This window comes from Strongylocentrotus purpuratus, unplaced genomic scaffold, assembly GCF_000002235.5.
Source record: "Strongylocentrotus purpuratus isolate Spur 01 unplaced genomic scaffold, Spur_5.0 spur5_scaffold_17, whole genome shotgun sequence".
NCBI classification, from domain to species: domain Eukaryota; kingdom Metazoa; phylum Echinodermata; class Echinoidea; order Camarodonta; family Strongylocentrotidae; genus Strongylocentrotus; species Strongylocentrotus purpuratus.
The window spans coordinates 25,374,253-25,446,341 of NW_022145602.1; positions in this window are offsets into that span (position 1 = coordinate 25,374,253).

The following is a 72,089-nucleotide window of genomic DNA, read 5'->3' on the forward strand; positions in this document are numbered from 1 at the left end:
TTTCCATTATGATATGTTCACATTCAAAACATTTACAAAGTGAGCAATGGATTTTTTGAGGGGGGGGGGGTGGTCATGCACCACATTACTCATAGATGGAACAAAATATGTTGAACAAATGAAACAGAATATTTCTGAGGGAAGTTATCTGTAATATTGTCAAGAGAGAGCAATACAAAAACCAGGGATGAATAAAACAGAAAACACCCGAACCTGTGATATGGATAATGATGGTAATGTGTTTTGTTTCTCTGACTGGTAAGAACGCATGCGTATGTTAATCGTCCAGCTCTCTCAGAAGAAATTGGTATATAGGAATATGCCTCGTCAAAATTCAATAGAGCATTTATTTGATTTTTAAACTGAGATATGTTATCTTGCCTACAAGTTTAATAGTAAACGAGATATTAATTAACATATATAAAGGAAGAAGAAAAAGAAGATGACAAAAAGAAAGTCGCTACATACGCGTATTAAGTCATTTGGAAGTTGGAATAAGCTTCTTGGTAGTCATTATAATTATCGGAATTACCCGTATATTGTGAACATCTGTCATCAGATTGGTTACGGGTAACTCAAGTAGTGGGATGTCCTTGAATTTAGCATCTCGTACATAATGACCAGGGTGTACAACTGCACTTACGACGTTGCGCACCACCGAAGCTGCACGGGGTTTTCTACAGTGTCAGACAAATATCAAGCATTCGTTAAATGTCACAAACCAGGTGAGGCGTTGATAATTGCTTCTTTAATGTTGAGGGGAAAAAACAGTTGACATATTAATCATATTCTATAATCAAATTTTTGCGTGGGCATAGCCAAGGGAAGTGGACAACTGGACATGCGATTGTGTGTACGACAATCGAATGTGAATCAGGGTGCATGGCCAAGCATCGTGCTCATCAGGATTGTACAATCATAAGTACGATAAACATTAGCCACTTCATCATTAGGATCGCTAGATTTATTTATTTATTTTGATCTCAGATCAAATATAATTGAAGATAAGACAAACATTTCAGACCAAGGATTACAAACGAATCATATTCAAGTAAATTTAGCAAAAATGGGCTCTATCTATTTTGAAACCATTCCTTCAAGCATGTAGATCGTTAGTACATAAATCTAGTAATAGTATGATCACAGTGTTACAAATGGTAAGATTTTAATAAGGCAAACGTTAAAAGTGATTTATTTTTTCTTAATTTTTTGTTTTAGGTGAACAAAATTGTGATAAGTAGGTATTACAACAGCGTTGCTACTGGGGATGGGCCGGGGACGGTGGCACAGTGCTCATTTATATTTCATTAGCCCTAATAGTACAAATGTTGATTCTGAGAGGGGCTTTTTTTATTTCAGCAAGTGCCTCTCCTTAATTTCTAAGGAGTGCTATTTACCCTTCCGATAACTGCATTTTCTCAAATCTAATTTAAAGATTTGTAGGTCTGTGCGGGAGGGTATATCTTATTAAGAAAATCCAGCATATAATGAATTTAATAAGACGTACTCCTTTAATCATAAATAAGATTAATATCTGATTTACATTTAATGTATTGATAATAGTACTGATGATTCTTATAATGGTATAATATTGACTGTCTTTGAGTGGTAAAGCAGATTATATTGCATTTAGCTCGCGAATATTGCACGAGTGAAAGCGATCGATTTAACAATCTAACAGTGTCTCGACTAGTCTTAAGCTAGATTTGACAAGTAAAAATAAAAGATGAACCAAGTTTTGAATATAAATTTGTGTTTAAATACATTACTAGCAACGCATTTTACATGATATACTGGGGCCGTATTCGATTCAGTACGTGTATTAACTAAGTTGGTATTTTTTTATTGAATTTTACTTTGTTAAGTTATGTTTTTTAACTCGCATTCAGATCGTACCTTTAAATGCTACTAAAGCAAGTGGACTTTAAGGCTAAACTCTAATTGATAAGCATTGTGAGTATGGTTAATTAAGAATTATGCACAATAAACGCGTCGCATTAAATGCCTGCTCTTATAATTGTGCGCATCTTAGGAAATAACCCATAACGTGAAATATAGCAATATTGCACGTGTATTCTCCATCAGTGAAGCGACGTATTGTATGAAGAAAAAGCAATATACTAACAAGAGTGAACTCTATCAAAGAAAGAGAATCAAATACATGATTTCATTTTATGGGAAAAGTGGCTCGTATGTATACTAATTACATTTATTTAGTGCTAAGTACGGACATTTCTGAGCGATGTTCTTTTATAACCCCGGCATTATATAGCCGGCCTACCCAATTCGAACAAATTCCTCTTACCAGGTACCACGAAAGGGTTTTTATGTAGTATTTAGATTGCGTCTATTTCTGCTGCAACTACAACTTTCCAATTCGTTACCTGACGTCCATAAATAATATTCAAGCCATTCTATATACAATATATATGTAGAGGAGATACGTCTGGTTCCTTTTTTTGTATCAATGTTTCAGTTCAGTTAACAATATGAAAGACTTCTTAACATAAAACCGGCAGGGATGACACATGATTTCCAGATATGGGGACTATTAAAGTCGGCCGAGTCTTCCCCCCCCCCCCATTAGTAAATGGCTATGACTACTGACATTTAATTGCAGTCCATATTCCGTAGGTTTTTAATCAATTAGAACATGATATTCATTCTTAATTTAAGATCAATTGAAAAAAAAAGCCCCATAACCTACAACTGGCTTAAGCTACGGTCACAAAGGTTCTAACGAATGATGCGTTCGTAGGAATTCAGAGTTCGTAGAGATAGGTAGACGGGACATAGTTTCTGACGTCCTTTTTTTTTTCTCGTAAGAATGCCTTGAGTTCTTCTTACGTCAGACTTACGGCCATTTTACGAGTTTTTGTTCTCAGAAGATGGTCGTACGTGTAACTGACGGCATTCTCAAGTCATTCGTAATACGATTTTACGATTTTAAACATATTTTGTCTGGTTGCAAAATAGCGCTACATAAATTGCATAACATGTGTACGTCTACCTTACGAGCAACTTACGAACGCCTTACGAACGCCAGAAGTCGTTCGTAGGAAGACAATATGAAAAGGAGTTCTTAAGAACGCCGTAAAAGCCCTCTATGAACAACTTCCGGCGTTCTTACGATCATCGTAAGAAATTTGAGGTTTCTAGAATTGTATCTCGACCCTACGGAATGTACGAAGGTCTTGCGTGGATATTACGATGTAGTACGGTCACCATACGAAGAGAGATTTTCGTACGAAGTTGAAAACCATCTTGAACAAGACCGTCGACCAATCTGCGATCTTACGAACGGTATACGAACTCTGGTTTCGTACGGACTTCTTAAGGAGATCTTACGAAATGGTATGAAAATCCGTCGTACGGCGTTCGTAGCAGCCCGTAACGGTATTTGTGACCGAGGCTTTAACAAAACAGAAACAAAAATACAAATAAAATTTACCGTCTTTTTCACAATATAATTGTTTGTAAAAAGATCGTAACATTGTTGTATGTAAAACCGGATTTGTTGTCGTGTTTAAAGTGTCATCAGCCCAACAAATAATGTTGTGCAGCTGGTAGAATATTTGTTAGTATAGAACAATTAAAAGGATCTTTTAAAGTAAAAGCATGAAGAGAAACTGCAATTGGTTAAAGCAAATCGTTAATGCCAAACCTATATTCAAAAGTACCGTAACCTGAAAAATAGCCTATGATTTTCAAGCACACACGTTATTTCGTCATCTTCTCCTTGAAGTGGAACCCCACTATATTGTTTACTGATATTACTTGTATTTTAGCATTTGTTATGTAAATTTTCTTGTTTCTGGATCGTTATGAACTTATTTTTTGTTTGATAAACTTTTTTTTACTAAAAAAATAATAATCATAGGCGAAAGAGAACATGGGAGCATTGAAACAAATCTTTCCCTAGGAAAGTTATCTTTTATATTATCATGAGAAGCAAATTAGAAATCAAGAATGAAATTGCACGAAAAAAGACTAAATTCGGATATGGGTATCTATGACCCCGTTCTCACTCACCTCGTTGGAGCGCTCTGGAGCGCTCTAACTAAGACCCGCTCCTCAGGAGCGGTTCCTAGGTGAGTGAGAACGCTCAAAGTGGTCCAGGAAGCGGACTTCTGGACCGCTCCAGAAGTCCACCTTCCGAGATGGTCTTGAGGAGCGGGTCTTATTAAGAGCGCTCCAGAGCGCTCTAACATGCAATGTGAACGGAAAGCGTACTTTGAACGGAAGTGACGTTCCGCGCGATGAGCGATCGGGCAGGCACTACACATATACATTATACGGGACGCGTCGCGAACGGGACATCAGGTGACATAGGGTTTGGATTCCGCGCGCGAAAAAATTGACCCGCCTACCTGAGCTGCCATAGCAACAAGACCACTTTGACTCGTGGAGCGGTTTGAGCCATAAAAACTGCTCGGAGTGTGAACGCTCGCAAACCGTTCCTCAAGACCCGTTCCTCTGGAGCGGTCTGGACCGGTCTAACTAAGACCACTTTCAAAGTGAGTGAGAACGGGGTCTAAGATTAATCATTATTGTCCATAATCGCGGATTTATGAGATGGAAATTATCAACTACCGACAAGTGTATAACTTTTTAGATAAAGTTATGAACATTAATATATTTATTAATCACCAGGGTCTGTATTAAAAAACTTCTAAGACATATTAAGTCGAAGAAAATGTCTAATTATTTGTCTATGTTTAGACAGTTGCCCTATCCGTGTTCGAAACTCGTAAAGCAGTTTGTCTTAGCTTGGAAGACAGATAAGACAAACTTCTTCGGCCCGATGACGTTATCTTGAAAGGTCAAATTGGTCGAGTCGAGCGACTTAATTGCCACTCAATTTGCCTATTCATTTTACGTGTATTAAGAATGATGCTCATAGTATTGTTTCGGGTTTGACGATCTGATTCTTAAACATCAGTGCTTATGCCTATTTTACATGTTGTCTGCGATAAGTCTATAAAGCCCGTATCCAGCACGTATCCCCTTTTCCGTGCCGTCTCCGCGCGGAGGCAGGGGGCGGCCCTGATATTTTCGCGCGGATTCACGGGCTCCGCGGCCTCTACGATTTTTTTATCGTGGGAAGTTATAACAATTTGAAAAATCGTAAGCTCGTAGCCCGTTAACATGTCGTAGGTGGAATTGCACAATCCGCGCACGGGCATCGCTCGGAGACCTCGCAGGCTTTGTTATGCCGCAGCTAGGGTCCATGAAGTAAGTGTCGCTAGCGGGCCGGCCAGCGACCCTACATCGTCTACTGTTTAAGCTAGCCTAAAAGCAATACAAATTTACAGTTACATTTTACCTTTATCAGACTTAAAATATGACATAGTTTGTCTTACCTAACAATATGCCCATGACATATTATTCCCTGTTTCCAGCTCGCGTTGTATGCATGCTCGAATCCGTACGTTTTTGTTCTTATTGCATTTAATCGAGACTCGAAGCGATATTGCTTGCAGCAGCATTGCACGTGTCACAGCCCTATTTAAACATCCTCAGTAGTATGCTTAAATACAGGGTAGATTACTTACTTATCTTAGATATCTCCATTGTATTATAATACGAAATGCTATTTAAGCCCGTTTATCATAGAACAGCCCTCATTATGAGATTGCGCGCAATTTTAAAATCAACAACGCTGATTTAATTTGAGACGGCATCCATGTTTGTGGAGATTGCGCCGTTTTTGTGATATGATTCATATTTCTCCTACAACTATTCATTTTTTAACCTAACGTCCATTAATCTTAAATAAACAATTCCCTAAAGAAAAATGACATAAAATTAAGATATTTCAACGATACATCGAAAGGACTTGATGCAAATAATACAAATGAATCCAACATCAATTGGAGGTCACAAAATGATGCTTTGCAGCTGGTCGAAACGTCTTTTCGGGACAATTGAAACGATTCTCTATATTCCAGATTCCAGGTGTTTGAAATAATTAAACCAACATAAACACTTATGTACACAAAACAAGAACACATATTATATTTTCCCTCAAGGATATGATCCCCTTTTAAAAAGTTGCGCTGAGGGCATGGTAAAATTAAGTAATGTTACTTTGGGTTATCCTCTAAAATGATGCACATTGATAATAAACTAAATAGTACAAGGAAAAATGTAAATATAATAATTCATTGAAATATCATATTTTATATTACCGAAAGAAACCAACGGAAAATAAGGATTAGAATATTAAAACAAAAATACACGAACCTCTGTAATGAATAGTGTGGTATTTCGGTGTGTTTTCCATGACTGGTACAAAAGCATGCGAATGCACATCGGTTAAACCGGGGACCGGATTTAAGTCCTCTCCGACTGAGTCGGCGTTAGAATGCCTTACCAAAGGGGCACTAAAGTTTCTACTTGATTTTGAACCGTAATTACGGGAGCACCGCTCTGTCACTGTGCTATCGTGCCTGGAAGTTTAGTAAAGAAAAAGTAGTTTCAAAAATTATAAAAGTTATGAAAGGACAACAATATGCCTTTCCCCATTCCCGAACTAAAATTGCCACATACATGTTAAGTCATTAATGAATTAAAATAAGCTGGATATTTATTATGGTTATGGGTATTACCAGTATATTGGAAACATCTGTCGTCAATTTGGTTTCGGGGAGCTAAAGTAGTGGGATGTCTTTGAACATAGCAGCTCATACAATATGACGTGGGTGTACAACTGCGCTTACGACGTTGCGAACCACATAAGCTGCACGTTTTCTACACTGTCATGGCAATACCAAGCATTCGTCGAATGTCACAAACCAGGTGAGGCGTTTTTAAAGCTGACAAACAAACCCGTTGACACTTTTATTTTAATAGGAGGATCGCGTAGAAAAGGGCAATACTATAAAAGGGGTGTTTTTAAATTTTCTTCTCATCTCTTTGGACTCCTGAGAAATTATTCCGAATTTTTAGGGGGGGGGGGGTACATTGAGCATTTTTCCTGATTTAGGGGGGTCTCCAAGGCAGGAAACGCGAAAAGCCCGCGAAAGGGGGGTTCGGAAATGTTGGCAATCCTCAGATAGGGGATGCTTTCAAAAAAAGGGAACAATCATATGCATACCCTAAATAACACTGAGTGGGGGGGGGGGGGGAGGGCTCCCACCCTCTTTCTTTCTCTCGCTTTTCTCTTTCTTTCCCCCTCTCTCTCTTCTTTACCCTTCCCCCTCTCTCTCCCTTTGTTTTTTTCTCTCTCTATTATCTCTCTCTTCTCTTTCTCTCTTTTCCTCTCCCCATCCTTCTATTTCTCTTTCCTCCTCTATCTTTCTAACTTCATCTCTCTTCCTCTCTCTTCCATCTCTCTCTCGCTCTCTCTCACTTTCCCTCTGTATCTCCCCTTCCCTCTCCCCTCTTTCTTTATTTCTACCCTCCTTTTTCAGTCCGTCTCTTTTTCTCTCGCCACTCTCTCTCTTCCTCATCATTTCTCTCCTTCTCAATTCCCTCGTCATCTCTCGCTTTGGTCTTGCTACTTGTAGCCAGCCGTTGAATATTGTAACCATATGTCCATGTGCGTGAAACAACATGTTTCCTTAAGTGTATATATTTCGGTTCAAATTTGTTTACACTATTCAATTTCATTGTAAACCAACTATTACGAGTTCCTGAACTTTACGTGTTGATGTTTGTAAACCTAATGATAATATAAAATAAATATATGGTGTAAATAATATTTAAAATATTAACGCACGTTCGAGCCGGACGACAAATATTTTTTAAAGAAACAATCGAAAACCATCTTCTCTCAAATATTCCTGGTCGGAGTTGTTGAACAATATTTATAGCAGCTTAAAAATATTTGCTTTGAATATATTTTAGCAGAAGAAAAGGCTCGTCATTTTTTTTCTCGATAGGAGGTACATCCTAACAATGTTATATGAAAGGTTGGCCTTTGGTGGTAAAACTCGTTGTCTTTGTCGATCGTGTCTAACCAGCTGTTAAACTTATTTTCGTATTATTGTAAACACGAATTCGTATTGCCTCTTTCTGTACCATTGGTAGTTATTCATGGAAATTTAACTGTACCTATAGCTATTATTTTTTATTACATGTATGCTTGTTTCTTAAAATATCAAAATATCTTATTTTACTTTCTCTCTCTTTTTCTCCCTCTTCATTCATTTGTTGTTGTTGACCAACTGCTAATCCATTATGCACTATTATGTCTGACGAACATGTTTCATGGCCCTCAGTTCAAGCTTTGCCTATGAATACTCCATATTTCTACTTCTGATTTGATGTGATCGTGCCGATAAGTTCATTAATTTTGATGATTTATATGTAATATAAATAAATGAACATCAATCAACAGATCAATCACGTTTGACTTTTGCAAGTGCCCCCTGCATTCTGCCTTCAATGTTGCCCTGTTAAGTTGCGTTTTCACCCCCTCCCCTGTCGACTGCATCAGGGAAAATAGAAAATTGAACATGAATTTATGAGGTCACTGTCTTTCTTGTCCTTACGTGTGACCGCCTCGGGAGCCCAGCGAATGCCAGATTACTCTCGCCTAATTTCTGATGCTAGCCTTTGGCACGTTTGACATGATTCCGATATGACGTTGGAACACACTGCTATTCCACGAAAAAAGAAGAAGATTTAGAAGCAAAAGAAGAAGGTGAAAATGATGATTAAGGAGAGGAAGGATAAGGGGATAAGATGGGTATTCCAATGCAAGGAATATACCATGGGGGGGGGGGTGGAGCTGTCATCACGTTTAAAGAAAGTTCAGTGTAGATTGTTTTCGTGCCCAACTGCATAGGAAGACTCCTCGTATACATATACAAAAACACGTTTCTCATTGTAACCTTTATATAAACGTAGCCTGTCTTTTTAAAGTTTTTAGTATGCAATTCTGTATTTGTTTTTCTATTTCTCCTCATGTATTTCTATTTTATATTTTAAATGTTTCCTTGTATTGTGTATTTGACCCAACCCCATCGAATTATAGCAGGGACCAAATTTTCAGACCGCGATGTAAGCGGGGGACAAAGTGAGGGCCCGTTTTAAGGGCTACTTTTCCGGCCACCTTTTGAGGCTTGCCCCGGGTCCGGCCTCAGACCGTCCCTTTAGGTAACAGGGTTGGTTCATTTGCTGATAAAGATAACATTTTATGTCGAATATTAACAATGATTCAATCATTTTACTGGATAAAAAGCTGCCTATTATGAATACATGCACTCCACCAAGGCTGCTCGTTTGATACACTGTCACGCACACACCAAACATACGTCGGATGCCACAAACCAGGTTAGACGGTTAAGATTAAATACAATGCAATGGCATATATAGCAACCATAGAACAAATTTCATACCTTTGTCATTGGCATAAGTTTTTATTGGATAGGATCCATATTTCCTTATTCATATTACGAATTCTAGAATATTTGTATTAATGTGTTAGTAATATAAGAGGGTGTTTCTGTTTTCAAATGCTTTGTTCTATATGTCATCCTCAAGTAGGCTTGGTATTTCCTTATTCAAATTACAAAATGTCCACATGTAACTTCATTTCTCTCTGATTACGATGAATTTGTTTATAATCATACACCCTCCCCACCCCCTCCCATTTCCTCTACGGATAACAATTTGATTGAAATAGTACTAAACCGAGTTTACAAATAAACTAGGACTGATGGTAACCCAACTTTAAATAAATATAACAAATTAACTCAATACATACTTTTTTGTTGTTGCAAAAATAAGATTTCTCTCATTTGTTTTTAACAATTAATTATTATTACATTCCTTTCTTGAAGTCCATAAAGTGGTAAAGGCATCGTTTAACGATCATAGTTAAATCTGAGATACACGGCCCTACGTATATCAATGGCCGTGATATGGTGAAATATTGAAGCCCTAACCAAAATTGCGCGTCAAAAAAATCAAGAAGTGCCTCAAAAAAGTAAACATCTGTGAGTGACCGGTTTTACCATATTCGTTTACCACAACAGACTGTAGTTTTATGAGAACCGTTAGAAAAACGCAAAATTTGGTTTCGGTTTCCAATCATAAATATCTTGATATAAGACAGGCGATCGGCTTGTAAAAGTCATGGGGTTTCTGACTGACCTAAAGGTTTATGATTATTATTGCAGGATGAGCTAAATCCTGGATTTTGTTTCATAATCTGAGACAAAGTTACCGGATCCCTTTAAAGGTACCTATAATTCACGAACATATACATTAAACGTTTTAAATAAGGAAGTAAAATGTTGACATGATAACAAATTGAAGTATTTCATCGTCTAAAGAAGGGAAAGTGTCATAATGGTTTCAACGTTATTAGATCATTATAGGCAGAATAATAAACAAATAAATAGTATTAAAGTTTTGATCAATGAAATCCTGTTCTATGATTGGTCAACATAGTATCTTAGCATAACATTGCTATGATGCAACTGTGACGTCATCCATAATATAGTGCACTATACCATGGCACTATACTATGGATGACATCATAAATATAAATATATATATATATATATGCGATCGATCAAGATCAATGTGCTATCGGTCTGTGCTGCTCTAAATGCACTCTACACTACTTCAGTGACAGTAAAGATTATTATCATTATTATTTTTAATAAAGTTTGGTTTGAAAGCAAAATAAAACAAACATATCAAGCACTATTTCAAGCCACTAGTGAAATTATGGATTCCTCGGCGACCAAAAAAGCAATATTTTCTTCGGGACTACGCCCCTCAAAAAATGGTGCTTTTCCTGCCACCTCGATCCATAATTGCAACTAGAGCATCTCAGTGCATTGTGTGTTTGTTTACTATAAAAGTCAAATCATAGGCCCACATGAATTACTTGCAAATACCAAATATTACCATTTTTGGTTTAAGTATTACTTTATATTCTTTATAGAAAACTAGGAAACCTTGCATATCATGAAAATGGAAATATTATTCATATTCCATTGTCTTTTTATTTGTAATGGTTTAAATCCATGAAACTACCCTATAATCCTGTTATACAACGAATTGCATTTCAGTTATTTGTTTTCTTTCTAAATATAAATGAGCGGGCTGTTCACTTGGTTGTCTTTGTTATATCTTGCCTATATCTACGGTTGTTTTATTTGTGCGGTCTCGCGGGCTGACAGTCTCGTTTCGGAGGAAAAAACTTGGTTATCTATTTGCTGTATCTGTCTTGTTGATCTTCTTTGGGGAGATTATTTTTTTTCTATTTTCATGTCCTGATCGTAATGTAGGTAATGTGTGATGGATGTCGTTAGTTAATGGTCTTATGTGCTTTTGTTCTCATTTGCGTATTTTTGGAGAAAATCTTAATGTTTGTATGCGTGCGTGTGTATGCGTATTTTTGACAGATCGTAGGGCTGCCAGCATACTAGGCTGATGACAGTGCACGCACAGACTCTCTGCCACACACATTGTACACTGACATACTTGGAAATCACACTATTTACAAATCAAAAATTATAAATTTTAAAAGCTGGTACAGGCTTAGTTCTTTCACAATAAGCAAATTAATATTTTCAGCCATGTATATGTGAATTTCCAAATCCTAGGTCATAGGAAAAAATCATGGTTAGAATTTGTTTTGAATATATACTGTTTTTCAGTGCGGTGTCTTGTACGTGTTGTTTCACCACTAACAACATTACTACTGGCGCCGTGACATAGTTGGTTAAACACCACTAACAAAAAAGCGAAGATTTTTCTCATATGTTTCATCCGATTGAGATAGGTGACCTTATAATACAGGTTTGCTATGACCTTTCCCCTGTACGTGCAGTGTTATTAACATTGTATATGGTTTGGGATATAGACCAACATCTGCATAACAAAAAAAAAAAAAAACAACAAAAAAAACAGAGAAAGCTTCAAGAGGCGTTAAATAGTCCACCGACTGGAACAGTTAAACTATCTATCATTTGGAAACGTAAACATGGATACTGCCTAAATGTCCTCTTCTTGAAGATTATTGATAGACAGGTCGATTGGCTGAGAACAAAAATAAAAATATTACTGGAAAATTGCATTTTCATTTTGCGATTATTAAGCTGCTAATTAGCTAAATTTGTATATATAAAATAACAAATCATTTATATTTGGGCCAGATACAAAATACTCTCTCAGATTAACATTCCTGTAAAGTCTCATCTACAATGAACATTAACAAAGTCCTGATATTTGGTATGCACATATCAATTAGCAGCTCAAAGTAATTTTGTGGACATTTCTGCATGTGCAGATGTGTAAAGTTGAATAAATTGGCATTTTTGACAACTCTGTGTGTTAAACTATAACAAGTTTGGTCATCGATACTGACTTTACCTTGAAGTATCAGAACATTCTCTCAGAAATTCCAAATATTTTGTCTTTTCATTACCTTTTTTCTTTCAAAAAAAGGCATGTAAACTTGGAGAATAGTAATAATATTTACCTTATTTGTTCATTATATAAACAGGTTTCCGGTAAATAATCGATATTTTACTTTGAAACATTTTACACATTTTTGAAAATGATGGTAGAAAAATAAAGCATTATATCTTTCATACAAAATCAAAATTATACATGTGTGATACATTATTATTTTGGGGATGCTCTACCTAATACTAGGAGCAGTATTATGTAATCTTTTAGAAATGGTACAATGTATGGACTATCGGTGGTTATATAAGTTTTTGGGCAAAAGTGTTGCTATGAAACAGGTATTCGGCTCTACAACGGACCTAATCAATATGAAAGGCTTCGTACAGGTCAAGCTGCTAAATGGCATTTGGAGTAAACTGTATGCTTATCGTTATTGGTATGGATATTATCACTAATCACACATTTGTCGTCAAATTGTGCCAATATTGATGGGATTACTATGACCTTGGCACTACGGTTAGTATGACTAGATTATCTTGTACTTCGTCGGGTATTTGTACACACACTCTGCTCATTTAATACACAGTCAACCAAATACCAACTCTTCGTCGGATGCCATAAACCAGGTGAGGCGTTTGCTTTATTGTCATTTCTCATGAACGTATCAAGTTAGGCATGGGTGGTTGCCAATATACCAAAGAGTGCGAAGTGATCAAACAACAACCATGCAATAAACCCGGTATTCAATTATGCTTATGATGTTGATAATAGAACAACACATAACAACATGATCTACGAAGATCTAGGACAATCAGAGTCAATTTTCATAGTTTCGTATATTCTTTTTGTCGGTATCTTTTTCTAACGTATCAAACGAACTAAACTGTTGAAACAGCAGTAGAATCGACAAATATGTATATATTGTTAAATTTCCAAAGGTTCTTGGTGCAATTTTTAGTGATCCTATGTGAGGTTAAATGATATTGAGAATTCGTTGTGAACATGCATTATTCAGCCTTTAAAATTCAGCCGTTGTCGCATAAAACTGTTATTGAACGTTGTTTGGATAGTAATCGGTGGCAGGTCGATTATCATTTGTTGATCAGTTGCCGGCATTTTTTCAAGCAAATATACGCCAGATAATACCCGGCACACACCGGGCATTAGTTGGCGATACGTCGGCGGTCAGTTTGAAACTATCACCTACCATTGAAAAACACTAAGATAACCCTCCCACCACCAGTTTGGTCAGCAATATATTTTTGATGCCGCAGAGTAAACCTCCATTTTATGAGGTTCATGGCCGACCACTAACAACCATTTTTAAGACTACCTAACCTTTCTGCGACAGTAAATTACAGACTAGTGGATGTTGGTCGTCTTGTCTCTCTCTCTCTCTCTCTCTCTCTCTCTCTCTATCTCTATATTTATTTTCCCTGTCTTCTGTATTTGCCAACTGTCGGATGGAATTTTGTTTGCAGTTGAAATATATTTTATGAGCAATTTGAATTATGATATATTGTTCAATGTTTACCGTAAACATTGGGAAATTGTGTGTTCGCATAACCTGTGGTATCAATTTGAAAAGAGGCTAATGCCAATGGCATGACAAATATTTAAAAAATGATTTGGTACTGTGCGTATCATTGGAGGAAGGAATGTGAATACTGGTTAGTAACGATGGTTGTATAACTAGGATTCGTAATGGCTGGTCCCTGAATACATATTTTGTTTTAATTGCGTTTTGCAAATCGTTTCTTGTTTTGCCGCCCATGATGTTGCATTTGTGAACGTGAAGATACTTAACCCTAATAAGACCGGGGGGGGGGGGGCATTATGCCCCCCCCCCCTCCACGATTTTTCTGATTGCTCGCGAACGCATATGGATGGCGCCCTGCCACTCGCTGAAAAATAGATTTCTTAAAATAGATTAGACATTGGTTATTGAGTCTTCTTTAAAGTTTAGGTGGTTTATTTTGAATTCAAAATAGTTGAATTGTAGTTAGAAATGAATAAACAACAACATAAAGAATTAAAAAAATAAGTTAAACAAAACAATGAAATGCATGATAAATTATCAAAACAACAGATAACATAAGGAATAAGCTGGCTCTTCCAAAAAAAAATTGTAGTTCTTTCATTCCAAATGGTCTAATTATGTAGTGAAAAAGAATGCTTAAATATGAATAATATATAATTTATGGGTAAAAATATGATTTTATGAGCTTATTTGCATAAATTACCATAAATATGCAAATAAGTGAATTTTTCAAAAAATTGAAATTACGCTTTTATTCTATACACTTCACTTGACATGCGTGCCAATTTTCGTGGAGATCGGCCGCTTAACTCCCGAGATCTTAAGGGGGCCATAATGCCCCTCCCCATATGGAAACGTTTGCTTGTATTTGTCTCATAAAAGAATTTGATCACGAACTGACTCCGACACGGTGTTGAGTGCTCAGGGGTCATAGGCCACTGGCTTCATCGGGCAGGTAGTTCCATTATGTGAATGGGTAAATTAACTATTACAAAATGAGGGGACACATTACATTGTACAATAGGGACACACATTGTTTTTATGGTGCAGAACACACTCTTTTATTGACTTACTTATTGCATGGAGCTATAAAACCAAAATGCATTTTGTATTCTAACAATTGGAGTACAAAGAATAATAACAGATGAATGAAATGCATAAACACCACAAACACCTGGGGAGGAAGCATTCATAAATTTGAATACAATGAAACTATAAAACCAAAATGAAATTTGCGTTCTGGAAATTGGAGTACAAAGCATGATAGTAGGTGAATGAAATGCTTCAACAGCAACACAAACACCTGGGAAGCTAGGAAGCATCCATAAATTTGAATAATTTAGTTGATAAACGACTCCGCATGTGGACGTTTGTTGGAGCAGAAAGCAGTGGATTCTTAACAACACGAACCCATTTAACAGAATGTTGGAACGTTAATTAAATTTGGCGCGGTTGGAAAATGCATCTTTCTACCCTGCGACTTTAATGGTACGATCCAGTAAATTAAAACAGTAAAATAGGTCTTATTTTAAAATTACTCATTAAACAAAACCCAAAACTTCAGGGATATCAGAAAAAATATGTTATATCTTACTAATAATTAAAAAAAAGATGTATAAACATTGTGAAAGTGTCGCATTTTACGATAAAAGACACCGATTTAGGGAAGATGACGTCATTAGTGCGCTTGCATCAGGGAATTCAAGGTCAAAATGTCAATTCAGACGCTGATAAGTTATTGGTCGAGCCTTTTTGTTTCCTTTATTCCCACAAAATTATACAATCAATCAAAATAAGTTTGATACCAGAAGAAAGCTAACGATAAGTATTTTCATTAACCGCTTGCCCCAAAGTCTTTTGACCACAGTGAAACGAGTGAGAGCTTGCGAGAGCGGCCAAAGTGTGATTGAAACTCGCTATTTGCTCTTCTCCAACGCAAAAAGAGACGACATTGTGCTGGATAAATGTATTTTTTCAGACAAAAGTACAGAAAATTTGCATATGGTCTTTTTATATTATACTTTATGAAATGTTACCCGAGCGACTTCCGGGCGCCCCAATGCTGGAAAGAAACGCACATTTTAGAAAACTTCACTTTTTCATGGAAAAATGCTTATTTGTTCTATGCACGCAAGTCAGATTGAGCAGATGATACAACGTTTCCATATGCCCTGCCGTACTAAGACCTCAAATAGCCCGGCCTTTTTATGGTTAACATAAAGCGCTAAAATTAGTCCATTTGTTCTAGTATGTTAACATATTTTGATGCATTGCAAAATACTGAATTTAAAAGGGGGACGGGCTTATTTATTTATTTTTTCAGCACTTTGATTGGAATATCATGGCATATCATCTATTCAATTTTCCTCCTTATTGTTGTGATATGTCCTGCATTCAATTGCTCTAGTCATAGCACACCAGCCGAACTTTTGCAACCCCGTAACTAACAACTCATGGACTCTCCCAAAGGTCAACCTACTCATACTTCCCTCTTTAGCACGGCTAGTTTTGATGTAAACGTACTTTAAGGCTAACGAATTTGCGTGTTTAGGGTCACATTTACTTATATACAAAGATAACCAGCAATAAATTCGAGGAAAATCCGATGAAAATGGAGAGTGAATGAAAACCGATTGAGATTACTTCTAAATAAGCAGTTCCTACAGCAAGACAGTTTAATATTTATAGATAGATAAGGGCTATAATCAGGTAAAGTACACCTTCTTGAGATCAATAGCCTATCTGAAAATTTAGGCGGTCCCAATAATTTACAGAGAACCCCCAAAACAATTTGTATCCACCCCATCCTGGGGAGTAGATGGCACTAAATGTCATTCATCATGGTGCATTTGACCACTTCATATTCTCTAAATACTTTGTATTTTAAATTAATCAGTATACTTCCTCTTCAAACCAGTTTGTGATGGATGTATTTTGTGAGTTACATATTTATTTTCCGTTCGTTTCCCCCTTACCTTTCTGCAGCTACTCTTCATTTCTTTTTCAAAAAGCTCTAAAAATGATCTTCCAATTTGTAGACCGATATGCAAAGACAATCGGTTTCCAATTCATAATCAGTTTGACAACTGTCATGTGATAGTTTTTTTTTTTTTTGTTACACATTTTTGAATATTTATTTTGAATTGTCCAATCTTCAAGCCGAAATAAACGTTAAATATATTTACTTTATTTGGTAAATAATGTCATTGCCCTTGCTCAAGAAGCCATATACCTACCCTTGGCACCCACCGTACTTGTACGAACTTACATATTCTTCATTGATCTGCCTTTTAGAAATATGGTCAGAACCGTTTGAATTGAATTATATAGTAAAATCAGATTGTTTAACGTTCTTTCCATAACTTGACCAGTCATTAGTTTTGCCTAACGCGTAATTTGGATAATGACCGGTCATTATCCAATTCTAATGATCGGTCATCAGTAAAATCATGTAATAAAACATAATTTTTTTAAACAAATCAAAAATAATCTTATAAAACAAATAATAATAATTTTATTCTGGCATTAGTAAAATTACCCTCGCTCGGTACCTTCAAAACAGTCAAAACACCCTCGGCTACCGCCTAGGGCGTGTTAGACTGTTCAAAAGGTACTTTGTGTGGTTAATTCGTACTAATGCCCTCACTGCTGTGTATTATTGGTATTTGACTATAGTTCCCGACATCTTCACAGTAGATGGTTTCATAAACTGGATTAACACCTGGCAATTTCCATTCATCGCAAAATATATGTGTCTTCAATGATATGTATAAAAGATATGTTAAAGAGAACTGTACCTTCATACTTTAAAATATCTTCTACTATTGCCCACGGCTTTGCTCGATTTCATTAGCTTTAATTCTTTATAAATAAATGTCATAGTGACATGATAAATCTATGTAGTTGTCTATATAGTGTTCTGGTTTAACATCGACTATGGAACGCTTTTCCGAATCATCAAACTAAGCTGAAAGCTCCTTCCTTATTTCAGCAAATTAGACATTTAACTCATCTGTTTCGAAAACTGAATATTTCGCTGCAAAGGTAAAGGTTGAAATATATATATTGACATATTTTACTACTTTCCCTATTTCTTCAAGAATCATCTTTTTCATTTGATTAAGATTATTTTCTTCTTCAAATGTTTGCCATGTTGTTCACAGTATAGCGTTCCATCTTTTGTGGAACAGCCAGATTCTCATAGTCACCTCTTTTCTGGCCCTTTGTCCAGAGTGACCCCATGTGTCGTCCCGGACGAAGCATCTCTCTAGTAACTCAGGGCGCCGCGTGATTTTATTACTACAACGGATATTTGTGATTTGAGAGACAGATTTGCTTGATTTCAAGTCAACTTTAATCCAAAATGATAAAAAATGAATTGTGGTTGTGTCAAGAATAGTACGAAATAAGACACAATTAAAAGGAAAGTGCTGTAGTACTATGGCTATCATATGTAGGTCGGTCCGTGGATAAGGATGTCACATTTACTAGCAACATCGTGTAACCACGTTTCAGTAAATACGCAATACTCAATTGAGTGAATACTCAATTGTGGAATGTTAAAACATTTAAGTAAACAAAGTTAATCCGTAATACCTTTACTGTTTTGTTCATATTTGGGTTGAGTTTACTTCGTTTGTTTTATTTCTTGTATTCGGTCGTTCTGTCCTTTTGGTTTAAACTTTTGAAAGTGATGTAGGCCTACATGAAAAAGAAGCGTCTGGTTTTGGACCGGGTTTCAGTTTTCATCATCACTTAGTATCTGATTCATGTTCTGAAAATAATTATGGCTGTGGCTCTAGTACAGATTGCGTCTCTTGGTCTTGTAGTAGGTATAGCACACCAAAAATAATTACAACAAACACATGTTATTTGATGGTTGCAAATGATCAAGCTTTATGAAAGCTTCAAAAAACAAAAAACAGAATTGAAATCGGTCAATGCGGGGGGGGGGGGGGGGGGGGGGGTAAGAGGACACATTTTTTTTTTTTTTTGGTCCCAAAAAAATCGCAACGACTCAGCCGACCGCTGAATAAGCGGGGGGTAAGAGGACACTTTTTTTTTTTTTTTTTGGTCTCGAAATTTGGAAATTTGACATTTTGCTCCGTTGGGGGGGGGGGTAAGGTCACCTTTTTTTAGGTCGGCCATGGGAATAATTTTTTTTTTTTTTTTTTTTTTTTTTTTTAATAATAAAAAAAAACAAAAACAAAAAAACAAAAAAAATCCAAAAGGGGGGGGGGGGGGTTTTAGGTTTTTTTTAGGGGGGTTTACACACAAAAAATTTCCAAAGGGGGGGTTTAACCCCCCAAACCCCCCCCCCCCTGCGTACGCGCCTGTCACAGTATATCTACCTTTTTCAAAGATGTCAGATTTGAGGATTTATGACGATTTTCCGAGATACCATTCAACAGGCCATAACATTCCACAGGAACTGAATTTTAGATGGGCAGAAACTTTAGTGATCCCAGTACAGTTGTGGCTACCATGATTGTAAATAACAAATTAATTCAATAAATGAAACACATGAGGATATTGCATTTTTGTAGGGGAGTTTTATACATTGAGGTGCATTTTTTTCACCACGCAGAATAGCAGCGCGAGTCAATGGGCGATAAGCGGGCCATGTCACACATGGCTGAAAAGACAATATTCTAATTCAATAATTAACATATTTCCCACATGCCTATAACAATTAAAATACACAGAATTGTAGTTAAAGGTATGCTTAAAAAATATGTGAAATAAAAATTAAAAAATATTGTTTAGTTTTGTTTTAATACATTTACAAAAATTGCTATTTCTACCAACTGACTGCTGTTGTGTGTGTGTGTTCGCGGGGCAGACTATTTGCACAGGCAGTGTGATCACCCTACTTGTAGCAGTACGAATTGGAAGTTGCCTGAACCATCTGTCCTGTTTGCAGCTCCTGCGGCGTAGAACTTCTGAACAGGTGATGTCTGCAAGTGATGGCTGGATCACCAGTCGTCCACACGCTGCGGTTGTCGGCACATAAGTCGTTCTGCTTTGGGCGAACGCTCTCCTGCGATCGCCTCTATTTAAGTGTCGATGGAAATTGGCATAATAGTGTGTTTTGAGGCGTTGTGTCGTGCGCCTGTAATCGAGCTAACAGTTGGAGTTACACACTGATTCAGCCGAGGACGCAGTTTCTAAGCTGGGTCACGTCTTTCGGATGGTAAAAAGACGTAAACAATCATATATGATTGATACACGTCTGTAAAAGCCTTATACACACACGTCAGCCAAGAGTCACTTACCGGACCTCTTGAGATGGCCTTCATCGTGCCCGATATGGCGCCGCTTGCTGATGTTCTGCCAGGCAACTTCCTCAAACAGGCGGTTGACGTCATCCACTCTCCTCCTCTCGTCGTTATTCTCCCATCTGCGGTGGATGATGCTCGAGATGGTGACACAAATTTTGCGGGAAACTTTGTCAACACTCTCTGCTACGTTGGTGCCGTATGCGTAGATTATGATATAACCTCCAGGCTTCAGCATTTCACGTGGCGGAGGAGTGGCGGTGTCCTTCACCTTGGTACCAGGGTTAGACATGCCTATAGCTCTGTTTTCTCCGAGAAAGAAGTCCCCCTCCGCAAGGGAGAATGTTTTGCTGTTCGTACAGGCACTTTGTACTACTCAACCTTTCCACTTTCGATTTAAACAAAATATTTATTACTAGGTTAATGATATCTGAGATAATAATATGTTTATTTACATAGCGCTCTCAAACAAATGGTTTTCCTCTTAATATGATGTAACTTTTTGCACTGCGACCTCAAAAATCTCAACATTGTTGATCGCTCGCTTCGCTTGCTCGTAAATATATATATTCAGACCACCAGACCCAACTGCAAAGCACAGATATGCTGTTTACGCAGTGTCTTCGACCATGTAAAGAGAAAACAAAAACATTTAAATCATCCCTGATCATGTTATCACAATGTAAAGGTGCCCCTTTTTCTCCGAAAGTGCACTTTTTGTTGGTGCCCCCCCCCCCCACTCAAAATGACGCTCCGCCACCCCTGGCCTGCTTAAACCCCTGAGCATAAGGGGCTCCGCCCCCTGGACCCCACACCAATTTACGCTCGCTTCGCTCTACCTGATCGTAAATACTTTTGTACCCCTCCCAAATTGAAAAACGTCCCGCGGTTCTGGTCAGAGGTTTCACTATTTTAACCATAGGCTGAAGTATACTTGTATTTGTGAACTATTTGTGAACGGTTTACTTTAAATCCGTATATTTCAGCAGTTAGAGTTTGAAAGTCGGCCAGATCTGTCTTTAGTCGCCATGGTGGCATTTCAGGCTGTGCAATAGTTTTTTTTTTAAATGAATCTGCCCGAATACGGTAGCCCATTCAGGGGATTTTTATATTTTGTAACTGCTATAAGCATTGAAACGGATTCCAACGAATTATTAACACATGAAATATTGATTATTGTCTACTTAACCCGCAAAAGAATGGTAGTATATGTCCACTCCAAGCGAGGCAAAATTCCAAAACTCTATCCGTGTTATTAACGATCTTCCATCCTATTGTTGTCGTCCCTTTTGAAGGTCCCAAATACCGTGCGCTGTTTGATCATACTTTTTCACTGAAGATTGTGCCGCAACCGCTCGGAATTTTGATTTCTCGTTTTTTTTCCTCAAGTCTTACGCACATTTTGATACCATTTTCGTCGAAATCGGATATACCTGTAAGGTGTTACATAACAATTAGTATGCGCATGTCATCAAAAAGTGCTATAATTGCATAAATTCATGTACAAGCAGGAATGTAAAGATATGAATTGATATCAAATTAAACATAAAGTAACTTGATGTATTTCAGAACAAAAGAATACATTAGAAATTAAAGATAAAGACCAGTTATGGTCATGCGATTGCATTGTGAAATAAACGTGGAATCGATCAGAAGAGGTTGATCATCTAGCATATAAGTATTGATGTGTACTGCAAGGTTCTGGAATCATCAAAATGATACGAAATTTGGCCCAGTCTTCTTAAAGTTACAAGCACTGTACACAGAAAGATGTATATGGGACTACGCACACGTGCGCGACACATGCGTTTATCTCTCACACACCAATAGATAAACTAACTTACCAAATATATCAATTAGTTGGCGGTTTCCCGGCAAAATTTGTATCATCATGTATTAGTCAAAACATATTCTTTCACATGATTGGTAATAAGAGCTTCCATTTCATTTTTTGAAATTTGGGCGTTTCCAATACTGGTCTTTACCTTTAAGCAATAGATATAATAAGAAATAAAAAACGATAAAATACATAAGAAAATAAATAGTTGAAATTATCATTATTGATATACTTCAAATAACTGTTTTGTGTTAGAAAAGAAGTTTCAAATGAATAATGAGTTTCAACATTCAAAAAGTGGAGTCTGACAATTTTAGTAATGATTCTAGTTCCCTTATATATTTCGAGATTTGATATTCATGAATGCGTATTCATAATTTATTCAAACTAACCTATGCATTTTCAAATATCATAAAAAAAATGAAACCTCATGAATTTAGGATGAAGGAAACATTTATTCAAAACATTTTCAAGATTCTTCACAAGTATAAGGACAAATACGTAGAGTTTTCTGTAAAATGCATAAACTTAGCATTTTGCATAATTAATTAGGCTATAACGACAAAAATGTGCATATTAAGACAAAACTAATTATACCCTCTTGTTCTTTACTAAAATATCTACAAACATGCAAATTTTCGCGTTCAACGGACATTCGACGGCCGATATCATGGGGGGGGGGCTCCCAGGCCCCCCCCCCCCCCCAGTCAGAGAGTGCTCGAAGTAGCCCAGTACAGTAAGGGTTAAATCTCATGATAAAGGGACTTTGGACGCATGCTTTATTTAAATGGAGTCACTCAAACGTTTTTTTTTTGTTAAAACTAATACATTATAATTTTCTCTTAAAATGGGGACAGCAGGCAAGATATTCATTTCATTTACAGTGTAAAAACCTTGTAACATGTGAGTTCTGTCTTGTTACAAATGGGTCTCTCATTCGCTATAAATACAAATGACAATGAAACTAGATAAAGGAAAAGATAATCAAAAATAAAAATGCGCTCTCAATATTTTATAAGTCAGTTTAAGTTTTATTATTAAATTTCGCTAAACAAGTGGAATTTTTTATTGACTGGGGCAGCACGATCAGTATAACGTTATTTTTACGATTGTACTTACGGGGTTACTTATCACTAAATGTGCACGTTTTCTTCAACGTCACAAAAATACCAAACATACGTTGGATGCCACAAACCAGGTGAGGCTTTTGAACAGACCGGTAATCACAATCTTTTTTTTGTTGTGCTTTTGGGTGTGGGGGGGGGGGGGTAACAAGTTAGAAAGTACCTATATAAATTAATTAACCAATCAACATAAAGGGTTCAACGATATTAGACAAATGAAGAATTATTTTCAGTTTATTTTATTTCGTTCATTGCATTGTCAACATTTCTTTTTGTTTGTGAAGTGGTAAAGTTCCCTTGTTGCGAAAGGTCATGGAATCTTAGTTGTTTCTGATAGACTAGGCAGTCATCTTCACATAGTATGACAGTTGTGTCATGAGCCAGGTACTATGGAAGGTCATAAATGAACAGCCAGAGTAACATTGGCCGATTACGCTACGCTGCGGAACTTGAGATGTCACTTTGGATTTGGAAGAGACGGTTTCTTCGAGGAGTACCTGCTGTGTACGATCACGAAAAGTCTAATATCCGTGCAAGTGTAGAGTTTTGTGTACGGTGGTAGTCGAGCTTATGAAGAAACTTTCTATGTGGCATCATGTCAAAGGCCTTGGACAAAAAAAGAAGAATGACATCGAGTTGTTTCATGTTGTCAATGCCCTTGGCAAGGTCTTGAATGGCACGAGTAAGTTTGGAGACACACGATCTCTTTGTATGGAATCTATGTTGGGCATCAGATAGTATATCGTGCTATTCGAGGCGGTGCATGATGCTACTGTGGGCTATGTGCTCCTGGACTTTACCTGATTATTGTGTTAGTGGTATGGGTCTGTTGTTTTGTGTTATTCACCGTTCACACTTCTTGAAGCCAGGAGCAACATTTGCATCTTCCTGTCATCTGGGATCTCTCATTGAAAATGGGATGCTTGAAGAAGGACTGTCAGCAGAGGTGTGAGCTCATGAGATAAGCTCCTCAATGACATTGAAAGACGTTCATCCGGCCTAGTAGCTTTGTGAAATGTAAGCTCCAACAGGATCTTTAGCCCCCCCCCCCCCCCCCAGCTCGTCGGACCATTTTCGATTATTGTCTAAATCTGGGCTAACAATATGTTCAACATATTTGTGATACGCATTGCTACAGGCTTTCCTAGTCCGTTACTTTACAGTCAAGTACTTGTTATAGTCATCAGAGCTGTAATGGCCTTACCTCTTTCGAAGCTTCGTTTCTTCCTCCGGGTCAGTTCCTTCAGCGAACGAGTGAGCCAAGGTTGGTTGAACCTTGTTGAGGTCATCTTAGATGGAACATGCTTTTCCCTCTGCTGTAAGTGAGTGTTCTTCATGTTATCCTACATGTCTTTAACTGTGCATGATTAAACAGAAAGACTTTCCTCTTTACTGGTCTGTTCCTACCTGCTACAACAGAAGATTCTACTGGCACACAATGTCATGGTCACTTACAACTGGAAGCTCAGTCCATTTGCTTAGAAGAGTTGGTCTGTTCGAGAATAAGAGATAAAGATAGTTGTTAAGTCTATTAGTTAATGATACCATCTGTGTGGGTCACAGTTTGCTGCATCTCAATAAAACGTTGATTAATTAGCATATGATACTGGTAACCTGACGAGGACTCTGTTGCTCAATCTGCAATCAATGTCAGGTAGATTCATGTCACGTGCCCCTAACGATGACAATGTGACCTCACAAGGCTTCACGATATTTGCTCGCTTACTCCTCTTGCTAGAAACTGTATGATTCAAATAATTTTTGTTCTCACAAAATATGCAATGAAACGACAAATATAATAGAAAAACACGAGAAAAGAGGAACTAACTAGCAGCAAAGCTTGTTGAAGTGTTAGTTCCTTCGATGCTGTTTAACAATATAACATGAGTATGCTAAGAAAATCAATAAATAGAAACAAAATATGTAACTAAGAATTTATCGATTTTGGGGGGAAAACAAATAAGAGAGAGGAAAAAATGGAAAAAATAGTAGAAGGCAAAAAGAAAGAAAGATACAAAAAAGGCAAATGAATGATTGCAAAAGCTCTAATAAAAAGGAGGTTAGATAAGTAAAAAGAGGGAGTAAGAGATTGAGTCGACAGCCAAACAAACCGAGATTCATGTATATGTGTTTAAAAGTTTAATCTTTAGCTTTCGTTTAAATGTGTATAGACTGGTACTTTGTTTAAGAGGTGGATCTATATGTTATTCCAAAATACTGGACCGGTGTAAATATTTTGTTTTGTTGTGCGAAAGCTGTTCTCATCCGAGGAGTGTGGAAGTGGTTCGACTCTGTAGTGGGGTATGAATGTATCACGCTATTTTTTTTGAAAAGTGGAGGAAATCGGGAGAGGTTACTCTTTATTATTTAGTTGGAACATAAATATACCGAGGTACCAAGAATACGAATCATTAATTTAAAGAATTTTGTCTTGTAAAAATAAGTGGTTAGTGTGGGAACGAAAGTAGACATTATGGATTATTCTTAATGCACGCTTCTGCAAAATTAATATTCGATCATTTAAAGTCTTACAAGGATTTCCCCATGCTAAAATCCTATAATTTAGATAAGGCAAAATAAGGGTGTATACAGCGATGATAACACCGGTAAAGGAAATGTATTTTAACATGACTTATGACACCAATGTTTCTTGATAATAATTTACATAAATAATTAATATGCACTTTCCATGTCAATTTGCGATCAAATTACATGAAATCAAAGGAATTTCGTACTTTGAACATATTTTAGTTCGATACCATTTATTTGAATGGGACCAGGAAGATGATCAATAGTGCTGCTAAATATCATATAATTTGTCTTTTTAATAGTCAATGATAGTTTTTTGGCTTGTATCCAACTTTGAACCAAAACTAATTCCGAGTTAATTGTATTTAGGAGAGTTTGTGGGTCATGACATGAGAGAAAAAATATTAGAGTCATCAGCAAATAACATGAATATTAAAATATTAGATGATCGTTTGAAATCATTTATATATTTATAAAAAGAAGGGGACGTTTTGGCGTGCGCCTGTAATCCAGCTAACAGTGGAAGTTAAAAACTGATTCAGGCGAGGACGCAGGTTCGAAACTGAGTCACGTCTATCGGATGGTGATGTTTAAAGGTCGGTCCCCAGACGTAAATAATCATATCTGATTGATACACGTCTGTAAAAACCCAAATCACACACACACACACACACACACACACACACAGAAGAGAGCCTTGAGGCACCCCACAAGTAATATTTGTAATTGATGACTGGAGATTATATTCACACCATCACAGACAAGTGCAAAATTAGTATGCTGCATCAGTATCTTTGACCACATGAAGACAAAAACAACGAAATCTTGGAAACGATCCTTGATAATGTAACATTAGAGTGTAGGGGTACATACGGATTTTGCACGTAGACTGCATAGGGATATATGCGTGCAATGTCAATGGGAAGGATCTTAGCACACACAAAATCGAGAGAGCCTAAGCTTCCTGCATTTATTTTATTTTTCTTCAGTATGTGCCCCTTCCCCCTCCCCAAAAGAGCCCGTCTTTGTTGGTGACCCCAACCACTTTAAAAATCTTTTCGCCGCCATTGACCGTAGGAGCATAAATGTGTAATGATTACATAACTTTCATGAGCACGTATCCAATTTTCGTCTAGAGGGTTATTGACAGTTTTGTACAAATATCCTTTATCAATCAAGAGCAAATGGTACTTACGAACTGGCTTAATATGACATGTGATCGGCCGCCAACCAGTTTTAGGGCAGTTGTCGAGCGGTTGCCAAGTGCTGCGCGAAAGATCTCCGATTTTTAAAATGTAATGTAATGTAATTTAAAATGAGCATTTATTCAATCCGAGCTAAATTCTAGCCGGTAAGATATTCTAAACAGATTCACACATACAAAGCTGTATGATAGTAATAATAATATGGATATTTATATAGCGTCGGTATCCGCCGGGCTCTGACGCTCATGGCGCTTTACACAAATTACCCTGGCTATAGCTCAGCTGCAAAAGTAACTAGCGCTCAAGGATATCAGGTACTGATTAAAACATGGTTGTAGAGTGTCAAATGTAGATCAACGTCTTGCAGAATGACATGAACCCCGTACCTTGTGATATGCAGTCGGGTGACGTATCCACGAGACAACAACACCTGTACAATATAAAAGGTAGTCTATTAAAATACCCAAATACTCCCGCTCTTTGAATAACGCTCAGGATACAAACTTTAGCTGTCAACATGCGATGTCGCTAATATTGTCAATGTCCAGTAATGATGAACTGACGAAGTAGGAGAAATGGATGGCGGCACTGACGAATGACGTGTGTTGCTGATGTGGAAGGTAAGAGTACAGTTCTAACCTTCAAACAAAGAGTCTCCGACGATGCCGAAGAAACGAGTGTCGATGGTGAAGTTTCTGACGATGTCGAACTTCGAAGAATAACTAGAAACAAGAATCGATTAATGTGGACGATGTAAATATAAAAACTGGAGTTCGTACAGCACAATGGCGAACGTTCAAACAGCCACGTTGAATAAGATGTTTAGCACCAAAAGTGATGACGCAGCAAAAGCAGTCAAACATTTACTTTAATTCATTTATTGCCGAAACAAGACAATGCAAAACAAATCTCACTCGATGCTGGATGGTGCCAAATCGAGGAGGACCAAGATAGCGAAGGTCCCACCGGCACCGGTATCTCGTAGCGACTGATGGAAACATCGCGGGACAAATGCGAAAGAAAGTCGGCTCTTGGTCTGGCGCACCGGTCTTTCTGATTAAGCCAACCGCGTTGCTAAAAATTCGACACATCACAGGCCCTTCGTATTGGCCTGATTAAATGACTGGCAATCTTTACAAGATTGTGCTATTCAATGAAGAATTAGTCCCCAATTTTAGCCAAATGACAATCTCTTATAAAATACAGACTTCTTTTCATAATCAATCTAAGTATACTTAGACCAAAAAGATGGAATTTAATCTTTATCATTTGACACGCTATACAGCATTTTCCGTTTTTGACAAATACTATTATATAGAGATAATGACTGCTATAGGGGAAATAGTTGTTTCATAGGCTCACGGGGATGTTGCATCCTGATACTCATGGTAATCAAGTTTGTTGACGCTATCGAGGTCTGTGTTGATAAACTTGCAGGTAGCAAATTGGTCAATATAATAATTTCCAAATCGAGATTCAAACCTTTATTGCTTGTGATCCTGAAGGTGATACTAAAAAAATGAGGTGTCATATGAAAGAGCAGGTTTATCCCTATTTTTCCAAAGGGGCGTCATCTCTACATTATATGTATAGCTAGGCCTAGCTACAATCGAGATCGGTGGTCGTCTGCGCTGTGTTTGTAGCAATCAAATTAATCACACACAAAAATGAATGGGAGCCGCGCTCCGCACAGACTATTAACACGTAAACCAATGGGGATTGTAACTATTTTTCTGGTACGCGGAATCTTGCGGGAATGTCACTCATAAACTATTGACCATTTGATAGTCTCTGTAAGGGAATATCCAAAATCACGACTGCAATTTCGACCAATCAGATGGCTAGATATCTAAAGAGAGGTATATAATGTTCAATAATTGCATGGATGGACTGCTACAATTATCAACCGAAAACTAAGCGCGGGAACCAAACAATTAAGCGCCATCTACGGCGGAGTCTTGTCAAATGACTAAATCCACATATTCAAGACGCTACATATCAAACAAAATTAATTGTAAAACAGAGGTAGAATCAACACTTACATATTAATTGAAGGTTATAAATTGAAAAACAAAATATTTAAAAGTTTAAATTTTCTTATCATATATGCAAAATTCGCAGTTTATTTAACATTTATGCAAGCAGAAAATCGCAAACTCATGTTTCATGAAGTCTCTATTCTTTGTATTTTCAAAAGACTAATCCACAATCGATTAAAGATCGAAAGGAACTGTAAAACAAAAAAGATATGCATTTTTGAAAACACTGTTATTCAAGAAAACGAAACATGTTTTATTTGAACTATGCTAAGATGCTACGATGTTATTTCAATTGATTGTGTATGATTGTTTGTTTTGTTCAAATGCATATATTTATCAATAAATTCATTTTACAAAAAAAAAAAAAAAAAAAACACTTACATATTATTTGTATTAAGCTAAACTCTTAGCACCCCAACATTTAACATAAGGTTTATTTTGTTAGTCCCCATCTTCAATCTATACTAAAATGTACTTTATGAGACTCGCTTTGTAGAAAAGCAATATATTTTACAGCGTAAAAGCCTCGTTTCATAGTGTTGTTTTAATTCGGATTCTAAAGTGGTATTTGGAATAGATTGTCTGGTTATTCTTATGACTGAGATATATAAAGGTGTTATCTTTTGAATATCTGTCGTCAGCTTAATTTCTGGGAGCTCAACTTGTGGGATAATTTTGTACATAGCAACTCGATCAGTATGACTTTGGTGAGAGATTGCAATTACGTAGTTTAACTATCGAAGCTGTGGCACGTTTCGTTCATATACATCCAAATACCAAATATTCGTCGGATGCCACAAACCAGGTGAGATGGTGGGAAAGAAAACCAAACCAAAAAAAGCACAAAACAAAAATGCCATGAAGACATACCTCTTGCTTTCAAATATAAATAGCTACCATGTTTTGTCGAATGCAGAAAGACTTGTTAACGAATATTTGTCACGTTCTAGGTTTAAAAAGGTATATGGATTCAGGTAGGCATTCGAACAAACAGCAAAAGACAAGCTAACACAACGTTTAAGTGCATTTTTTCCTATTTGTCTGTATCTACAGTTACTTCAGTCGTTGTCATGATAGGCGTACATTTGATTATCTTTAGGCAAGATTTGGTTACCCCACCCCCTCCTACCTTTTGATCCCCCAATGTCTTTACGACTTGCACATGATTTCTGTTTCTAGTTGAATTACAAGAATTGATGATAGTATGTAGAAAATGAAGTCGTCGTATAGTCTTATTTTTAAGTTGCCTTCGTCCTCTTGTCTCTTGCTCTATGTCTATATATTTATATCTATATATTTTTTATTCTGTGTTCGCCAAACTGCCGGGTGGGCACATGTCTCCCCGAGCTCCTTTTTGTCATGCATACTGCACTTAAAATGGATAAGACCATATATATAATCTTATTTTAGTGGAATTTCAACATAAATGATCAAGTCGAAGGTTTATTATTCGCTGGTCATTTGGAATCACCAGAGTTCAGAGGATGCACGCTTTTAACAACGAAAAAAACTTCTCCATGGCCATGTTTCAGCCCTTGCGCGATCCAGCTCCAGCAGATATCGGCAGCAGCGTGCACACGTACCGGTATTAATGGCGCAGTGTAGCCACTGCTGACGGCCACACTTCACTGCGAGCTTCCATTGTTTGTATTGGTATTACTCATAAAAATGGAATATATAGCGCTATCTTCTGGCGAATAAGCATACATATCTTTACAATTATGGCGGCCTGTACTCTTCAGACACTGACATATTCGAGCGAGAAATCTTGCACGCTAAACTAAGTTCCATTTCATTGGTTTAAGGTTTGAAAATTGAAACTCAATAAAGTGTTAAAGTTATAACAGAAAAGATAATCGTGATTTTATAATTCCACGGGGGCGGTTTTAAATTTTGCAATCGTCCCCGTGAGCAACCTGACGGAGGCGATTATGTAGCTCACGGGGGCGAATCGCCCCCAGTCCCCGTGTATTTTAAGCCTTAATTGTCAATTATGAGTATTACAGGTTTATTGCGGAAAAACAAAGAAATGTATAAGCTTGGTCTCGGAGAGATTAACTCTTAGAATTGGTTTGAACTTAGCAGCTCGACCAGTATGACGTACGTGTACAGCTGAAATTATGGTGTTGCACACCACCGAAGCTGTTCGTCTGGTTCAGTGTCGTACAATTACCAACAAATCGTCGGATGTGACAAACAAGGTGAGACGTTTGAAAATTGTCTTTTCAGTGTTTAAAAAGTGTCGCATCGATAATTTATATGCTGCCGTAAAAATCACCGGAAAAGGGCACCAGTCACACTTAGTCGTTTTCTTGCCAGACCATGTAGTTTCCTGGAACAATTGCAAGAATGAGTATGACTGGTTAATTTGGGACCCTGTCGCTAACATGTCATCCTCATTTTGAGAAACTGGAGAGAAACGTCGGGAGAGACCAGTTAAATGAATAATAACCACTAACATAATTCTCATTTATACTCAGTTCATTTATTGGAAAATGATAAACTGGCTCTAGATTGAATAAAGAGAGATGGAGGGGGGGGGGGGGGACAACAAAGCGACATGGGTTTCCTGAGGTTAAATACACTTCCTTAAGTCCGGAAATGTATGCAGATCCTTTTGACAAAGACCATACTTGGTCTCCTTGACCATCGTACTGAAGAAGGAAGATAATATTTTGACATTTCACCTTCGTTTTTTACTTTTCATGTCTGGCCGTCGTGTAACTATTTCACTATAACATGGTGTTTAGGTAGACAGCCAAGCCTTGAGAGGGTTTTCCTCGGCAAATGTAAGAGTTAGTATGTTAGTCGGTAAAGCTAGGTTCATCTACTAGGTTGGTTCCACCACCGTTTAACTCAACTTTCTCTGTGCATTACTGCAAACTTTTATGGAGGTTCTTTTAACTGCTACATTATAAGGTTTAGAAAGAAGTCAGCACAGAAGATCGTTTTTCTTGGAGAACATCTGTGATCTCTTAATAATTTTCATCGACCCATTTTGTTCCTTTGTTCCAGCTGGTATGGCATTCTAACTCAAAAGTTACCGATTTGAGAATGAATGTCATCTTCTGCCACTGGGTCTCTGGATCCTGGCTCTCCTGACACAGGTTACTGGCGAGTTGCTTGTAGATCATCCTATATGGTCTGATCTAATAATTCTTTTCAATTCCATACAGATTATCATCTTTAAAAGAAAGTATCTGAGTTCCCTTTTCCTTGTTGGTGGCTTAAACGTCAGTCCTTTGCTTTGGCAAGCTGATTGTTTTTGTAGCTGTCTACCCTGGGCATGCCACGAGTGTTCAGGACATCATACAAAATATATTGCTATACAAATATGTAGTCCAGGAAGTGCCAATGTTTGGAGTGTAGATGTCGTCAACTTCTCTTGGAGATTGCTTTCTATTGAAGAAGGATATTGGTAATGCACATACAAGTTTCTGTGCACAGTTCAAGAAATATTATTCCGTTATCACAATTGCATACTCCATATCGGCCGATGTCCCTCGGCCATCATCAAAATACCTGCCTACTCTGGCAATAAAGTAGCTCATTGTTAGAATCCTATGTGCCTCGCTTATTCCACCAAAGAGGTTTGTTAAAGAAGGAAACTTTGATGACACTATCCGCCAGTAAAAACAAGATACTGATAAGGATGCTACACTGGTCGTCGCACCATTGACACAATAATAGTGGTGAGATTTGGGATTGGGACATTTTTGAGTTTGCCGGTTTTATGTAGAGAGTTCTCAATCACGGATGATGGTTCTTCACCATGAATAGGTACCGTGGTGCAGCTTATACTTAATACTTATATAATAATGGATGGCTTTGAGTGTGATGCAAGAATATATGTCATAGCGAGAGCAAGTTATTCTTGTATCACACGAAAACAAAGCCATCAGATAATATTGTTATTATCTATATCAGGCTGACTAGCCAAATAACAACAATCGAATTACATTAGTAAATGTTTCAATAATCAAGCAATATTGTATTAACAATTGAAGTAAGAGGACCCTTTTTTGTTTGTCCCGTAAAAATCGCAACGCTCAGCCAGCTGCTGAATAAGCGGGGGTGGGGGTGTTGGGGGGGGGGGGGGGGGGGAGGGGGTTAAGAGCACCCTTTTTTGTTGGGGGGGGGGGAGGGTCCAAAAAATCGCAACGACTCAGTCAGCCGCTGAATAAGTGGGGGGGGGGGGGTAAGAGGACATTTTTTTTTTGGGGGGGGGGGGGGTCCCGAAATTTGAAATTTTGACCCATCGACATTTTTAGAATTTTATTTAAAAAAAACAAAAAGGGGGGGGGGGGGTCCCCAAAAACATTTATAAACAATCCCATACAAAAAACTCAAGGGAGGGGTTTAACCCCATAATCTCCCCCCCCCCCCCCCCCCCCTTCGTACGCGCCTGGTGTGGACAGTCGGTTTTGTCTGAAACCTGCACTGTACATGCTGCTTCCATCACGCTGCTTCCAATGGTGCTGTGTTCTTCTTCCCTTTATCTTGTTCCTCATCGCTTGGATAAGATCCACTTGACGACGGCGGCTGGTCAGCCAGATAATGATGAGACAAGCTTCTTAGATCTGTCGCCATTTTCTTTTAACGAACAAACCACACAATAAGTAGTAATTTGATGTCTTTGTCTCGAAAGAATATAGATAGATATAGTCTAAATTACGTTAACATATACTAAGGTATTGTTTCACTGATTTCATAAGCCAAGATAAGTCTATTTTAGTGAACGATTTGTCGAAGAGATTGCTCTTTATTGGAAGAGGTTGTCATCATGGACATTATACATATGACGTAAACTTGAGATATGTGCCTGGGGGGGGGTGGAATTAATATAAGGTGCGAAATATTAGACGATGGGAGCACAGTTTGCTGTGTTTATGCTTTATTAGAGCTTTCTTGCCTTTAAATAAAATATAAAAGATAAGCCTCAGTTGTGGAATAATCACAAGAAAACTCTTGGCCAAATCTGGCTCAGGAAATTTCCCATGAAGGAGGCAATGCTGAATATGACAGCATGATTAATTTACCTGTTCGGGATAACAGTTAGAATACCATACACCACTTCTGTTGTTTGGCGTTTTTCATAACTAAAAATGATCAGAATATCGAACATTTACTTTACTTGTAATCGCCATGAATCAGGCTTTCAAATAAAACCGTGATAAAATTGTATTATCATCATACCGCTTTGTCTCGGCTTGGGTGGTTGTCGAACATCTGTCAGCAGCTTTGATATAAAAAAAAAAAACTTGTGGAATTATATTGATCATGGCAGCTCGTTGAGTATGAGGATAGCAATTACGTAGTTTAACTATCGAAGCTGTGGCAGGTTTTCTTTACATACAACCAAATACCAAGCATTTGTCGGATGTCACAAACCAGGTGATGCGTAAGATTTTAACAAAAAGAAATATTGATATTCCCCAAAAAGCATACCAAATGTGACCTTTACTCATAATGGTACTAATATTACGCGCACATATGAAATAAATGCATAATTAAATAATTTTTCTGACAATAATTATATCATTAAATAAAACAAAGAAAATTAAGAATGAAAAGTAAACAAATATTGAGTAGTTTGTGAAAACACCCATAAATCATTCGGGGTTACATATATATATGCCATCAGACATTAATGACAAAACAGTTTTCCACACGTTAGCATGGCCATTTCTAATGAAAATGAACACAAAGGCTCAAGCATTTGCAGTTCGGGGACTGTTTATAGTTTATAAACAGGGGCTAATGTCAAGGTGGATACGATAACAATAGAGAGTGAGGGTTGACTTCTAAAAAAAAATAGTTCATAAAGAAGTAGTTCATAAAGAAACAGATCGTAACATGAATGGAATGCCAACGTCTATAACATGGTCCACCCACTTGACAAAAACTGCAAAGCCGAAAATGTAGTCGGTTTCAATACTTTATAGAGAACCCCCAAAACATGTCGACCCCACCCTAGAAAGTGGATGACAGTACATGACGTTAATCACGGTGCATTTGACCACTATCTGTTTTTTGAATAGTTCGTTTTTCAATTAATCAGTTTAATTCCTCTTCATACATGTTTCTGAGGGATGTATTCGGCGAAGTAGATATCTAGTTTCCGACCCTATTTCCTTTCTGCGTTACTCTTCATTACTCTGTTAAAGAGCTACTTTTTCAATTTTTCTGAACATCTGCGGACTAGTAAAATAGAATAGCATCCATATGTAAAGAAGAAAAATAAAGAAAAGGAAGAGGACAAATAAAAAACCTAACTGGTGGCCACCGAAAAACCAAAGAACCAGCACTTGAAACTGATCTTCCAAATTAGTGGCCGATGTACAAGGCTCGAATGGTTCCCCATTCCTATTCAGTCTGATATATGTCATGAGATACGTTATATAGACCATTTTAATATCAATTTCATTCAATCTTAAAGGCATCGTTTAACAATGTTAAATCTGAGATGCATGGCCCTACGTGTTATCAGTGTCTGTGACATGGTGCAATATTGAAGCCCTTAACAAATTGCGCTTAAAAATGATCATGAAGTGCCTCAAAAAAGTAAAAATCTTTGAGTGACCGGTTTTACCATTCTCATTTTCCCCAATAGACTGTATTGTTATAAAAGCCGTTAGGAAAACGCAACATTTGATTTCGATTTTCAATTAAATATCTTGATAATCAGACAAGCGATTGGCTTGTGAAAGTCATGGGATTCATGTATTACCTAAAGGTTTGTAATTATGTTTATTGTTAGTTATATGTATTTAATTGTCCTTTTTCAATAAGACATATACCTACACGTGACACATACTGGTACGCTATGTCACTTACCAGTTACACTTGGCTTGCATTCAGATTTTGAACTTTGCCGAACGTATTTGCTTGTAATTCAATGCCGAAACCCATTTTGTGTGCATTGTCACGTAAGCAGTAGAAAACAGTTCTGAAGGTATTTATTGAATGACAGACCTGCACGAATTACCAACATTGGTAAATATGCGTTTTCCAAAGTGTACTGCTTATTTTCTATCGGTAAAATTTGCTCCCGTTCCATACTCGTCATTGATTGGCCTTTAGATAATACCAGACTGTTCCTTCGTGAATACTTGTTTTCTCCGCAGAGATTTTAAAGTTGATTGTTATCTGTTATTTTTTAAATATTGTTTTCAAAAATAATAGCTTGTACACAGCGACATTCAAATATATAGGTCTAAAATTCCTGACATGTTGTCAGTCAATGGTTTTATGAACTGGTTAAACACTTGACATCTTCCATTCTTCAGAGAGTATATTGGTTTCAAAGAAATATTCATTACATATGTAAGAGATCACTGTATATTCAGACTTTAGAAGATATTTTACCTTTGCTAGTGGTATTTTACATCTAATCATTGATGCATATAATTAGTTGGGACATGATAAAACAAAGAGATATAAACATTTCTTACAGGATAACAAATATTTGATAAGTTGGTAAATAAATACAGAAGCGGTTCTACATGGGGTGTCATGGGGAAGGAAGCACAGTGCTCATAACTATATTTAATTAGCCCCCAAAGTGCCCATTTTAACTCTGATAAGGACTCTTCTTACTTCAGCAAGTGACTCCCTTTCATTTCCAAGGAGTGTTCTTTAGCCGCCTCCAAGTTTAATGAGTGTCCATTTCTTTAAAGAAATAGGTGCATGATACAATATGATGAGTTCCCCTTGTTAATTTGGCAAGAATCCCATTTTCATATCCATCTCAAATGCGCTTTAAGATAAATGTCCCTTTTTTCTCATTGTCACCTACCGAAGTGCCTCTTTACGGTTATCTAAAAATGTATTTCAAATTTATATTTTTATAATAATATAATCATCATATCATAATTTCGCAAAAACTAATAATAATAATAATAATAATAATAATAGTTCAGTTCTTGTATAGCGCATAATACGTTATGAAATAACATCTCTATGCGCTTCCAAAGAGCTTTGGACTTTATTACCCTTGCCTTAGCTCCGGCAGCCTTATCAGCGCACAGTGCATTTCAAGGAATAATCGTACCAGGTACCCATTTACCTGGGTTGAGTGTGGCAAATTTAGATCAATGTCTTGCCAAAGGACACATATTGCTCCGATTGTCTCATTTTCGCTCGCGTGAACATTGCCAGCACAAAACGCTGACCTCTACCTCCTGGACGGATCATCGCCCATTCCAATTCACTATACGTTACGTACTAAACGGCTGTATTGTCTGACCGTTCATGAATATTCATGTTTTTGCTAAACTCGGCAAAATGTTTGCTTTTACTAAATGGAAAAAATACGGTGGGGGGGGGGGGGGGGTTGGATGAAATAGGCATAATGAACATAGCAAAAGTGATAATTGATAATTCATGCTTCTTATCATTACTGTGCTTGACCTATAATCTTAAAATCACTTTGGAGACTGAGTCCAAAGTTCGACTTGTTCACATGTGTATTGTAGACAATGGCGAGCTAGCAACCTATTTTGAAAAATTACGGTGGGTGAACTTTCAAAAGTCAATGAGACATGAGGGATCCAATAAAAGAGCTAGTGATAACGTACGTCGGGGTGGATGTGCTTTTCGTTTAAACAAAAAATGAATTTTTAACGATTTAAAAAAAAACGTTCATAGGCTAACATGTATGGCTGCTGACTCTGATCGACAGTCCGGTGACGTATCCACTCGACCACAACACCTCTATGCTATGCAGCTGGTCGAAACCCTTTTTTAATTGAGGGACAATTCAAATGTTTCTTCAATTGTAAAAAAAACGAAAGAAATTGCTATCGAAAAACAAACAAACATGAATGCCGAGGCTAGTTTCTAAAGTTCCGTACCCTGAACAATAACCAAGGCTGTCTAAGAACACGCGTTACTTCGTTATCGTCTCCTTGAACCCCCACCCTCTTGTCTAGTTTTAAAGTTTGTGTTTAAATATCTGTTGTATTTTTTTTCTTCTTCTTCTCTGTTTAAAATAACCTATTTCTAATTGAAGACTTTCCACTTATTAACAACATATAATTTTACTAATACCAAGACAAAGACACCTGTACTATGTTTTCATTAATATATGTTCGCATTCTAAACTTTACACTGTGGGCATGAACAAATAGATTAATGAGATAATGGGAACATTGAAACATAATATTCCCTTGGAAAAATCATATGTTATGTTATCTAGAAAGAACAATGTTTATTTAGAAATAGGAATACACAAACATGTGCTATGAATATGATGGTATTTCGTTTTTTTTTCTGAATGGTAAAAGGGCTCATTAGTTAGCAAGCAGGGGTCGGATTTAAGTCCTCTACGACTTAGTCGGAAAAGGAATAGGATTAGCGCCTTACCAAAGCGCAATAGAGTATCTACCCGATTTCGAACACGAAATATGGGAGCACCGCTCTGGCAATGAGCCTACTTGCCTTAAAGTTTAATAAGGATATAAAACAAATATAAATGAAAGGAAGGACAACATTAAGCCTCCCTAGAAGAAAATGGCTACATATACATATACATGACGAAAAGTCATTTTACAGTTAAAATAGGCTGCATATTTATTATGATTTGTATTGGTATTACCGGTACATTGCGAACATCTGTCGTCAGCTTAGTTTCGGGGAGCTAATATGGTGGGATGTTATTGAATTTAGCAGCTCGCAGAGTATGACGTACGTGTACAGCTGCACTTACGACGTTGCACACCACCAAAGTTGCACGTTTTCTACAGTGTCAACCAAATACCAAGCATACGTCGAATGTCACAAACCAGGTGAGGCGTTTGATTATTGCCTCTTTAAAGTTGGATTTTTTGTTGTTGATATTTCATTATATGCGAAAGTATTCATATTGAATTGATTTTCCGAGTTGGAATAGGCTAAGAAAAGGAAGTATTAGACAATCTCGCACCGTGATCTTTGATTACTTTAACCATTAAAATTACACTACAAATTAACCTCTTCATCTTTAACATAACTATATATCGGGCCACGGTAAAGCTAAGGTGAAGATTAGACCAATATCTATATATTTATTTAGTTAGATATATTCATCCATACATGGAAACAATTGAGAACTGGGCAAACATACAGTTGTGAAGTAAGCAAAATTGCAGAAAAATTACACGCGTAAAAAGTGAAAACAAATAAATGAAGGGAAAGTGTGATAAGTAAGTAACACAGAAGCGGTTCTCAAAGGGGTTGGGGACGAGGGGACACAGTGCTCATAACTATTCGAGTAACCTCAATCTGATAAATATTTCAACCAATTTAAAAAAGCAGTATTTGGGAACACTATATTGGAGAAAAAGTACTTTTTAGGAGTACTATTTGGCAGTTTGAAAATTCAGCGAGTGTACGGGATTTCAAATGCCTCAAGCGATCAGCTACGTCGTTTCCACGGCGCTAACGCCGTGCAATCTACGCTGAGCCGCAGTCTTATTAGCTGCACTACTGCAGCATATGTATGTAAATTATTATGCTTGATTATACGTTTTTGATGTAGGATATAGAATAAGTATACACTGCCTTCTGTTGAGGTACGGGTTATAATAATGGGCCTTGTGACTCCAATATTACTATTGGAGTCACGTCGTGCCCAAATTTTTAACTAAAGCTTCTCAAGACAGGGTATAAGTGCATAATATTGAGATCGAAGGAAAGTTTACGTTAAGATTACCCCTCCCCCTCCCTAATTAAAAATAAACAAACATGAGGTCATTACTGATCTATTTAAAATGTAATTATCCATGCATGGAATAATTGGGCCATGGTCAAACATGCAGGTTGTTAAATAAAGAGTAAGCAACAATGCAGAAAATGTACGTTTTCAATATTGCAAGCGTTACAGTGAACAACAGTTGATTGCATGGAAATTGTGATAAGTAGATTACACAAAAGCGGGAGAGGGGCAGGGGGGGGGTTACAGGGCCAATGCTCATTCCAGTAACCCCAGATTGCTCCTTTACTCTTCCCTTTGCACCTCCGATAAGTATCCCGATTTAAATTAATTTATGCCAATATTGTCCGTACATATCACTTCATGGACATGGCCTTTATTGAATTATGCGATAATTTTGTAAAACCTCTTTAATAATCTAGGACCATAATCTTTAATTACTTATGAACCTCAGTTTTATACAAATAATACATAGCAGCAAGGGCATTATTAAGAATTACCCACACAAGGAACATTCGAAACTGTCTAACACGCACGAGGCGATAGCCGAGGCTTTTTGTATCAGAGGAGTTGTTCTCAAATCGTTTCAAAGTTATCTATAAACTACTCGACAAAAAATACTATTTTTACAACACGGATTCTAATTCTTCACCAATGAAAAGTGGATTCCCTCAAGGTAGCATTTTATAGCCCTTTTTTATTTGTGATATACATACATTTGTAAAACCTAATCTGTACTTACATTTTTTTTGCTTTCCTAATATTTCAAATACTGATAATATATTTAATGAAACAATGACTATCGAATTAGCAAATGCATCCACATGGTTTAGATGCAATGAATTATCTTTAAATTTGAGAAAGGTCAGTTACATACAATTTAAATGGAACAGTGTATTGATAAATAATTTACAGTTTCATGTACATGTATATATTTATGAATTTAAAAAAAAAAAGGAAAAAGCTATTGGGTATTACGATCGATCAGTGCTTGAATATCAAGCTACCACACAATCTGTGAATCCTGGTGTACACACCCTTTTTTCTCACTCTCTCTCTTTCCCCTTTTACCAATATTTTCCCTCTACATTTGTATTGTTATGTATCCATTGAGGTTAGTCATTCTATCAAGCTTTGTTTACTTTGTCAACCCTCCTGTTTGATTTTTCCGATTGGTTACAGACAACCTTGCTATATTCTACATAATATAGTCTTTTGTCATCTATAACTCGCAATGATTTGTTTGTTATATATTTGTACAAAAAGAAAAAGAAAGTCAAACAGAAATGAATAAAAAAAAAAAGATCAAATCAAATCAAATATAACTAACACGTCGAAAATGTACATCTTTGTAATCGGAATTCTCTCTCTCCCCCAAAAAAAGCCATAGGCCTATGTTTCATTGAATAATATATTGCATATCATATATAACGCTATAGTCATGCCACATGTCTCCTATTGTTTCCTCGTCTCTACTGTCTACTCAAAAATATAAAATCGACCGTATTTTACTACTAAACAAAAAACAGTTTGTGTACAAATGCAGCTTATCAAGTAAATATAGAACCAATATTTTCGATCTATGAATTGCACCCGTACCAAATTACCATATTCGTGCAAGGATTGTATTCCTCAGAACCACCAGTGACCTGTAACGGCAAGTTTCAATGAAATTCGTCCATTCATAAATACCCTGCCCGAACTTCTTCAAATGTGCTTTTGAAAGATCCCCTAAACAGCCCTGGCCCATAGATCAGAAGACACAGACCCGATACTTTGAATTTCTTTATCCAGAAACGCGTAAAAAACCATCTTCTCTTCAAGTATTAATGGTCGGGATGGTTGAACAGTATTTCTAGCAATATACAAATATTATTAATTGCTATGAATAAGAGCGGACAAAAAGCCTTTTAGACTAGTATAAATAGTGATAGCAGTTTTTTTTATTGGATATAAACTCTGCCAATGTTGCATGTAGGGTAAGCCTTTGGCGGTAAACAGGGTCTGATCATCCCTTAATTTGTTTTCTTATTATTGTAAAAAGAAATTTGTATTAATATTGCCTCTACCTGTTACACTGGTGTTTGTGCATATAAATATACATTTACATACAGCTACTATTTTATAGCATGCATGCTTTTATCTTCAAATATGAAAATCTCTTTCTTACTTTCTCTCTCTCTCTCTCTCTCTCTCTCTTTTTTTTTTCAATGTTTGTTTGTTGACTAACAGCTATTATATTATGCAATGTATATTGTATGAACATGTTTCAAGGCCCTCAGTTGAAGCTTTGCCTATACACAAAATCAAAGATTTGTGATGATGTATATGGAGGTAAATAAACATAAATAAACCCATCAATCACATTTTACATTAGCAAATGCCCCCCTTCCTTCTATCTTCAATGTTGCCCTGTTTAGTTGCCGTTTTACCCCCAAAATATCCCCTTTTTGTTGGTGCCCCCCTCCCCGTCCACTGCACCAGGGGAAAAAGAACATTAAACATGATTTGTTTAGTATACTGTCCTTGCTTGTCCTTGCCTGCAACCGACTCGTGAGTCCCGCAATTACCAGATTACTCTCGCCTAACATTGAAGCTAGCTTCCGGCACGTTTGGCACGAAAAGAAAGAAGATTTAGAAGCAGAAGGAGAAGAGGAAAAAAAAGAAGAAGAAAAAGAAGGAGGAGGGGCATATACCAATGGGGGGGGGGGGGCTGCTGTCACAACGTTTAAAGAAAGTTCAGTGAAGCATGTTTTCGTGACCAACTGCATAGGAAGCCTACTTGTACGAATGTATATAAAACAACACATTTCTCATTGAAACCTGTATAGAACGATCTTTCATCTCTTCTTATGTATTTCTTTGTTAAGTCCCCTATCCCCTCCCCCATCGAGTAGTAGCAGGGACCACCTTATTGATCCGCTATGTAAGCGTGGGACAAATAAAGGGCCCGTTTTAAGCGCTAGTTCTGCACCAACTTTTGACGCTTGTTCCGTGACCGGCCTCAGACCGTCATTTATTTGTAACAGGGGTCACCTGCTGATAAAGATCCCATATAATGTCAATAAAAAAAAAAAAAAATGTTAAAATCATACTGCATAAGAAGATGCCTTTACTAATGTATTCACTTCACCAAAGCTGCTCGTTTAATACATATTCACGCACACACCAAGCATACGTCGGATGCCACAAACCAGGTAAGACGGTTAAAATGAGATACATGCAAGGGTACAAATAGCAACCGCAGAAACTATTTCATACCTTTGTGAGTAGCATTTAGCCCTTTGTTGTGTGTGTGTGGGTGGGGGGGGGCATGGGCAAACCCTCACCAATTTTCCATTCTATACACTCCATTTCCCTTTTTTCCTCTCTCTCTCTCTTCGCCACCCCCTCCACCCAACCCTTCCCAATTTGTGTCCAATTTCTGTATTTATTTCTCAGTCCTGGGAAATTGGAGAGAGAAGAGCGAGTTAGACAGAGAGAGAGAGAGAGCGTCCCCTCCCTTTTCGCGTCCTCTCTGCCTATGGTTCTTGTTATGATATTTGAATGCGAAGCACTCATTAATTATTTTATTGGAAAGGATTCTTGTTTCCTTGTTCCTATTACTCATTCTAGAATATTATTATTATTGTATATACATAAGTGGGTGTACCTGATTTAACTCCTTTGTTCTACATGTCACCCTCAAGTAGGCTTAATATTTCCTTATTCAAATTACAACAATCACACATGTAACTTAATTTCCCTGTGATTATGGTGTACGTGTGTATACCCATATACCTCCCTCACCACTCCCTTCTCATCAATAAAGGATGCCAATTCGTTCGAAATAGTGATAAACCGAGGTTACAAATAAACCAGGACAGATGATAACCCCACTCTAAATAAATATATTAATTTAACATGATACATACTATTTTTATGAGAAAATTATCAATTTCCAGCTGTAATTATATTCCGTTTTGAAGTCCATAAAGTGATAAAGGTACCTATCCCCCCCCCCCCCGACAAACACAAATTTTAATCAGGAAGGAGGATGTTTATATGCTTATCAAATGAAGTATTCAATCATATAAATGAAGGGAAGTGTCTTATTTGATTCGGCTTTTCGGTATTTGTCAAACATCTTTCAGTATTTATTTATTTATTATTTATTATAGCTTTGATATAAGAAATTCAACTTGTGGGATAGTGCTGAATATGGCAGCTCGTTGAGTATGACTTTGGTGAGGGATTGCAATTACGTAGTTTATCTATTACAGCTGTGGCACGTTTTCTTCATATAGAACCAAATACCAAGCATTCGTCGGATGCCACAAACCAGGTTAGGCCTTTGATATGTATACAATTAAGTATTACTTATCCCAATAAAGCATACCAAATATTATATTAACTCATACTGGTATGGATATTACGCCCAGAAATAGAATACATACATAACTAATTAATGGTATGGCAATGCAATTAATAATACAAATACAAAAAAGAACATCTTCAAACCATAGAAACGTGGGCGTTGCGTGAAATGATCGTTAAAACCATCCGGGATTTATGAAACTTATGAAACTTATGATAATAATACAGTTCTTCCCAGGTTAGCATATTTTTGCCGAACATTTTTACGAAGTCTTAAGAATTTGCGGTTTAGGGACACATTTTTTTCAGGAAAAAAACTAAAAGAAAACACCTAAACCTGTGCTAAGAATATGATATTATTAGTTTTGTTTTTCCTGATTGGTGAAAAAGCAAGCGTATCCTAATTGGACAATCTTCGAGGGAATAATATTATGTAAATAAGAGTACGCCTCACAAAATGACTGTAGAACATTTATTCGCTGTTTAACCCGAGATCCCGGACGACCGCTCTGCCAATGAGCCATCATACCTATAAGTTTGATAATAAATGAGAAACTAGAAATGCAATCGTGTCACAACGATGTGCGTGCAATGACGCCATGTTACTACGTGTCAAACGAAAGAGCTTCTCTCGGACTATCCATAGCAATTTGTACGAAGTCTGTAGCTTCTGTGATATTGGAGATAGGTAGGGCGAAAGAAAGGCCTCAATATTGATGGGATGGTAGTGATGCCTACGAAGTTTGAAAGAAATTGGGATAGGGGAAAGAACCTAGAAAGGGCCGCAAGCACTGCGGGCAAAAACCAATAGGATTTGGTGCATGTTCGTCATTGCAATCAAGATCGTTCTGGAAAAAAAAAAGGACGTTTAAAGGGCGAAAAGCAGTCTAAATAAGTGACGTCATAGCCGATACGTGTTAGATTCGGGCGGAATTCGTGTAGTGACCTTTGTTCAAATGCAATTTACTCACAATTTTCTGTGTGAACATATACTATACTTGGTATCATTCGAAAGGGCTTTTCATTACGGTCAGTTTGACACAATTGTTATTTGCGCGCAATGTATTGCCCGCATTAAACCCGCTATTACGTAATGCATAGTAAATTCATCATTTTTGGCGATAACTTTGCGCTGACATATATTTGAATTATACCAAACTTGGCAGACAGTTGTCACGTATATGGATACATAGGTCTGCCAAGTTTAATTGATGTAGGTATAAAGATCGCCATTTTAGAGCAAGTTGAAGTTATTTCTGAATTTTCTTGGAAATAGCGAATTTGGAGGGCATTTTTCTGAAAGTCGGTCAGTGTTAGGGTATATCATTTTGTATATGGCTGGAAAGGGCATATCTTCAAGTATCTAAATCCAAAAAAAGGTACGGGTCTGCCAAGCCAAAATGGAGATACGGCCACAAAAAGAAAGCCAATTCCCAGAACTTTAGAGGGCGCTATTTATGTTTTGCAAAGTCAATGGAGCGTGAAATTTGGCATGGCTATGTGCAATTATGAGATAAAGATATTGTAAGATTTAAATACAAAACGGAATTTATATGAGAAAGTTATGGCAGTTTTAGAATTTTTAAGGGTCAATTTTTCAAGAATTTGAGAGATTTTTGACGGAGTCGGTTTCAGATTTGAATTTTGAGTACGAAGATGGCATTTTGAAGGGCAGGTTATACATCGCAGATTAAAGAACATCTCTTAGACTATCTAGAGGAATTTGTTAGAAGTTTTTAGGATCTAGGATAGTGGAGATAGGAAGGAAGATAGAAAGGCCTTAAAATGGACCAAAACGGACAAAATGGCGCCTGGACGGTTATGCATGAGTGATTTCGAAAATCAAAAAAATAGGTGACCTTGATGAGATGCTAGAGATGATGCCTACGAAATTTGAAAGGAAAAAGACATGAGAAAAGTACCTAACTAGGAATAACAAGCACTACGTGCAAAACGAATGGGATTTCCGGACGATAAGGATTAGGATAAGGATAAGTATATTAATGGGGCAGAATGTGAACGAAAACAAGGCAATGAAGAAGGTCGTCATTGCAATGAATGAACAGATATACAGGAATAAAAAAGAAGAAGGCATAAAGAAAGTCGTTAGATACATGTACGGTCGTTTGGAAGTTTGAAAACGCTGCTTGATAATTATTATGATTATTGGATAAATCCATATATTGAGAACATCTGTCGTCAGCTTGGTTTCTGGTAGCTAAAGTAGTGGGATATCCTTGATTTAGCATCTCGTACAGTATGACGAGGGTGTCCAGCTGCTCTTACGATGTCGCACACCACCAAAGCTTCATATTTTCTACAGTGTCAACCAAATATCAAGCATTCGTTGAATGTCACAAACCAGGTGAGGCGATGATTATTGCCTCTTTAAAGTTGAGGAAAAAAAAAGATCTTACAAAAATTGAATAAAGAGAAAAGATAGCCAAAATCCTTCGGCGCACTACATGGCTGCCGGGAATATAATGAAAACCTATCATAAGCAAATAGTTGAAGACGACACGTATATTTCAGACTGGGGATTGCAAATAAAGGCATATTTAAGTAACTTTTGCAGAAAGGGGCGATATGTATTCTAAAGCTAATCAATCATGCATGTAAATCGTTGGAACAGGGTCACAAAAATAGTTTTAATATGAGCACAATTTTGCAAATATTAAGATTTCAATAAGGAAATCGTTTAAAGTGATTTTGTTAATTTGTTTAATAATAATAATAATATCAAATTGTTAAACAGCGCTTAATACAAATGTGATAAGTAGGTAATACAACATCGGTATGGGCAGATTAAGGATGCACAGTGCTGCTAATTATTCCGGTAGCCCACAACGTGCCCATTTTCTACTCTGATAAGGGCGCCTTTTACTTTGGCAAGTGCCTCTCTTTCATTTCTAAGGGGTGCTCTTTTCCCTTCTGATAAGTGCTTTTTCGCAAATGTAATCATAAAGATGTGTAGGTCTATACAGGAGGGTATTTGTGAGATAATTCAGCTATTTATACATTTTATAAGACGTACTTCTGTGATAATGAATAAGCTATTAATGTAATTTATATGTTGTGCATAATAATGGTAATAATGATGCTTATAATTGCCATGTTCAATATCGTATACATATGAAGAGACTCCTGCTTGTATTTCATTATTTATATTCGTCTTCCTCTAAGTATAATAGTAGTGTAATTAATCCTTCTAGACATCTCAGATCATCAAATTCATCTGTATTGGTTCTACCACAAACTCGAAAATTCTTGAGGGGATAGGCCCTTTTTCACATACCGGTGCATTACTTTAAAACAAACTGCCAAAATCTGTTCGATACCTGTCGTCTGTCAATGAAATTAAAACCACACTCTTTCAATTCTCCAGGCGTGGGACTACGTCGAGCTCCAGTTATTCGGTCCGTTGCGTCGTTCGCTGACTTTTGCAGGTCTGTTGTCGTCTCCAGTAGGCTCTTTAGCTCATTTCGTAGTTCAGTGATCCCGAGGCTTGTCGTATCCAGGCGCGTAGCCAGGGGGGGGGGGGGGGCGGTGATGGCGGTCGCTGCCCCAAAAAACGCTGCCCCCCCAAAAAAAAAAAGAGAGAGAAAGAGAAGGAAAATGAAACGTCAAAGCTTCCGCGCTTCGAAAGATGGGACTGAATACAAATAAGGATTAAGGGTCGGGAAAGGTACAACGAATCGTCTTCTTTGTCTAATAATACATCAAAGCTTCCGCGCCTCGCGCAGGAGGAGGGGGGAGGGCTGAATTCAGACAAGGATTAAGAGTCGAGAACGGTACTTCGAGTCGTCTTTTTTTCTCTAATAATTTTAATGAAACTTCAAAGTTTTCGCGCGGGAGCGGAGGAAACTGAATTCAGAAAGGATTAGAGTCGAGAACGGAACATCGAATCGTCTTCTTTGTCTAATAACACGTCAAAGCTTCCGCGCTACGCGCAGGAGGTGCGGGCTGAATTCAGACAAGGATTATGAATCGAGAAAGGTACAACGAATCGTCTTCTTTCAAAGCTTCCGCGCTTCGCGCCTCCCTGCACCCACCCCCTAGGGAGCGCGCTCTATAAGTGATTTGCAGGCTACGCGTGCTCACTACCACCCCCTAAAATAAAATCCTGGCTACGCGCTTTGTCGTATCGAGCTTTTGAAGAATTATATTCGTAAGCTCCTCGAGGTCCGCACGTAGCCTCGTAATACATTTTTCGGAGAGTATTGATCCATGGCTTGCTGGTCGTTTCCTCTAGATTTCTGGGAATTTCGTAGAAAACATGTATTCGATGTGGTGCTATTCTTTGTCTTAGGATTCTGGTTCATAGTTTGATCTCAAAATGTTGCAAAATAACGACGATGCAGGTGGATTTCGACGTCAACTCTTAACCGGAAAAATATATCGTTCTACACCATGATAACGCCCTACATGCGTCTAGACACATTTGTTCAACGGTACACACCGCTTAGTATTAAGTGTACATAGTGTATCATATGATGTCATATTAAATGTTTGGACTTAAGTTCATGTATAAGTATGCGACTGTTACTACTTTGTTTCTATTGTGCCGGGAACATCACTACTGCGACGGATACCAGTGCAATATAAGTGTTCATATTATTATTATTATTATTAGTAGTAGTAGTAGTAGTAGTAGTAGTAGTAGTAGTAGTAGTATTATCATTATTATTATTGTTATAATAATTATTATTATTGTTATTATTATTATTATTATTATTATTATTATTATTATTATTATTATTATTATTATTATTTTTATTATTATTATTATCAATGAGCCATAATTTTATACCAACCCGTGAAACCCATCGTACATTGTACGAACTATGTCGAGCGATTTTGCTTGGAATTGAAGTCAACCACCTTTTTTCGTGCCGAAACCCATTATGTGTGCATATTTATGTAAGCAACATAAAATAGTCCTTACGGTCTTTACACAAATCACACACGCGCACTGATTACCAATATGTGTAAAAATTCGTTTTCCAAAGTGTAATGCCTAATTTCAATCTGGAACATTTAAATTCATTAAAATTGAATTTAACTTATCAGCTAAAATACGAAAAACAATATTCCGCTGCATGGGTTCATATACAAGTCGAGATACAGGACGACCGCTTGGTCATCGTACCCATAATTGTAATAATGAATAAGAACGAAATAAACCGATACACAGAAAGGAGAAGAAAATGGCAAAAAGAAATTTGGTACATAGAGTAAAAGTCATTTGGAAGTGAGATTTAGATGCATATTGATAATGCTAATTATTGGTATTACCCGTATGAGAACATATGTCTTCAGCTTGGTTTCGGGTAATCAATAAGTGGTGGGATTTTTATTAATATAGTAGCGCGCTCACTATTACAGCGGTGTACAACTGCGCTTACGACGTTGCGCACCATCGAAGCTGCACGGGGTTTTCTACAGTGTCAGTCAAATATCAAGCATTCGTTGAATGTCACAAACCAGGTGAGGCGTTTGATTATTGCCTTGTTTGTTCGTCTGTGTGTTTCGTTTTCCATATAAAAAAGATAAGACGCAATCAGTAAAACAATAACGGATTGAATAATGAGTAACAATATAAAAATAAACGACTGGAAAGCCCATTTTCAGCGATATCGTTATGATTCCGCTAGTTTTCCATGGTGACCAGTAATCGAACATTAAAACAATACAATTTTTAAAAACAAACCACTAAGAACAGTGGCAAAACATCATTTTCCCAAGCAAAAAATAGTAAGAAACGTCCAAGAAAAACATATTGTTTTGTTTTTGTTTATAGAAACAGAATAGAGTTAGGTAAACTTCAAATTAATGTGATCTCTCGGTACTCTCTACGGTCACTAAGGTCTCAATATGTGGTTCACATAATAGCTACAACAAAAATATCTAGAAGGATCAAGTTTCATAAGCTTTCTGTCAAATTTCTCTAAACGGAAGACAATGTATCACAGTTGCGTAACGTCAATGGTAACACGGTAACACTGAACCTCTATAAACAACGGTTCTGTCACAATAATTTGTCCTTGGTTTAGGATGGGCAATATTATATTGACTTCGAGGTGTTTATCCAGTACCTCTACAAGAAACATTTTAATTTGGAGTCAGGCCATGTAGTATTTGAAACATCATAATATCCGTGTGTTTAGTACGCCGTATAGACAAAGTGCCCCATTTTAGGATATCATGCAATTGTTAACTGAATAAATATGATTGCCGATTTATCTTCAAAATGATTCTCTCCGCTTTATTCGGAAGTTTCTTTAATTGATCAAGATATTTTATGTAGATGGGAGTCCCTTTCAAACCTCTGAGTTTCTTTCTTGCCTGGAAGACATTGTAACGCCGTGTAGTTGGTAAATCGAACAGTGATCCTTTTGGTCGATCATTCACTTTTCGATCCTAATATGTGCGATCTATCGATGTCTCCTCTGTGTATTTGTATGTCTAATTTCTCCTCTCAAACTGTGTTGATTATTTCAACTGTCTATCCTGACTCTTTCTTACGCTCTCTAATTCAGACTATGAGTAATCATACAATTCCTTCTTGAATTTTGCTCAGCCTCTTTATGCCTCTCCCTCAGTCTGGCAAAGTTCTCTCAGGAAGATCAAACTCAAAAGTGTCACTATAATTGCTTTCGTCAACCTTTCAGTAATGATAGATGTTAGTTCTTCAATGTGTGTTAGCTTTTCTTCTGATACCTAGTGAGTCTGGGTATTGTTGTACTCCGGTACTTTCTTGACTTCTCCACGTATATCTCTTATCCTCGGCTTCAAGTTCCGTTTAATTAAGTTAATGCATAATAGCAAAATTAAAACCAACACAGATAGCTAAACGTCCTCCCCAAATTACCAAACTAGGCAATACTCCAATAGGTGCTACAATTAGAGTAACATTGATGTAGTTAATACTTTAGCGAAGCTGTGGGCGCAGAGCGAGTCGTTAAGCACGTCTATTCTTGACGACGTTCATGATTTGAATGAAGAAAAAAAACGGTTGATACATTTATTATATTAGAATGTAATTCAATTCAATTAAATTTTTCGAGTTGGCTTAGCCAGACGAAAACGAAGAACTAGACATGTGACTGTGTGTACGACAATCAAAGGTGAATCGGGATGCACGGTCAAGCATCATGATCGTCAGGTAACGATAAGACACACATTCAGACCCAGGATTGCAAATTAAGTCATATTTGGGTAAATTTAGCAGAAAGTGGCAATATTTATTTAAAATCTAATCGTTCATGCATGACCAACTTTGGGACATGGTCACACAAAGAGTAATAATATGAAAAAAAAAAAATCATAATGCAAGTTTTGCATGTAAAAAAAAACGTTATAAATAGATAACACGGAAGCAGTTCTCTTGGTGGTGGGGTGGGGAAGTAGGCACAGTGCAAATATATTTCCAATTAATAGCTCCCGAAGTTCAATATTTTCTCTAATAACGGCTCCTTTTACTTTGGCAATTGGCTCCCTTTCTTTTTTACGAAGTTTTCTTTTCCCCTTCAGATATCAGTGCCTTTGCGCAAATCTGATAAGTTTCCGTTATTAAATGTAAAGATTTTCTTGTTTTAATTGTCATATTAAGTGCCTGTAACTAATATGATCATTTCCCATTGTAAATTTGGTAAGAATCGCATTTGATTCTTATCAACATGCATTAAGAAATAGTTGTCCCTTTCTTCAAATTGTTCACAGTGTCACCTGCACACCTGCCATTTTCAGGAAATCTAAGTAGTTATATTAAGCGACAGAGAAATCGCTACGGATCGGAAATCAACTGGCCCTAATTGACATGATGCTGATACTGTCCTTACTAACAAAGCTCATTCATTAGAATTGGGGAAGTTCCTTCACAGGAAATTTGTCATTTGAAGGGAAGTTAAAAACAAAAAGGGGTTAAAGGCTATCAACTCTCGTCTAGCCGGGACATTTTCTGTAACAGTGTTCTGGGGGCAGGAGGTGCCACACCCCTTCAATCAAAAGGGTGCAATGATTATAATGATTTGGTACCAATGGATAGCTACAGGTTTTCTCCATATCTAGACCAAAGTCTTCACGAAAACGAGGAAATTCAATTATATTGCCCGGAAATCACTGGTTTGAAAATTTCGGGAGAAGGATTGAAGCCCTCAGCCCCCTGAGTCGTGCCTGCAATTATAATCCAATGCAGACATGGATATTCATGTTCTCAATCTTCCTTTCTAAGTAAAGTACGTGAATTAGTCTGAGAACGTGTTAAAGACATGGAAACAATAAAAAGATTATAAAAGTTTTTTATATCTTCATATTCTCAATTTATCGTTTTTGTCACAGTGATGTCAATTTTATGTCTTCCTATACGTTGTTTGTACCCTACTGATCGGAGCATTCAGCAATTGCATTAGGCTGGTAGCTATAACTAGCAGTCGTGCAGTAACATATTATAATTGCAATCACCTTCGCTGAACTCGGAGAATCAATCCTGTTACCCCTCAAGACATGGTCCTGAGAACAGATATACGTCAGTTTCATAACATTTCAATATTACGAAATCAACATGCCTACCTGCGACATCATTTTCTCGCTGAAAGTGTCATTTTCAGTAACCTTTTTTCGAAAACGTGATCGTATTTTTCGACGAAAAGATGACCTCGCTCGTAAATAATTCGATCATACTCACAGAAAACCTGTTTCATGAAAATGCCTCTGTGTTTAAAATGAAAGGGAAACAAAGTGGGAAAGATTTTAAAGTGTTCAGAAAGAAGTGATACAGGAAATTGAAACACTCGTAATAGCCTGATATACAGGACGACCGCTCTGAGAATGAGCCATCGTACAAATAAGTTTATTAACACATGAGAAATAAATGATCAGATATAAAGGAAGGAGAAAGAGATGGCAAACAAAAATCGCTACAAAGATGAACAGTCGTTTGAAAGTTTAAAAAAACTGGATGGTGATTACTTTAATTGGGATGAGCCTTTTGTTATGAACATCTATCGTCAGCTTAGTTTCGGAGAGCTTAAGTGGTTAGATGCCTTTGAATTTAGCATCTCGTACATTATGACGGTGGTGTACAGCTGCACTTACAAAGTTGCGCACCACCAAAGCTGCACGTTTACTACACAGTCAGAAAAATACCAAACATTCGTTAGATGCCACAAACCAGGTGAGACGTTTGACTATTGCCTCTTTAAAGTTTTATTTAAAAAGAGGAAAAGACAATTGACATTTTCATTACATTCGATAATAATTCAGTTTGATTTTCCTATCTTAAAAACGGTAGAGATTATCCCCTCCATATTTTGAATCACTAGATATATTTGGAGAGCCGAGAAACTAATTGAAAATAAGACAAACAAAAAGGATAAAAATTCCAACTGAAGGCGTAGTTAAGACGAAATATCAGAAAGGGGTGATGATTGTTTTAAATCGAGTCATACATGCTATGAAATGGTTGGGACATGGTAATATGTAATAAAGTAAAGAGTAATATATATTCTGTAAATGTTAACAAATATATGATAAGTAGGTATAATACAAAAGCGATTCTCCATGGCGTAATACGAAAGGTAACACAATTCTCATTCTAATTTAAGTAACCCCAACGTGCCTATCTTTTGCCCTAATAAGGACAAAAAATTCAGCAAGTGCCTCCCTTTCTTTTCTAATGAGTGTTTTTCCCCTTCCGATAAGCGCATTTTTCGTTAATTTCAAAAGTATCCGCTTCTAAATTTAATGGGTGTCCGTTCCTTTAAGGAAATAGGTTTCACTAGTTGATTTCGTAAGATTTCCATTTGGCTTTCTACCAAGTGCACTTTGAAATAAGTGTCCCTTTCTTCTCAGGTTTTCCAATTTTAATCAATACAAATTTGTATCGTTATCTAGAAATATATTTCTATTTCATATTTTTTCTAGAATGATATAATCATCATCACATCCTTTTCTTAAAACAAAATGATGCTCTGTTGCTAATTGAAACATTTCTTAAAATTCAGAAACAACTCAAAAGATTATACAAATACAGAACGAAATAAACTGCGATCCCCCAACAAACAAATCACGAATGCCAAGCCTAGTTTCCAAAGTCCTGTAATCTCAAAAAGAGCGAAGGATTTCAATGAACACACGTTACTTTGTCATCTTCTCCTTCAAGAGGAACCTTATTCTCTTGTCTAGTTGTATAGTAGTGTTTGATATTTGTTGTAAAAGGTTTCCTTTGTTTCTATATTTGTTCTCCTCTGTTTCAAGAACCTTTTTTTTTATTGAAGAAATAAGGACATTTCCAGGCCTTTCATTTTGGGTTAATCTCAGACCTTCGTCATATACGAAGGAGAACGTGGGAACATATTCCCTTGGAAAATCATATTTTTTAATATTAAGAAAAACTAATGAGTAAACAGAAATACGAATGAACATTAATACATGAACATACGCTGTGAATCTGATGTTATTACGATTTGTTGTCACTCACCGGTAAAAGGGCATGTGTATGGTTATCAGTTATAAATCAGGTGACCAGATGTCTGTCCTATAACCTCACTTCTCAATTTCTCTCTCGATACAAACATATATCGCAATAATTAAGTTATATTGTTTTGGGACAGCCTGACAACGACTATTGGAAGCCGGCCGTTTATTCAGCATGAACGTTTTTGCTAGTTCATTTAGGAACCTGGACCGCACATGGTCCATGGTTAAAAAACAGAGGTAAAACTCAACGAAAACAACAACTCTGGAAACCATAAGACCCATGTCGTACCATAAAGTAAATCACCGCTAGAATGATTCAATTACACACTAATTGACGCCACGCCCTGGTCTCCTTGGCGGAAGCTCGCACACTTGTAAGAGCTGTCAATGTAAATTGCATTCAACCGGGGCACCAGCCACGGACCAAACTGTAGTACGCATTCTTTTACGATACAACCTACATTTGCCTGCTATACAAACGTACCATAGACACACATATTAAGTTCTCTCCGACTGATGCCTGGATTACATTTGGCCTGCGATTAGTCTACGGAGCCCGTATCCTGCCCGTATCCACTTTTCCGTGAGGCCTCTGTGCGGAGGCAGGAAGTGGCCGTGAGATTTCCGTACGGATTCACGGGCTCCGCAGCCTTTATGATTTTGTTTCGCGAGAAGTTAAACAAATTTGAAAATATCGTAAGCCCAGAGCCCGTATACATGTCATTTTGGGGGCAAAAAAAAAATCGTACATAGATTGCAGACTCGTTGAGCATTCGCACGGCCATTGCGCAGCTATCGCAAGGTTGCTGCTCGCTGCCCGTGCAGTATCCGTGATATTGAGCAGTCATCTCCGCGCAACCTTTGCACGGAAGCTGCACGGGCTCCGTACGATTTCTGTGCGGAGGCTGCGAAGACTGCACGGCTACTGCATTCAAATTGCACGATTTCCGTACATTCCCCGAGCAGCCTCTGTACGGATTTGCCCCGGCCTACCCCCGATGGCCAATACAATAAATGGCACGATACATGTAGATAATGTAAACACAAACATCGTAGCCCGTAGCCTCCTACGATGTTTACGACAAATCGTATACCAGTTTATCGTACGGCGCCCGGGACAAATGTAATCCAGGCATAGTCGGCATGGAATAGGATTAGAGTCTTACCAAAGCACATTATCTACTTAATTTTGAACCCGAACACGGGAACACGGCTCTTCCAATGAGCCTACATGCCGGAGAGCGTGATAATGAAATAAAAGTAAAACAATTATAAATGAAAGCAATAATATGACCCCCTCCCTCATCCCAGAATAACAAAACGTACATACGCGTAAATAAAATTGGAAATTGAAATAAGCTGCATATTTAAATGCTTATTGGCACTACCAGTATATTATGAACATCTGTCGTCAGCTTGGTTTCAGGAAGCAAAGATGTTGGGATGACGTTGAATATATCAGCTCATACAAAGTGTTCAGCTACACTTACGACGTTGCACACCACCAAAGCTGCACGTTTCGTACATTGTCAAACAAATACCAAACATTTGTGGTATGTCACAAACCAGGTGAGGCGTTTGTTTATTGCCTCTTTAAAGTTAAATATAAGAGAGAGAAACAAAAGTTGATACTTTCCTTATATTCGACAGTAATTGAATTGAATTGATTTTCAGAGTTGGATTAGACAAGGAAAAGGGAAAACTGAATATGTGATTGTCGGGGCGCCATTCATGTTAAATATCACCGTCTATGCATGGAATGAATTGTTCACACATACAGTTATAAAATAAGCAACATTGCTTCATGTCAATATTGATCTCGGAAATACTACTCCATAGACATAGCGGTTATTGGATTGTCCTATAATATTGTAACATCATTATTGAATGAGGACCATGTTCTTTTTATGGACCTCGGTAAGGCATTTATACCTTTGATCATACTAAATGTTTGAATAAACTACAACTTTATTGCATTAGAGTAATTGCTCCAAGTAAACTAACTAATCGACAAGCATTCACTTGTTTCTGAATATAGTTTTTAAAATATTATCATACAATGTGGAATCCATTAAAGAAGTTTCCTCGACCCCTAAATCAGTAACATGCATTTTGAAAGCAACAGTGTATTGACGAATTAAAATTACATGTACATATATATATATCGACGGAAAACAAGTAAAGGCAGATTTATTGGGTATTACGATCGATCAGTGCTTGATTTCAACGCACACATTGAAAATGTAGTCAACTCTTTATTATTTGGAACTGAATTTTGAAGATTGTAAGCCACATGTTTCCTTGAGGGGTACCTTGATTTTCCAAACATATAGATTAAAAAAGAAATAGGATTTGCATAAGATTATCAAGTTATTAAAGGAAGACAATGTATCACAATTGTTTAACTTCAATAGTAACACAAGAACACTGACTTTGGAGTGTATATCTAGTAGCTGTTAAACAAAAATATGTAGTACTTTAAACATCGAACTGTTCATTTCTTTAGTACGCCGTATGGAAAAAGTGTCCCATTTGAGAAAATATCATGCAATTGATGATTGAATATATTTGATTACCGATTTATCTTCAAAATGATTCTCCCCGCTTTATACTGGAGCTTCTGTAATTGATCAAGACATTCATCAGAAGTTTACCATCTAATGAATTTGTTTAAAGTTAGACTTAGATAAATCATTATTATTTCTTTTATTTTCCCAAAGTAACATATTTTAACCATGTAATTAAGGGGATTTCCATATTGAACAACTTATGGAACGGTCGCTCAAACCATTATGAATGACACTAAATTACCATATTGATCTAGTTCAAACAATATCATTTTTTTGATTATATTTCTCAGTTGCCCCTTTTAGCGGAGTTTTCAAAGTATTCCATCGACATCACCCATACAATTGGCATAAAGTATCTCCGCTTTACAATTTAGAGGCATGTACCAATTAAAAAATACAATGGGACTCGCGTTTCTTCGCCGTATCAATAATGAAATTACTTCCATACGCAAAAACGAACTGTGTTTCAAACTGCATAGACCAAGCTATAGGAGTTATCCACCGTTTTAATACTGTCCTTACTGATAACATTGTAGTCAGGCACATTTACCACAGTGTTCATTGTATTTCACACTTTTACTTGAAATATTAGGACTATTTTTTTTTACCCATACGAGGCATTCTACCTGCTAAATATAAAGACGCATTTTGCACGCTACTCCTAATATGAAACCGGAGAGGGCAATATGTGTTATATTGCCCTCTTCCGGTTTTCTCCCTTAGACCACCACTGTACTAAAGTCAGAGGGCAACATTCTGCCATATTCAACTCTTTATTGTCAATGCGCTTTTATTAAAGTGCATACGCCAGTATTGTGTAAGCGTTAAAGTGTACGTCACAATTCGTCCCTGCTTTCACGAAGTGACGGTAGTGAGGAAAATCGTCACGCAAAGTGAATGCAATTTTTGTCACTACCGTCACTTCGTGAAAACAGCGACGAATTACATACCTGCCTGAATTGCCTGAAATCAGATAGACTGGCAATTAGACGTGAGTAAAAATTATGCTAGATACAAAAGTTGTATATCATTTTTTTTTTAATTTCTTGTATAGGTAATAATAATTATTTTGACTGGGCTTCTTTCAAAACCATATTGTCGACTCGAGGCAATATTATCTTAGCTTGGTTAATATTTCTGATGTACCCCTCAAGCCCATTCAATAATATATAAATGTTTGCCATACATACAAAAAAATACATACTATTATTAACCGTATCATACATCTCAGTAGGGCAATTTTTAGATTGTGTTGCCCTCAAAGTTTGATTGATAAGCCAACAAAACTACGGGTGAAATACAATCCATGACATTGTGTGTGTAATTTGTTCGTCAATTATAATACACAATGAACAAATATTATTGCCCGATCGGAAAAGTCAATGGCAAAATGCGTGTTAAACTAGCGAGCAATAATGTAGAGCCAACATCCAGGTATTTTGTAATCTTCATTGGGCATCTATTACGCGTATGATAACCCGCGATCTTTGCGCCCACTTTATTGTAACGTAACAATGATATACAAGACTGTTTGCAGTGTATCCAACATTTCGTCAAGTACTTGATGCACAGTGCTGGTTTGACGATGGTTTTGCCACTGTTCATGCTAGGAAACCCTGTGCAGTGTAGGCTACTTTTTTACATGATATAATATATTATATATAAGATATAAGATATTACGAGTATAAGATATTACGAGTTTTTTGTTCGCTCTAGATATCTGACGTGGTTAATAATATTAATATTGACTGCCTAATTCAGGGCATTACAACTTGTCATTTATCACCATCACCTACGGTTAAGGCGATATAGGCAGTCAATATTGATTAATTAATACTTCTTATAAAATACAGAATATAATTATTAACGATTATGTAATGTGCACACCAAAAAGAACGCATGAAATTCAAACATCATTCATCATGAAAAGAAACTTATAAAGTACCCGGTTGGAATTACTATTTAAAACTGCGCGCGAAATAGAGAGTTCTGTATTTTACTCTTCGAATACAATCACATTTTCCTATAGCCGCATTGTGATTAAATAGGAGGCAGTGAGGGAAAACTATTTAACAAATATTTCTAAGGGATAAAGTGGATTTCCAACGAAACATATTTATATTAGAATAATCTTGTATCAACACTGGTTCAACAATATATGACCGCACGTAGATCAAACCAAATCCAACTCAATTCGAGGTATGGACAGTCCAGTGCTTCCAATATAATGAAGTTCCATGAACAATGAGACACTTAAAGAGATGGATTAATTGCTACTTCCGGTATGTATGTCAATAATTCAAAGTACAATAAACGGGATAATCATGTCTCCTTTTACTAACAATCGACTGATCATGCTTATGAAGCCAATGTAAAGTTGCTGATGTCGGCAATCTTTGTCAAAACTATACGGCGTTCATCTTTGGTCAATACTATGATTTAGATATCTTGAGTCAAAATCACTTTCAGTTATTTGTTATGTTTTGACTTCATCTCCCAAAAGAGTCTTCCCTTTCGTCAAATTCTCTTGTATGTAGATGGAGTCCCTACCAAACCTCTCAGTTTCTGTCTTGCCTAGAAGACTGTTACGCCGTGTAATTGGTAATTCGAACAGTGATCCTTTTGGTTGATCATTCACTTTTCGATCCTAACCTGTGCGATTTCTCGATGTCTCCTCTTTGTAGCTTTTTGTTCAATTTCTCCTCTCAAACTGTGTTGATTATTTCAACTGTCTATCCTGACTCTATCTTACCCTCTCTCATTCAGACTATGAGCAACCATACAATTCCTTCTTGAATTTTGCTCAGCCTCTTTATGCCCCTCCCTCAGTCTGGCAAAGTTTCTCTCAGAAAGATCAAACTCAAAAGTTTTACTAATGGTTTTGTCAACCTTGCAGTAATGACAGATGTTAGTTCTTTAATGGGTGTATGCTTTGCCTCAGATACCTAGTGAGTCTGAAATATCGTTGTACTCCGGTACTTTCTTGACTTCTCCGCGTATATATCTTATCCTCGGTTTGAAGTTCCGCGCCTTTCGGCATCCTCACGCGCCTATGTGCAATAACTTCCTCATGTTTCATAAACTAAATGCATAATAGCAAAATTATCATCAACACAGTAAGCTCAACGACCTCCCAAAGTTACTAAAACCGGGCAATAATCCGATATGTGCTACAACAACGGTTTAATTGCTGTTGTTTATACTTTAGCGAAGTTATGAGCGCAGAGAAAGTAAAGCAAGCCCATTCTTGACGACATTCTTTATTTGAAAAAAAAAAAAACGGTTGATACATTTATTTCATTAGACGGTAACTCAAATTAATTGAATTTTTCGAGTTGGCTCAGCCAGCTGGGGTGCGCGGTCAAGCATCATGATCTTCAGGTGAAAATAAGACACACATTTCAGACACGGGATTGCAAAAGAAGTCATATTTGGGTAAATTAAGCAGAAAGTGGCGATATTTATTTCAAATTTGATCATGTATGCATGTACACTGTTGCGACATGGTCAAACACAGAGTAATGATATGCGACCAAATAGAAAACAAAACAGATTTTCATAACGCAAGCGTTAAAAGCCAATTTTTGTATATAAATACAAATGTTATAAATAAATAAAACGGAAGCAGTTCTCCTAGTGGTAGAGTGGGGAAGTAGGCACAGTGTAAATAGTTTTTTTTAAGTAGCCCCCAAAGTGCATTTTATCTTGTCTGATAACGGCTTATTTTACGTTGGCAAGTGCGTCCTTTTCATTTTAAGGAGTTATCTTTTCTCCTTCCGATAAGTGCATTTGCGCAAATCTAATAAGTTTGCGGTTTTAAATGTAAGAATGTGTACATGTCATAAGTGCCCAAAACAAATATGATCATTTCTCATTGTTGTAAGAATCGCATTTTATTCCTAAGGCTACCAAGGTTATTTTCTGTAATAGTGTCCGGAGGGGGGGGGGGGGGTTGCCACACCCCTTATAGAAAAGGGGTGCAGTGATTATCATGATTTGGTACCAATGGATAGCTACAGGTTTCCTCTAGATCCAAATACAATATTTGCCTGAAAATCTTATGGGGAAGGAATGTAGCCCCCAGCCCCCTGAGTATGGATTCTACTCATAATCCTATGCAGACGCGGATATTGTTGTTCTGCAATCTTGCTTTCTTAGTGAAGTACGTAAAGAAGTCCGAGATATCTTAAAGATATGGTTACAATGAAGAGATAATGAAAATTCAGCTTTTTATATCTCCATTCTCTCAATTTATCGTTTTCGTTAGTCATGTCAATTGTATGTATTCCTATATGTAGTATGTTCGCTGCTGATCGGAGCATTCAGCCATTGCATTAGGCACCATCAGGTCGATCCCCGGGGACCGAACGAAAGGGGCCCGGCAGCTGTGAATGGGAGTCGAGCAGTAACATATATTCATTTAACTCAGGGAATGAACCCTGATCCCCCATCAAGACATGGTCCCGAGAACAAATATACGTCAACTTCATATGATTTTTAATATTACCAAATCAACATGCGAACCTCCGACATAAATTCTCGCTCAAAGTGTCATTTTCAGGAACTTATTAAACGTTGATCGTATTGCTCGACGAAAAGATGACCGCGTTCGTGAATATTGCGATCTTAATCACAGGAGAGCTGTCCCATGAAAATGCCTCTGTGTAGAAAATGAATGGGAAAAATTGGGTCACATTTTAAAGTGTGGCAGGTGGGTCAGAAAGAAGTGGTACATCAAAGGGAAACATCATTAATAGCTGATATACAGGATGACCGCTCGGTCAATGAGCCATCGAAACCAAATGTTTAATGATAAATAATGAATAAATTAATCAATATAATGTAAGGAAAAGATGATGTCAAAAGGAAAGTCGCTACATACATGAACAGGCCCTTGAAAGTTTGAATAAACTGGATGGTGATTATGATTATCGAGATGAGCCTTTTATTATGAACATATGTTGTCAGCTTGGTTTCGGAGAGCTAAAGTGTTTATATGCTTTTGAATTTAGCACCTCGTACAGTATGACGTGGGTGTACAGCTGCACTTACGATGTTGCGCACCACCAAAGCTGCTCGTTTTCTACAGTGTCAGAAAAGTACCAAACATTTGTTGGATGCCACAAATCAGGTGAGGCGTTTGACTATTGCCTCTCTAAAGTTTAAACAAAATTGACGCTTTTCTTATATTAATAATTCATTTTGATTTTCCGAGTCGGAATACCCAAGGGTAATGGAAAACTGAAGATGTGATTACGTGGTCGATAATCGAATGTTAGATTTTAGTAGGTGGGGATGCAGTGTCACGCAAATTGCTCAGTATAGTTCTCCTATATATTAAGTACGATATACATTAACCTCTTCATATTTTGGATTGCTAGATATATTTTAAGAGCCGAGCAATCAATTGAAAACAAGACAAACAAATAGGATAAGAATTCCAACTGAAGTCGTTGTTAAGAAGAAACATCAGAAAGGGGTGTTGTTTGTTTTAAATCGAGTTATTAATGCATGGAAATGGTTTGGACATGGTCAAATAAAGAGTAATATATATTCTGTAAATGTTAACAAATATATGATAAGTGGGTATAATACAAAAGCGATTCTCCATGGCGCTATAAGAAAGGTAACACAATTCTCATACTAATTTAAGTAGCCCCAAATGGCCTTATAAGGACGAAGAATTCAGCAAGTGCCTCCATTTCTTTTCTAATGAGTGTTTTTCCCCTTCCGATAAGCGCATTTTCATAAATGTTAAAAGTATCCGCTTCCAAATGTCATGAGTGTCCGTCCTTTTAAGGTAATAGGTTGAGTTGATTTCGTAAGACTCCCATTTTCTTTCTATCAAGTGCACTTTGAAATAAGTGTCCCTTTCTTCTCATATTTCCCAATTTTAATCAATACAAATGTATTTGTATCGTTATCTAGAACGATATTTCTATTTCATATATTTTCTAGAATGATATAATCATCATCTTAAAACAAAATGATGCTCTGTAGCTGATTGACACATTTCTTAAAATTCAGAAACAACTCAAAAGATTATACAAATGTAAACAAAACGAAATAAACTGCGATCCCCCAACAAACAAATCACGAATGCCAAGCCTAGTTTCTAAAGTCCTGTAATCTGAAAAAGAGCGAAGGAATTCAATGAACACACATTACTTGTCATCTTCTCCTTCAAGTGGAACCTTATTCTCTTGTCTAGTTGTATAGTAGTGTTTTACATTTGTTGTAAAAGTTTTTCTGTGTTTCGATATTTGTTCTCGTCTGTTTCAAGAACTTTTTTTTTTTCATTGAAGAAATAAGGACATTTTCGGGCCTTTCATTTGGGGTAATCTCAGACATGCGTCATATACGAACGAGAACTTGGTAACATATTCCCTTGTAAAATCATGTTTTATGTTATTAAGAGAAACTAATGAGTTAACAGAATTGGAATGAACGTAAATACATGAACCTGTGCTGTGAATTTGATGTTATTTCGGTTTGTTGTCACTCACCAGTAAAAGGGCATGTGTATGCTTATCAGTTATAAATCAGGTGACCGGATGTCTGTCCTATAACTTCACATCTTATTTCATCTGTCTTTTTTCATGACTCCCAATACAATCACATATCACAATAATTAAGTTCTATTGTTGTGGCACAGCCTGACAACGACTACTAGAATCCGGACGTTTATTCCGAATAAACGTTTTTTTTTTTCTAGTTCCCTTAAGCACCTGGACTGATATTGTCTATGGTTAAAAACCAGAGGTAAAACTTAACAAGTATAACAAACCTGAAAAAAACATAAGACCCATGTCGTACATAACGTAAAACACCGCTCTGTCGTTTCAAATAAAAGTTGTCTTGTCCAAGGCACAAGCTAGAGTGATTCATTTACACACTAGTTGATGCCACGCCCTGGTCTCCGTGGCGGAAGCTCGCACATTTGTACGAGCTGTCTATGCAAATTATATTCAACTAGGGCAACAGCCACGGACCAAACTGTAGTGCGCATTATTTTACGAAACCACCTACATTTGCCTGCTATACAATCGTACAATAGACAAATGATATTAATTCTTCTCCGACTGAGTCAACATGCTGGAGAGCGTCATAAAGAAATAAAAGTTAAACAATTATAAATGAAAGGAATGACAATAATATGACCCCTCCCTCATCCCAGAAAAACAAAACGTAAAGAAAATTGAAAATTGAAATAAGCTGCAGATTTATTATGCTTATTGGCACTACCAGTATTATTATGAACATCTGTCGTCAGCTTGGTTTCAGGAAACAAAGGTGTTGGGATGTCGTTGAATATATCAGCTCATACAAAATGTACAGCTACACTTACGACGTTGCTCAAAACAAAAGCTGCACGTTTCAAACACTGTCAAACAAATACCAAGCATTTGTCGTATGTCACAAACCAGGTGAGGCGTTTGGTTATTGCCTCTTTAGAGTTAAAATATAAGGGAAAAAACAGTTGATACTTCCATTATATTTGACAGTAAAAAGTGAATTGATTTTCAAAGTTGGATTAGACGAGGAAAACTGAATATGTGATTACCGGGGCGCCATTCATGTTAAATATAATCATCCATGCATGGAAGGAATTTGTCACACATACAGTTATACAGTAAGCAAAAATTACTTTTGCAAGTGCATCCTCTGACTAACACTGATAAATATTCAAGAAGACAACTTATTCAAATGGGTGAATTAAGCCCCTCATTCATCTTGCAGCCCACTGACGTGACATTTGAATACGATGTTGTTATTAGTATTTAATAGGAAAGGCTCCATATTTCCTTAATCATATTACTCATTCTAGAATATTTTAATATATTTTTTTCTCGAAGTGGGTGTATCTGTTTTCAAACGCTAAGTACTACATGTCATCCTCAAGTAGGTTTAATATTTCCTTATTCAGATTACAATAGTTGCTTCATGTACTCTGGTTACGGTGTCGTGGTATATATTCATACAGCCCTTCCTTCTTGATAATACATGCTGGAAATCTATTGAAAAAGTAATAAACAGAGTTTACATAGATACCACTGTAAATTCTTTGTTAAACATATTTATGCGAAAATTATGATTCTCTCTGTTGTTCTTAAGGATTATTGCCATTACATTCCTTTATGTAGTCCGTGAAGTAATAAGGCGTATCTAATTTTCCCAAACATATAGATTAACGAGAAATATGATTTGTAAAAGATTATCAAATGAAGTATCTAATCGATTAAAAGAGGGTGATTGTGAGAGCAGTTTTTAATGTTATTAGATAATTCTATATAGAAGAATTACAGAGGTGTTATAAATGTTATATCATACGTGAAATACTTCCCGGAAACGAATTAAAAAATCGTATCACTTCATATTTTCTATGGAAACCTAAGAGACCTGGCATGAACTATAAGTGGAAATGATCATTCCAATTCCATTGTCTTTGCATTTTCAACAGTTAAGAAACAGAAGATACCCTTTAGTATTCCCTAGTGTTGTACTACATTGGCTGCATTACAGATATTGTGATAATTTTTTTCTTCCAAATTTGAATAAGCAGGGCTTTATATCTTGCTGATTAATGGTTGCCTCATTTATACAGGAATCTAATTCGAAATATTTTGATCGGCGATTCTGAACAAGGCTTGGTAATTGAATGCTTTTAAGATATTTTGAATTGTCGAAATTGTTGGGGATTCAATTTCTTGGGGATTCAATTTCTCTACATTTTTCAGTTTTTATATCATACCTGGTCAGTATGAGTTGTATCACTTACTTTTTAAAAAATCTCTTAGCCTAGACTTTGAAAGTACCTTGTAATCGGTATTATTTTGTTAACTTAAATATAAAGTTGAGTTCTGGTCATGCGATGTCATTGTGAAAGAAAAGGTGTGGAATGGATCAGAAAAGTTGATTATGTAGCATGTAAGCATTGTTGTGTACTGCAAGTTCTGGAGTCATCAAAATCATAATATATGTGGCCCAGTCTTGGTAAAGTAACAAACACTGTACACAGAAATATGTATATGGGACTACACAAATGGTGTCGGGGCTACTTACCTTTATTTCCTTTTCTTTCTTTGCTCATTACTCGGCTAGTATACATTTTCTATCAAATTCAGTGTAAGCTTCGTTTGATTCTGTGCGAATTAATTTTATTTTGGTTTTACCAGAACTCAAGTTTATTTTTAAGGTTTTTTCTGGGACGAATTTCAATTTGTTTACATCAATAGTATTCTGGCTCGCACCCAGTAGATAAAATCGAGTGCTCGACCTTGTAATTAAAATTCAGTTTTATCTTAATCTACGGCGTGCATGTCAACGATTTATTTACAAGACCTAAGTTTATTAGTGTAATAGGTCAATAATATCCATTATGAAATCAAATTTTTCATTTCTTCTCTGTTAGTATGATTGCCCTTGTTTTTTATGACCCGTGACATATGCTTCATTTAGAGCTGCACTAACGTTATTACATATTACAAGCCAAAATATTCACTAAAATTAAGTTGTACAATCATCGTTCCCAGGAGCTTTATCACACTGTATTACATTGAAAAAACTAAAGACATTCGACATTAGTTGCATGGCTTCGCAAAGTTCTTTACTGTGATCGCCTATTTGAGGCATTGCTTTACAAAAAGAGAGAAACTTATGTTATGTTCTCAATACCAAACGAATTTATATTCACCTGTCGTGTGATTCTGCAACGCTATTCCACTCATGATCTGTGTGTATATATATATATATATATATATGTTGCTTTTAGCCTTAATTTTGAGAATATGATTGTAAATGGACAAATTTACTTTTACAAAAAGTCCTACCAGACGGATTTACTTTCGAATTCCGAATCCTCCTCCTTCTCCTTCAACCTAGCCCTTTCAAAATCAAATCCTAAACGCCCTTCACATATAGGCATAACATATTGTTACATTTTTTAGTACGATCTTCTTTTTCTGAGTTCTATACCTCTACTTTCTAAACGATTTCCACCATATATATAGGGCTGTATATATAATTTAGGGCTAATTTGGACGCTTGACGATCAGCTACGAAAGACCTCATTATGTTTGCTAAGAATACTTGAGTATATTGTCCTTCAAAAGATTATAGGACTCCTATGATCTTGAAATTAATGCGAATAGCAAACGCAATTCTTAGATTCTGTAGTGTCAAACCTGATATCATATACGTACATACATGAATGTATTTAAAATTAAATCATTTTCTATTTCTCCATGTAGTACTCATTTTCTTCACTTATAACACACACATCGTGAACACTGAAAGTCGTCATCATGTTCATGGCGAATCCACGATTGGAATGGTGTTTGCAAAATAGCAACTGAGAAAAACAGCCACCCCCGAAAAAAGGAAACACTTTCCCGCAGTTCGGAAGATGGCTAGACTAGCAAAAACATATCTTGTCATGAAAACGTCTTAATGCGTTTGTGTGTGAGAGTATGTTTCGTCGGATTTAAGTGCGGTCGATGTACTAAAAGCAGTTATGTCTTTTTATCTTGTTTAAAATAATGTTATTATAAGTTAAGGAAGAAAATTATACATGCAAACGACAAAACGACACTGTTTAGAACATGGGTTAATGTATGAACTATTAGTAGTCGTAAATTCATGTCAGAAAATTGCTATGAAGCAGATATTCGTCTCACCTACGGACCTAATCGATATGAAAGCAAGGGACAAATCAAGCTGGTAAATGGTAGTTGTAGTAGCATGTATTATCATTATGATTGGTCTGAATATTGTTTTTTATCACACATTTGTCGTCAAATTGTGCCGATATTGATGGATTACTATGACGTTGGCAGCACGTTCAGTATGACTACATTGTCTTGTACTTCGGATATTTATACACGAATCTGCTGGTTCAATACACATTCAAACAAATACCAACTGTTTGTCGGATGCCATAAACCAGGTGAGGCGTTTGGGTTATTGCCAGATCGCGTGGAAGTATAAAGTTAGAGAAGAAAGTTTGTCAAATATCATCCCCCCCCCCTCCTTCTCCTAGTGCATTATGAATTCGCTGACCGACTGTGGTATTCATATAACCCTTTAATGCATTGTGTACAAATACAAATTCATATGAATTCAAATGGTAATTCTTTGATCTGCGACTGACCCAAGCCTTAGTTATTCCTCAAGGGACATCTACAATCTTACCCATAGGTAAGACCAGGATGCAACTTATGGTGATGCTAATTGAATGGTTGACTTGAATTAAAAAGAGGGTTGATGTGATCGAACTGTAACCTTGTATTAGTAGTAGATAATGTTAATGATATTGATGATATATTTTATAGTTTCGTATGATTTTCGCATGTTTAGTTTCGTATTAAAAGTGCGACAAAAAGGTCGCTCTTTTCCTTTAAGTATCAAGGAAACTAAATATATATTTTGTAAAACTTTCCAAAGTTAAATTCCTTGCTTCTTGTCGGTGAATGCAATTTTTAGTCCTTCGATGTGAGGTTAAATAATATTTATAATTCGTTGTGGACATGCACTATTCAGCCTTTATATGAAAATCATTGTTTTATACAATCATTGATGATCATTGTTTAGAGATCAATCGGCGGCTGATCGTTTATCATTTGTCGATCATTTGTCGGCTTTTTCTCAACCAAATATCGCCCGATAAAAGACGGCAAGCACTAGTTATTAATAGGCGATAAGTCGACAGTCATTTTAAAAATATCACCAACCCTTGGAAAAATGGACAACTTTTCCACCACCAGTTCGGTCAGCAAAAGATTGTTAATGCCGCGGTATAAACCTCAGTCCCTTGAGGCCAACAGCTAACCGGTGATAACCCCTTTGTAAGACTGCGTAACTTTTCTGCGACCTCTGACAATAAACAGCGACTAGTGGATTTCGGTCTTCTATGCTCGGTCGTACCATTGACGTTAAAGAAAAAAGCGATGTGACTAGACAGACACTCAAAACCCAACAATAATGGACATAAACATTGATTATATAGTCCGTGTCTGACTTGTGATCAATTTATATTAAAATGAACTGTGCAGAAAAGCAACTTTTTTAAGGAAACACTATGACAAAAAGTGGCAATACAAACTGTATTTTATATTGTTGTCTAAAGTCCGTTACTAAAGAGGAAGTTGTAACACATTTTCTAGTTATTTGTATGGCTAGGATGTATCTCGGTATCTCGAATATATGTTTATCAATTTAGATTTTGGAAGCGCAATGGCCAGCATACCATAGCTCCTGTCACATCACACCTGCCGAAATCTTGCAACCAAAATTAAACCACGAATACACTTTTTATTATCTGATCACATTCCAGTCTTGTGTTTTCTAAACTGTTATACATTTACATTGCCTTCTAAACTGATATAATTTCGAAAGGTATCTGCTCTTAATGTAAATAGATTGAAGTGAGACGTCGCTGAAGTGAGCTTTGTAAGCACACACCTAGTACCCTCACTCAACTAGCTTTGTTGTATGATGCTACGCTCAGTGATATCTTTCAAAAACGTGCTCCCGTTGTTATTAAACAGGTAGTTCTATGTCCCCAAGTACCGTAGTATACTGACTGTGTCAGGACAGAAAAAAAGGGAAAGAGAAAGGCTGAAAAGCGTAGGTTGAAAACTAGGACCGATAATGATTGGGACAACTATAAGTCCGTTCGAAAAGCAACTTTACAACTTTTGAACGAAGTTCGTTGAAAATATCACAGATATCTGATTATGGAAAATAAGGATAATCAAAAGAAGTTATTCAATGTTGTCAAGTCTCCGTTGAACATGTCAAATAAACAATCCTTGATACCTTGTAAACTGATGAACATAAGTTCGTGATTGAACTAGGTGAATATTTTTGTGACAAAGTCGTGAAAATCCACAAGAATATTGAAACAAGATTAGATGAAATGAATGAACCCAGGACTTATTATCTATTAGCAACTTACCATGATGTCGATGTTTTAATAATAATAATAATAATACAGAGTATTTGTACTGCGCCAACTCCACATGAATAATGTGTTCGAGGCGCATGCAATTTCAAATCTCTTTCTGAGCACCAAATTGAAAAACGTATATTTAACCTCAGTAAGGAATCATGCTCATTAGATCCTATGCCCCTGAAATTTCTTCTACAATGTATCCTGTGTTCTCTCGACTGGTCATTTCCATATGCAATGGGAAAATGCCCTCGTCACACCATTATTGAAAAACCTGATCTTGACGCAGATTTTAACAACTTAAGACCTAAAGCAATCTGAAATACATATCGACGTTGGTTGAAAGTGCTGTTACCCGGCAAATTATGGATCACCTCAATAACAACTCACTTTTGCTATCTACTCAGTCTGAATATCGACAATTTCATAGTACTGAAACTGCACTGCTAAGAACAAAGGGTGATCTATTGATGGCTATAGATTCCCAGAAAGTCACTCTTTTACTTTTATTAGATTTAAGTAGTGCATGCATTCGACACCGGAGATCATTCTTGCTTATCAAAAACTTTAAAGACCTATGTCGGCATAGATGGTGTTGTTCTTAAATGGATAGAGCCGTACTTGGCAAATAGATATCAAAACATCAAAATAGATGATGTGATCTCTGATGATTTCCCAGTGCCTTTTGGAGTTCCACAAGATTCCCGGCTGGGTCCTTTGTTATTTACTCTGTACACTGCTAATCTCATTTTCCCGAGATATCATGCCAATGCTATGCAGATGACACACAGCTTTATGTATCATTCAGACCTAATGAGCATGCTAATGAGCGATGTGTCTCCCTCCTAGAAAAATGTGTTGACTATGTACGTGCAAAATAGGCTCATGCTTAATGATAGTAAAACAGAAAAAGTTATCATGAACACGTTTAAACAAACATCCAAAATCAACTCGAACAGTGTATCAATTGAAGAATCTGTTAGTACAAGAAATCTCGGAGTACAGTTCGATGCGCATTTGAATATGAGAGAACACATCATAAATGTTTAAAAATCAGCATACTACATGGTCTATAACGTATTCGTAAATATTTAGATAAGGACATTGTTCACGCATGTATCACCAATACGTTGGACAATTGTAATGCTCTACTGTATTGGATCCCTGACTCTCAAATAGTGAGATTGCAACGGGTTCAAAATACCTGTGCAAGGTAGGATTACTTTGAACGTAGCTCGACCAGTATGACGTACGTGTATAGCTGCAATTACGATGTTGCGCACCACCGAAGCTGTTCGTTTGGTACAGGGTCATACACATACCAAACATTCGTCGGATGTCACAAAAAAGGTGAGACGTTTGGACATTGTTCTTTCACACATTTGTCGCAGCGTTATATATATTCCGCTTTAGAATGAACTGAAAATATCACGAACCCCACCTATTTGTTTCCTTACAAGCCCATTAGGTTTCCAAGAAAAATTGCCACAATTAAAACGACTGGTTAGTTTGGTATGTTGAACCCTTTCACTAACAATCCTAATTTCATTTGTGGATAACCGGAGAGAAACATTTTCAAGGCCAGTTAAAAGTCTACTGCACTATAAACATAATTATCATTACTCAATTCACTTATTGGGAAATAATAAAGAAAGAAAGGGCCAAGGGAGACAACAAAACGACAGATGTCTTCGTAGGTTAAATACACTTCCATCGGTCCGGAAATGTGTGTAGATTCTTAACAAATCTCATGATTGCCCCTACTTGACCCTGAAACTGAAGAAGGTGGATATTGCTCTTACATGTCACCGTCGTACTGCATGTTTCTTGGTTGGCCTCATTGTAACTAGTTTACTATAGGAAGGTGCTTAGGTACACAACCAAGTCTTCAGAGAATTATGCAGGATGTCTTTGTTGGCTGTTTATTGGTACATTTTCTTCATCAATGGAAAGAGTAAGTCTCGACAATAGTCGGTCAAAAGGAGCGTTTATCGCGATGAACATCTCTAAACTGTAGGTCATTTTCACCCAACCATGGGGGGGGGGGGGCTTTTTTTTGCTTTGTTTTCCTTCTTGCTGACATGGTAAGTTACCGATTGGACGATGTATTTC